Genomic DNA, 72,089 nt, shown 5'->3' on the forward strand with positions numbered 1-72,089 from the left:
ATCATTGTAAACAACCATGAGCCGGACTCTGTGTCCTCACATCGAGTCCTTCTCTTTGTTCATGTGATTTTCTACATGGATTGCTGTGACCTGTTCAGATAGTCATCCTTACAATTGATAAATTTCTCATTAAATATCGTTTTGTATGAATCACATCTGTAGATGCCTGGCAGGAGTTTCAGGGTTTAAGAGGTTTGTCAAGTGATTTTTTTATTTTTTTATTTTTTACTTCAGTTTGTGCTGAGGGGAAAACAACACACACACACAGCTCCTATCATCTGACACACACATAAAACCTCTCTCTAACACTTTGCTTTTCAGTGACACACAGACAAAACCTTTTTTTCCTTTCTCCACCTGAGGACAATAGCTGTGCAGTGAGGTGAGACCACAAGAGGAAAAGCATTTATCCCAGCGGAGCAGTGCTGATGACCCTCCCTGCTGGCTCCTCTCTTGCCCTCTTTCTCCCTCTGGGCCAACACAGGATGCTTTTGTGTCGGCTGGATGGAGTCAGGGCGGTGGGTGGTGGTGGTGGGGGCGCAGAGCTAGCGGCGGGCGGACCGCTGTCACACCACACACAGCTTTTTCAAGACACAGGCTGTACTTTTGACATGTGTCTACTGACATTACCCATGATGCTGCTCCTGCTCCTCCTCCCCGCTGGCTCGGGTTGTCTGCTCGCCTCACAGGGGTAATGGTGTGTGAGACAGGTCGAGAGAGGGAATACGCTGTGACTGTGTTGGTGTCTGTTTGTCTGTGTGTACGTGACGGGGGGCAGCGGCGGCGGAAGACTCGGCCTGAGAAACGGGGCGAACGGGGAGGAAGTCATTTTGCTTGTGTAGTTCTAGAAATTGCCCGTTTGTCTGTTTTTCCTGAGGCAGTTTTTCCCACTAACAGGGCCAAATATAAAATGTGTTAGTGTTTACAAGTGTCCTTACAAATGCTCTAAAAGCCCTGATGCATCCAGGAGTCAGCATGGCTCTGGCTGAAGCTGTTTACTTATTTAGTTTTTTCGTATATCACTGCAACGTCTTTGTTTGATAAAACTTTAATGGTCAGACCTTCTAGAAAGAATGACCTGCTCTATAAGTTTAAATTAACCTTTGACAGTAACATGTTGAAGACTCTTGACAAGGTCGGTATTTGTCTGGCTATAATTCTGTTTTCGGGGGATTGCTGTGAAGCAGGAAGGATTTGGTGAAATCTTCTGGTTTCCTCAAACAATTTAACACTCAACAATCACATGACCTGCACGACAACTGGTTCCTACAATATTTGCCTGGTGAAATAAAAGTTTAATAAAGATAAAAACTGCATCTTGAGATAATTTCTGTTGTGTGTTGGCACTACAGAAATTACTTGAATATAATTTAATTCAAAATTACATTTAAAGCCGCAGCTATTTACAATCAAAATTTATTTCAGGCTGGAAACAAAACACAAGTGAAGTCCAAACAAATTTAACCTTGATGGAGTCAGTCAAACCAGTTACATCCAATTAAATGAAAATCTTCAGATTTAATTTGCTTTTCCTTGAAAATATGTTATGTTGTAAAAACTCGTAGTCATGTTCCTTGAACCTAAAAATAATTTATGTTCATCTATTGCTTGGAAACATTGTCATGCACAACACACATCGCAATATTTGAAAACCATTCTCTGTCTTGATACCAATGTTTCAGGTTCAAGAAATTCATACTCGGTTAGTCACAATTAGTCGTTTCAGGTATTGTACAAAGCACAAAGTGCAACATAGCAAATAGATTTGTTATGTCACCCACTGGCAGATGTCACTATCTAAACCTCTAAAATGCATCGGAGTTTATTGCATTTCCTTTATTTTGATCTGTATTCTGAATATTTGTGAAGCCACTTTACTGGGACCTGTACAGGGGCATAGATATACTTGTCTTAGGGCTGTGACTTTACTTTGTGTTAATTTGAATTAATAATTGTGTAGATTTTAACACATTAAGAATCTTAACAATCATGTTTTTACATGCAGAAATTCCACCCAGAACCTAAGTGTATTTGCGTATTTCTGGTATGTCCATCAATCTGACATATAGGCGTCATCCGCAAACAGCAGTGATGAACAATAAAGCTGCTTCTCTTGGCCCCCTGGGGGTTAATTTGACTTCAAAATATCATCTGATGGGACGCTTGAAAAGACTTTTGTTTTGTTCAAGTCGTGCTAAAAGGAGCTGGTCCATCACCGAAACTATTCAAACCTAAAATAGCTTCTCAATGCAAAACATGTAGCAGCAGCACAAACATCCCCAATGCTAATGTTAGCATCAAACATTTCTAAAGAAGGATTTTCTTTCAAATGGTTCCTGAAACACTTGTAATAGATAAAAACAATAAATATCTTTGTTTTTCAGCTCATATGTCTATTAATTAGCAGCAAATAGCGTTTTTGAATTGAGAATTTTGCTTATTTTCTCAATAAATGGTTTTTGATTGAAAAAAGTATCGAGCCCAACCACTTTAGATTTCTCTTTTTATATTCTCTAAATAACTTTATAAAGGAAAATTTATTGATTTTGAGAATCGCAATATTTCTTTAGTAATACTCCAAACAATCATAAATCTAGCAACTAAGAGAAGATTTTCTTTATTACACTATCATGAAAGTTTGTTTCAGCCGAATATAAAGCAACCCAATCTCAGATAAGTAGAAGATGGATCCCTTTGTTTTGTTTTTGTAAAAAGCTGAGCTGGCACATGATAGCTGTTTTATCTACACCCAGCATCTGGAGAATTTGTGCTCTGTGTTTGGATCATTAACCAAATCAGCCTCCATTAGAACAATAAACCAACAAATGAGACATTGTAACCACTTGACATTCATCCATCTTCATCCTGAGAGCTTCAGTGTCTGTCTGATGATTTCCTTTCCTCTGGTTCGGTTTTCACTCCCAGCTAAACCATCTGGAGTTTTGCAGCATTTGGGGTGGTATATAATTGAAGTGATTTGTTGATGGATATTTTCACGAATGTTCCAGGAAAACATTGAAAAAATAGTGAAATGTGTAGATATTCCAGCCTCATCTCTTTGCAAACCATAGTGTCGATTTTTGCTACCATTTGTTAATTTGTTACTTGGCTTTCGAAGCACCGATTCGCTCTACCTCTACGCTCTGCTGCCACATTGAGATCCTACACTGAATGAGCAGTTTCCCCTTTTGCCTCTCACTTTGCATAAAGCCTGTCGAAATTTCAGGAACAGGCTCACACTCATTTGCCTGTCACATTAACTCGTTTCCCTCGGGGCTTTTTACCACACTGACCCACCCAAACAAATGACCTGTTCATGGAGCACAAAGCCCGTCTCCTTCTCTGTCAGGCTTCCGGCCTCACTTCACCTCCTCTCTAACCTCCCGTGACCTTTCCTTCCTCCTCCTCTCCCTTTGCTTATATGCTTATATATATATATATATATATATATATATATATATATATATATATAAAACAGTCTCTCACTTTAGAAATTAAGATATTTAAATTCTTTTAAACAACTCGCCAGTGTGATAATATATTGAAGATGGGTTTTTAACAGTAACTAAATATTTTTTTTAAATATGTAGTTATGTAGAAACATTTCTGCCAGACATGTAAATGACTTTATTACTTTATATCATTAAACATATGTGTATTTTGGTTTCACTTCCACGGTTAAAACACGGTTGAAATGTGCAAATGTCCTCAGATGAACTTTTCTTTACAAGCTCATTGCAAGTAAAAGCTGCAAAGTTGTTCATGTGGAAGAGTGGTTGCGTATAAAAAAATAACTTTTCTAACAATATATTTTGGAAGTTTGTACAGAAGACTATTGGGTATATTACTAACCATACCATCTGTTTGGTATGCATGTTTACCGAAGAAATACAGCGGTGATTTATAGCTGAACACGTGCAGAGTGTGTATTTGTAGCGCAAAAAATACACTAAAACAAAACAGAGGAATCCCAGCAAATGAACTCTGGTATTTGGGAACATTAAGGCAGCTAGATTATGTTTGTTACTTTGTAAGAATGTGAAAAGATCATGCGATAAATATGAATGTAAGTCTATATTATGTTGAGCAAACATGGAAAAGTTTTATGATGCGACATGACGTGGAGAGCATTTCCATAATTTTCTGCAGACACGCCATTTCATATTGATTGTGGTTCTGATCCCCCAGTGGAGCCGTCGACTCTTCAGAATTACGAGAAATCATGACTTGTGATCAAATTCCAAATAACTCTGAGAAATCATCTGAGCAAGATTTCTTGAACCACATAATCACATTTGTTCACAGAAGACTCCGATGAGCAAATAATCTAAAATTACTCTGAATAATTAGTTTGAAATGTTTACTGGAAAACTTGGAGGAAAACAAAACTGCAAAAGTACAAAATGTTAAAAGGGTAGAATGATTATAAGAAAGAAGAGCGTCAGTAGTGTCTGTGTTTGACTAAGAAAAGTTAAGTTTTCCCTCTTAAAGGCCCAATATGTTTGGTCAAATAAGTTTAACAGGCACTTTGAACAAGTTATGGTGCTTAGGGACGGTGGGTTAATACACTCAACAACTGAACATTTTGACATTTTGACGCCAGTGATCTTGGCCTCCCTGAACGTGGATGACAAAATCACTGTGAGAAACAAAAATGGTGGATTCACAAAATTGGTTATGAACTGACATTGGCATTATTTTTCAAGGAACATGATGGGGATCAGAGAAAACTGAACTGGTTGAAAGATATGACCCAAACAGAATATAAAGATACGCACGCAGCACTGGGAAAGACTAAATTCAACTTTTCTGCACCCGTAAAGACGCCAACAAAATGTATTTAAGGGCTAAAAATGTAGATTTTGCACGACATGTCTCCTTTATTGGACATGAACTGGTTTGATTTAGTTATAAAGATCTGAACTGAATGAACACGGACTGATGAAAGTTTATTAGCAGTCATAATGCACCCAGGTATACAGTTAGCGTTATTCATTTATTTTTTTTACATGGTATCTTTTAAGCTCCTCATGCACACGAAATCCTGCTAAAGAGCTGAAGATCTACGATTCAATTATCAGGGGAGTTCTCTGCAGCTTTTCCACCTAACCCGGTGCAATGTGATCAAGGGTTAATTAAAAAGCGCAGCTTGAGAAAATGTGCAGATGATCAACTCTTGTTGCCGGAGCATTTATGTGCTGTCTGACTGCAGAGAGCGGAGAACCCTCGGAGTTCCTCCTCGGTGCCACTTTTGCCCCGTGATCCTAATTATCTGCGAGGCCCTTGTCGTCGTTACGGCTTCGACTGGCAGAGGTGGAAGGAAGGAAGTTTGTAATCATGTTCAATTAGTGCTCCTTCACATTTTATCTGAGGCTTTCCACTGTGCTAATGACTTATTTGTACCAATTATTTGCCTTGCTGAGCTTGTTAACCCATGTGTTCGCCCCAGCAGTGCTGGTGGAAGTGTTTCACACTTCCTCTTTTGCTTGTAACACAAAAATGAAGATCTGATTTCTGTTGTTGGTGTCTGACTGCGAGATGCTATCCTGCCGCGTGTTGCCAAGTAATTGTGTTGGGATGACATCCTGACTTTGCCAGCGAAAACACAATCGAAGGTGTCGTTTTTCCGTTTGGTTTATTTTTCTAAACTTTTAGGCTTTATTTGGACATAATGTAACAGTTATTTCTTGCTTGGTTTCTTTTATAAAAATGACTAAAATCCTGAAAATACTCAGGTTGTCAAAAAAAGGGGAATGAAATGATGGTTTCTGTGTAATATACTCATAAACCACAACAATTTACAGTGTGAAATTACAAGTTTTATAAGTACGAATATCACCAGAATTGACATTTACACCTGTCTATTATTTACAAAATTGTGGAAAAATGTTTGTTTTCCTGCGTGTCAAAACATATTTATCTGTGTGTGGAGGTGGGCACACGTACATCCTAAATAAAAATGTTATATTTGCCGTCTGGCACTTTTTGCCTAAGCAAACTGTGACTGTGGGACGAAGCGAACTAAAAATGACTCAACTAAAAGGAAGACGCAATTTTATAATTTGTAGATTTGTTCTAAAGTTGTAGAAACAAATGTACTTGTTTATATTAAGTAGTTAAATCTTATCAAAACATTTGGCAAAAAGAATAGAAATTAAGCGACGTCGTTTGATTTGTCCTGGTTCTGCTGCGCGTTGGGGATGTGGTTGTGTTTGTGTGGGTCAGGTGCAGTGATAGTTTTCTCTGTTAATATCCTGCAGGCCTCACACACACACACACACACACACATACACAAACCCACGCACGCACACACACACACACTCTGTTTGGTTGTCTCTCTCATCCAACACTTTTCGTCACGTAACCGTCCAGCCTTTCAAAACCAGCTGCAACAAGCCGTATATTAGCCCCATCGCAATGTTCGAAGCATGTGGGGGGAGAAAAAAAGTAGCATCTTATAGTCTGGAAACTACGGTATGTTCCTGCAGCACAGCCTCCTCCACAGTTTTGATTGTTTTCATCTCAAAAGATCTCACTGCGGTCTCCTCCCGCACAAAGGAACGTGGAAAACTCCAGTTCGAGTGTCGCTCTCGATGGCCTGTGTGATCAGAGATCAAGGCAGCGGCTTTTATGGGAGTAAAAGCATTGAATTATACATAACAATATGAAACACACACACGGAGACCTCCTCCAATTTGTGACGCAGATCCTGAGTGGGCTCTTGTGTCCTGCGGAGTCTGATGAAAGCGTCTCATCTTGAGGACAGGTCAGACGCAGCGAGGCCTGAATGCTTTCAAAGACGCCCAAATGACCTCTGGGGGCTAAAGCACCAACGCTCTCTGCCTCCACACAACCTCCCTTTAATCTTCTCCTGCTCTCTGTGAGCACTTGGTTATTCTGTGGCTGAAGGAGGAGAGGAGGAGGAGGAGGAGGAGGAGGAAGAGGCAGCCTCATGCCTTATGTTTTCTTCATGCATCCTCAGCTCTCCTTCAGAGTCTGAAAAGTCATAGGAAGCTCCCATCTCAGATGCACAAATGCGAAGAAGTAGCAGCAGAGGAAGCTGTAAGTGCTGGAGAGGATGGCATGAGGAAGAGAAGCAAATAAAATACAAAAACATTCAAGTCCTGCTGCCTCTGTGAGGAGGGGGAAAAAAAAAACCTTCGTTTTGTTCTCCATGACTTCTCGTGGCGCTTTAAAAGAGAGATGAAATCCCACGGCTGTCAGTTAAGTGGAGTAAAACCTTGGCCTCCTGCTGCAGCGGAGCGAGGAGAGAAATGAGAGTGACCTGCATCAGTTCTCCTTCACACGAAAAAGCTCTGCTTCTGTCAGGGAAATGAAAACAAGTTTCTTTACAGGCGCAGCCTTTCAGAGTGGCTGCATTTCTTTACGGGAGCATAGGAAGCGTTCAGGAAGAAACTTGGGCAAAGTGCTGCGTCTGGTGAATCTGTACGAGACGATCACTTCGAAATGAACACCATTTTTCACAACCAGTGTGATAGATTACCAGTTTAAAATAAACCTGATTTATGATTGAACTTGATCATTTATAAGAGAAGCATGTTGCTGATCTCTGTAAGCTGCTATGTTTTCAGGTCAGTCTTCTGGACGTTGTTGTGGTGAACACAAATTGTCAAGATTATTTGTAACCAGAATTTTAGACGTGTTATTCTAGCTTTACATCAGAATTGACCTCTGGCTGTACATGTGGTTCATGCCACATGAACTGCTGGACTGGATATAATAATCAAAAGTCATGATTGTGGTTTAGTTTTCAATCTGCTCGTAGCAACGCTCGGTATTTTCCGCTGATATTTTGTTGGTGGAAAGTTGAAAAGTTTGAAAAGCACCAGGTCACAACATGTCTTCCTAAAGCACATTCAGCAAAACAAACATTTCCATCTGATAAGTTTGATTCAGTTGGCTCAGTTTCTTTTTCTATTTTATTTTTATTTTATTTTTCCTGCTAGTGAATGCGCTGAAGGTACTTGAGCAAAAATATGTCCCTATCTGCAGTCGTAGCTCAGCCATATGTACAGCGCCTCCGTCCCACACGCTCGGCTAAAATCACCCCATATTACACTCCAACCCCACCCTGAACCTCCTCCCCCCTCCCACCTCCCCCCTTCTCTCACAGGCACAGTCAGAAATCACAGCCTTGGAGCCAGCACCCCCACAAAAGTGAAAATGAATGTACTCACCTCCTGCAGTGGCAGCAGAGCGAGAGTGTGGGAGGAGGAGAGACATGGCAGCCGTTCAGGGCGTTGAGTCAGTTCAACACGACTCGCAGACATTATCAGCAGACGCCACCGACACTTGATGAAATGGATCCCTGAGAAGTTGCAACCTCCTAGTCGTTGGGGTCGGTTCGCTATTTGCATGTTTCTGATTTAGGGAGACTTTTTGTTTTTTTTAAACCCACACATCACGTTGCAGGATCACCTCTGAAATCGGCGCGCGGCCGCAAATGCCCAAAGTGGTGCGTCTTCTCCTGAGGTGTGTGGGAGTGTGTGAAATGGGAGTGTGACCGAATGTGTTTCTGCCGCTCGTGTGATTCAAGTGAAGCAAGAGTAATCAGTCACCGTGTCTCTTTGTGATTGTGGTTTGGCCAACCGCACTGATCTATAGCCGTGTCTCATCCCTCCCACTGAGACTCCTGTCAGCGAGCCTGAAACCACAGACTCTCCCTTCTGGGTTTCCAGAACCGGTTCTGATTTGAACTTTTTGAAAATACAAAAAAAGGAAACGATAAAAAAATATAACAGAAGCAGGAAAAACTAGGAAACTCATCTTTGAGGCACAAAAAGGTCTCGTTACTTCAGGTGGTTGTTGTCTGTCAGCCTGCTAAGTGTCTGGGAGAATAAGGAGTTTAGCTTTGTTTCATGCATTATTATTATTATGCTTCTCATCTACATCCAAGCAGACTTTTTAAAACTATATTAGAAGAGCATCAACAGTTCAGGCTTTGATGATATTGAGAATATTTTCTTGGTGCACTTTGGTTTCTGAGTCGTGTTGTCGACCACATCCGTTTATCGATGATCCATTTTTTGATGGATGTTTTCATCAATGTAATGCATCAGATCATGAAGATCAGAGTTCACGACCTCAATAGGAATATCTAATATTCATGTTGTGTTGAATATGACGACATTGGCCGGTTCACTGCACTTCAACAGGTGAGCTGCATTATGGAAGTTGCAGCCGACAAATCTGCTGTAATTGTGATTCTATTCTGTCTATATGGACCAAATCCAGTGAAGGATGTTTCAGATTCCTTCTTCTGCCTTTGACTTAAAGAATTAAAACGGGTCTGGAGGAAAAATGTTGCTAGTGTTTGGGTTACCGGACACTTGAAATGTTTGCCAAGTGGTCGGTGAGTTTAGCAGTTCTTGCGTTGCTCTCAGTTTGTAAAGGAATCCTCTTCTGCATTTTGATTTCTCGCCTGGTGCTCGATGTGATGGTGACATGTTTTATTTAAGTTTTTTAAATGTGGGGAAAAGGTAGAAGTCTGGGTTTTACGTAATATAACTCGCCTGCTGTTTTCCCTTCTCAGCTGAAAAACAAACTAACATGCATGATCAGAGTTCTGCTAGATAGATTATATATCTATCTAATATAATTCTTCTTTTGAATTTCTAAACTATAAGCAACGTTTGCATGACTGTTTTAAATCTGCTCCCATTGTTTTAAATGTTTTCATTTCTTATTTGCTGTTGTCTGATGTGTGGTCACAATAATATTAGACCCAACAACTAATTTCCAGTATTTATGTCTTCAGTAAAACTTGAAATAATTACCATGTCATTGTAATAATCAATGAAATGTCTAGAAATGAAAATATTTACATTTCCATTTTAATTAAATATCTGAACATTTTATCATTTTGAAACCAGTTGTTATTCCATGTTGGGGTTTATTTTTACAATGTAATGCCAGCTGTTTCAAATGTTTTGTGTACTGATCTTTTTACTGTGAAAGCCTTTTGTTCCTACTGTCATTGCGTCTTGGTTTGTCATATTTATAGTTCGCACGTTTAGCAAAACTATCTGCTGTAATTTTGTATTGAACTTTTGTATTTATAAAAAAAAAAAAAAAAACACAAACTGAAAAAAGGAAAACCTAAGAACAGGTGAAGATGTTTATCAGTGACCAGTTCAGGTGACAGTAACTCGTTTGTCGACTGAAACTCATGTCTCAAATCCGTCTTGTGTTCTTGACCAATGAACTCACCAACATTCTCAATCTCTCGCCCCCCAACAGATCAAAGCTGCACAGAGCCAAACAAAGCCCATGTTGTCGTCTCCATGGAAACGGTGCAGCAGGTCCGCAGGAGTTGGGTCGTCACACTGAGGTGAGCCGAAACAATCCCGCTTTACTTTCTTTCCGCTGAACTTCGGCTTGGTCCACCAGACACCAGGTTAGCGATGTTCACACCGAGAACTGATTCCTGCCAGGACAGCTGTGTGCAAAAGGACGACGTCTCGAACCAGATCCGTCCGGTTTTGGCGGAAATTATGCGGCGAATAATTTCCTAATAGTTGCAGGTAGTTGATCAAAACCCATCAGTCGTGACATGCACGCAGCTGGATCATAAATTGGAGTCAAACATTTGGGCCTTATTAACAGACAAGGCAGCACATGCTGTACATGATGCGCTCCGCCCTGGAAATCTGGGTAGAACAGGTTGTTCAGAACAGGGCGCTTTGATAATTAGAGAATGGGAAATGTACAAACAGGCTTAGAAAGTGCTCAATTAAATTGATTTTAAACACAGAAGTATTTGGAGGAAAATTTAAGACTCATCTTTGGGATAGCTGAATAGCCAATGATTAAGTCCAGGTCTAAAGCCAACAGTGATTACTGTACATGTACTGTACATGAAGCCAAGCTCTCACCAAAAAGCTACTGAAGTTCCGTCTGAGAAAATGACCTGGTGGTGAATATTTTTACTAAAACTATGGATTCAAGCCACAGTTACTATAAAGTACGGTGGCTCAGATCTCCTGCTGTGGATGTTTCTCTATCTACCTAATATGGTGTTGGATCTACTCACCACAAATCATATGCGTTAGTTTAAATAACTGAAAAGGTTATGTTGCTATTTTATGAAGAGAAAATGTGTTTTAGCCCAAACACAATAGTAACTGAGCAGCAATGTGCAACCATCAGCTCAGGAAAGGTAAATCCATTCATGTTTTGATTTTGGATAGACACCTTTACCCCACTAGTTTGAGCAAAACTGTAGGAAAAAACGAGGCGATTTTTAATCAGAACCTCATCTTAGTCTGAGTCTAGAAACCTGTTGAGTCGGCCATAATCGGCTCAAAAGAAGTCGCCTTCGTCAGTAATCTCAGCTCAAAGCCACAAAGAGGCGAGCCCTTCTAGAAAAAACAGCTTTATTGAGTCATTAACAACTGTACATTTATTTTCAGTGCTGACAGCAGTTGCTACATACTTTGGTGTGAATCAGAGGTGCAGTTTGCCCCTTTAGTTGTAAATGCCGGCAGGATGAGAAGCACGGTAAAACAAACCAGAAGCATTTACCCTCAGCTTCGTTCGCTAACTACAGCATGTGTTTACATGTAAGTGTACTTCCCTCTGTCCTTGAAAGCATTTACAGGCACTGAACATTTCTGTGAAGACAGACCGACTCTGCCTTCCTCTCCATCACAGCCAAATACACATATTCCAGGAATATCGGTAGGATGCAAAGGGCACAGGAATCCCAGCAGCACGGACCGGACTGCTTGGAGTTTAGTTTGAATAGAAACCAGTGGAGCAGCGAGAGATCAGTATAACGTCGAGTTAGAAAGAGAAAAAAAAAAGCGCACAGTCATTCAGTTTGTGGTTTCTGCTGCCAACTGAGGTCCAAGGGTTAGACTGAGCTTTAACATCCCCCATCTGCCACAGGCAATCAACAAAAACAGGGAAAGCACACACAGACCAGAACATTAGGACACGTGTACAGTTCTTTATACAGGAAGGAAATTTACATCCGTCTCTTCTCCTGAATCAACATCCCACTTGTTCCAGTGGAGGGTCCGCCTGAATCCGACCACGCTTCGTCCTTTAAGAGCGTTCTGACGCAAGGCCGGTTTTAATTAAAAAAAAAAAAAAATTCTCCATGAAATGTTCAACATTGCAAGATTCAGGCTCCTCTGTTTGATTCCTGGAAAGATCAGCCTGCAGAATGTGCTTTAGAAAACGATCAGGGTGTGATAGTTGAAAAAGTTTCAGTCCGTGTTCTGGTCTCTCTCTCAGACCAGAGCGACCAAAACAATGGTCACAAGTACACCCAGGACATGAAAATATATATATATATATATATGCTTTTATAATATATAAAATGTCTTATTTAATCCAGTATGTACACAATGTACATGTTTTGAGGAATTAATTTCTCAGAGACGAAGCTCCGCTCCATCCCGTCACATCCAAAAAAAAGAAAGATGTACAACCCTAAAACAAGGGATTAAAAAAATCCTTGCAGTATGATTTCCACAGGCCAACAGCACAGCTGATTTCCAAAATAAGTCAGAGAAAAATGTAGTTTGCTTCATTCTGTTGCAGCCCACGTTAAACCAGGACAATAATCTCAGTAGATGACCTCGTAGACTGTGGCCTTCTTGTCACCAGATCCTGTCACGATGTATTTGTCATCTGCAGAAATGTCGCAGCTCAGGACGGATGACGACTCCTTTGACTGGAAGTAAACACAAACAGTCGAAACGTTTAGTTTGCCCATCGTGACGTATCGTCAAGGTTAAACTGGTTTGCCAAGCAAACACTAAATTTCAGTGCGAGTGACTCCTGTTCACCGTTGGCGCCACATATTCATTCACTTCATTTTTCAGTCGTCACTAAAACATCACAAACAGCTGGTTTATTTACGCAGACCGCGCCGATCAGAGGAACCTTTAACCCCATCGATCTCCGTCTGAAATAGCTGTGGTACCGTTTTCTTTGTTTCAGGGTAATAACATGCAACTAAGGCACTAATGCTTTTCATGCGGTTGTATTGCTTTAGCAGCATTTGGTCAGATAGTGCAGATCTGCGATCATCACCTGGAAAATGCTGGCGCCGTACGGAGTCCTCCACGCGTTCAGCAGGTTGTCCTTCCCCGTGCTCACGAACCATTTACCTACAGGCACAGAGGAGACGCCTTTAACACACACTGCAGGTAAGGGTCCTCGCAGACGTAACGGAGCAACTGGAACCGTTTTAAATATGCCACTTTAATTACCTCATCAACAATCATAAAACACATAATGAAGGAGACTTGCAGCTCTAACCCAGTTAATTATTCAAATGACCCTCTGATTAATTAACCAACTCGCTAGCTGGCTGCTGATTTAATCAGTGACACTAAGAGCCTTGGTCTCATTTGAATGAATCAGTTTGCTGGTGGAGGAGATGAGGCTGTGCTCATTGATTTCTGAGGATAAATTAATGCGAAAGAACATTTTCGAAGCGCTTGATTTGCTGTTAAATGATCATTGTTTGAAATTTTTAACCACTAGCCCTACGCACATCAGGGAAGTGACACTTAAACCACCATCAGCCCACTGCTGTCTGGAAACCGGTGTAATTTACAGCTCATTAAAAGTAAAATTGTACAGAATCATCTCCCTTTGTTATTAGAGGTTTTGAAGTCTTCCCTGCGCTGCCAGATAATGAAGACTATTAAAACTCTGGACTGATTGCTCACATAAAATTATCAAAATATCTTCAAATTCAGGTATTCAGTGTTTTTTCCCCATCTTCCACCCAGCTACAGTCTGCTGCATGCATGGAGAAATGCAATGTGTTGCTGTAACCTGATCAATTCAGCCTCAGAATTTGTCTGACGATGTACAATTTTTTATTTATTTATTTAATCTATAAAAGTACAATATTCCTCACCAGTCTCAGAAAGTGAAGCCTTCATTTTGTAGAGATTCCTTAAATAGTCAAATATTTCATGCTTTTATCTCATCTAGTGTTTGGTCTTAAAGATGTATTCTTGAATATATTTTGCTCAACAATCAGTCAATGGTGCTATAATCCCTGTTGCTGGTGCATATTTTTCTTCCACTAAACTTTTTTATGAATATGCTGTAACCTTTTAAGAGTATCCATTATCTGTAAGTCATAATCAAAGTTAAAAGAAATGGAGGCTTGAAATATTTCACACTTATGAATCCATAAAATGTTCATTTTCTGAATTGTGACACTGAATGCTGCATGTTATTAACATTTTATATATAAAAGCAAAAGAACATAGCTGAGGGGAAAGAAACTGTTAACTTATGATTTGAACAACCAGCTATATTAGTGCAGGCTCCGAGTAGAGTTTTGGGTTGGAGGTTTTAATTTGTAAATACGTCCATCAACAGTTTGCTTCTGGATATTTAAAGATTGTCCTTCGCCGCAGGACTCATTGTCCAGCTCATTGCAGGTCACTTACCACAGTAGGCAAACTTGAGTGAGAGGACGCAGCTCTCATGTAGATGCAGCTGGTACTTGTCAGGCTTGGTGTGGTGGAGTACTTCCACGTTGCTGCTCTCCATCCCCACAGCCAGCCATTCTCCAGTGGGACAGTAGCCCAATGAGAAGATCTGCAACAAAATACAATTTTAGCTAAGATTATTTTTGACTACATTTTATAAAAATCTACTAAATTTAGTCAACGTTAGAAAACATGCTAGTGCTAACCTGTAGACAATTGATAGTGTTTCAGCCTTATGCCTCATATTAGCTCATAAACTGTTGTGGCCTTACAGTTTATCTTTGTAAACAGTGTTCTGTGTGAACTTTTAATACTCTGGATGGGATCTTAGCATTTACAGGAAGTTTTCACTCTTCTATAGTTTTTCTGCCTTTTGCAAGCTTCTACCTGCTTTTTACATTTCTGCAAGTCTTCTGCAGTTGACTTTAAACGCTTCAATTTTCACTAAAGATATTCAGCTGACAGCATTCACACTGCATTTCTGCAGGAAATGCAAATTGTCCAGGCTGTACCTGTGAGGTAAAGTCGTGTTGCTGAAGCTGCCGGCCCTCCCTCAAATCCCAGGAGCGGACCGTGTTGTCGAGCCCTCCGGTCCACAGTTTGGTCCCGTCGTGGGAAATATCGATACAGCTTGCTCCGTCTGTGTGGCCCTGGAACTGCCTGAAATGCGCAAAACACATGAAGACAAGTGAGACATGCCTTCTTTCACCGCCTGAAAAAAAGACATGAATGTATCTAGAGCTGCAACTAAACTATTTTAGTAATTGTTTATTCAGATAAAAAGATTTTTCATTTCATTCATTCACTTAAACCAAATAAACATTTTATTCCCTAAAATGAAGCGTAGCATTCCTTTAGTGAACGCTTCATAAATTGTAGCGAAGGATGAGTCTGCAGCTAAAAAAATACTTCTATCAACATGTGAAAAGCTCAACCCCTTTCTGCTTGACTTTGCATCGATACAGTGTAAGACTAACCTGCTGATCTGTTTTTTGGATTAAGCAGTTAATAATTGGATTGGAAAAGGTGCTTAATAAAGCTTCAACCAGGTGAAGCCAAACTCTGCCAGAACATAATTATGAAAACATTATTTTTTGTCTGTATATTACAATTAATCGATTACAAAATTAGTTGATGATTATTTCAATTTATTGCAATTAATCGTTTCAGCGTTAGCTGCATCAAAAATATGTCTGAGTAATTTAAGTTTATTTTCTTAAACTTAAAAAAACTGTATTTACCATTTAGACAATACAACATTTGCCAAACATTTCTTGCCCTTCTTTTGACCCTTCACAATAAAAAAAAACACGGTGCAATGTTTTGTTTTCCCTCAGGCTTGTGTCCAAAACACAGCTGTTTAAGCGAGGTACCGACCTGACCAGGGTCTGGTTATGGAGGTCCCACACGGCGATGTTTCCATCGGAGCAGCAGGAGAAGCAGACCTTGGCATCGGGGCTGATGGCCAGAGCGTAGCAGGCCGGAGCAGAGGAAGTGAGCTCAGCCTTGATGCGGGGCGTCTGCGAGGCCAGGTCCCAGATGGTCAGCGTGCTCGCCTCGCCGCCGACGATTAGGGTGCGGCCGTCGGGCAACAGCTTGCAGGAGCGGATGTAATTGTCTCTGTTCTGGAAAAGATAAAAGAAAGAAAATGGTTGGAATAAATTTGTATACATGTGCAAATTCCAGATGAGAAAAAAAAAATCATAGAGAAACCAACACATTGCAGTACATCCACTTTTAAGACCTTTTCTTTTACCAGGTGAGGCAGCTGAGTTTATCTAGTGAAGATGTGAGTGTCAACTTTTAACGAGAGACAGTTCGGCTGCCGGCTCCGCAAGAGCAGAAAGACAAATCAACAGCGCCGTAGAAGCTATTGGTCAAATTAAAATGGCACCCTGATGGCTTTATAAAACCAAACTGCACTCTGGACACACCTTAAGGGTGTAGGAGGCCATATGAGCTGAACAGCATGAAGACACCGAGTCAAAATGAGAAACGGGAGGCAGTTGGGAGAAAGTAATGAGCTGCGTAATGGCAGACAGGGTTGGCCAATCAGAACATCATTACTCAGCAGGGTTTTTTTTTTTCCCCCTTCACCAAGGATAATTTCAGCACAGCAGTGAGACATTTTACTGAATTATTCACATCTCTATCTGTTGGGATCTGTGGACAGCTGTAGCGGGATGGAGAGTCAGGCTACATTTAATGCTCAAGAAAAGCCTTAATGTATTACTTTGAGACCTCATTAGCACACTGGGATCCCCTTATGGCTGAACATCCTGAAATAAATGTAGAGTAAGGCTAACTCCACTCAGTTTCTCCATCTTAAAATGTGAAAACATCCGATTACCAGGCAGTCAAGTTGGGACACGGGACTCTTGCTGCCCGGCTGACTGATGTCCCAGATCTTGACGCAGCCCTTTCCACCAGTGTAGACGTGACGCGTGGGGTTGCTGATGGTGACGGCGCACACCACTTCGCCGTGGCTGAGCGTGTTGATCTGACGAGCGTGGCGCGGGATGCCCGGGCCTATCAGAGCGTCCGGAGGGAAGGGCACGGGCTGCATCTGACCGTCCGCACTCACGTGGAAAGAGTAAGCTCTGGAAACGACAACGGAGATGATGGAGAGTCAAGTTCTGGGAATAAAATCTACAGTGGTTAAAGAGTGAAAGCAAAAATGTAAACATACGGTTTTCCTCCTGAAATGGAGGTGAGACTGGCCGGCAGGCCTGGAGCTCGCATGTGAGGATGGGGGTCAAATCCCGCCTGCAAAAAAAATAAATAAATAAAATAAGCTTAAGTTTATTTTCAAGTAGAAACAAATCTGTAGATTTAGACGCCTAAATCTTGAGGAACTGTCAAGCTATAATTTCCAGGAAAATCCCTTGAATTATGCAGATTAAGTCTGACAAACAAGTAAAACACTTCAGCCAGAAGAGCAGTTCAATGTGCTTTACATGAATTAGAAGGAAATACCAACAAAACAACAAAACCAAAAGAAAGACAAAAAGGTAACAAAGAAAAGTTCTACACAATTTAAACTAATAGGAATTTCTCTGGCTCTAACGTTTGTTCTCAATTAGTAATATGAATAAGAATAAGTACTCCACGGCCTATAAACAAGTAGGAATTTCTCTGGATCTTAAGTTTGTTCTGGATTAGTGAGGTATAAAACTAAATGTTGCTTCTCTGTGTTTAGTCAAATACTTTATGGCAGTGCAGATGTTTGGAGGAGGATCTTTGTTGCGTCTCTTTTTCTACATCTTTGGTGAAACATTCAGCATGAAACCTGTGGGACTTACGATTGGTGACCGTCCGTAGGCAGCGGCTGCAGCAGCGCTCATCTGGGGTGAGATGAGACCCGGATAGACGCCGGGGCTGGTCAGCGATCCGTTCATTTCATGATGACCCATCATGGCAAATGGGGAGGCATAAGAACCAGCGATCGACAGGGGAGTGCGGAGGGCCGGGGCAGCTGATGGTGAGAAGGAAATGCCCTTTAACTGATTACTAAACTCTGCCTAGGTTTTAGTTTTATGGGTGTTAGTGCAGTAAAACTGTTGTGGCAGTAAAAGGAAAGGTCACAGGAGCCACATAGTGAGACGGTAGTAGATTTTTTTTTTTTTTCTCCAAGCATTAACAGTGAAACTTGTGTGTACTTGCTTGTTAGAAAGAGTGCTTTGTTAAAGGCAACATAGTGAATAATGAGGAGAATAACCGATTTGTCAGTAATTACCTAGCGCCTCCATGCCGGGCGGTTTTCCCATCGATAAAGGCCGCAGTCCGGGCGTCGTGCTGGTTCCCGGTGTGGGGGCCTCGTTCCTCGGTGTAGGCGTGTTGGACTTTAGGCTCGGTGTCGACGACTTGTCGTTCTGAAACAGAGAAACTATTTAGTCCATTTCCAAAGTTTGAGTCGAAAACACCCCACAGGCAGGAAAATCCAGAGTGACAATCTGAGCGGACGGCTCGAGTTAATCCAATCTAGCATGGGCACTCGTCACAGCCGTGGTTGAGTGTGTGTGATAGTGTGTCAGGATGAGGGAATAAACCTTTGCTTAGAAGCTGAGCTTGTCAGGACTTATGGAAGATGTTGGCCCAAATAATTATTTATTAATCCTTTGCCAGTTAATGTTAATAAGGGATTGAAAGAAACTGGGTTTTATAATGATGGTAAGAGGAAGTAGTAAGATGTTCACCGTGTTGTTTATCTTTAGCAATGTTCAGTAAAATGCTGTATGTCATGAAACATTTCAAGCCAGGCTAAATGTCGGTTCTTATAAGGATGGAAGAGGAGCAGATTATGGACACGGCGAACAAACAGCACATGTCCCTCTGCAGAGGCTCTGGGTTATTTACAGCCTCAGAGCAACAGAGAAATGACCATTTACTGGGTAAGCCATAAAGGAGATTGATAGGACTGAGCCATAGAGTTTGATTTCCTGAGAAGACGTCCACCCCTTTGCTCCCTCAAATCCTGCACAGCAGCCAACTCCGAAGCCTCCGTATTACTCTTTCACACAGCCACCCACTTCATTTGACAAATGCTCCTTTAGTCTGTCGGTTCAGGCTTCATCACCTCCACCATAGCCCTCCCTTCTCCCTTCGTTTCATCATCCCGATACACTCACATGGGTGTGGTCCTTCGCCTTAGACGACGGCGTGCTGCCCGAAGACGCGACGGAGGCGGGGCTGTTGGGGGCGGCGTCTTTCTTCAGCACCCGGGACTTATCCAGGCCGTTTTCCGGAGGGGAATGGGCGGGGCTGACTCGAGGGGTGGCTGGGTCCTGCAGAGTTAAACGAGACGGACGGAGTGCAAGACTGAGCAAACAGGCCGGAGGAAAGCCACTGGCATTTACATGTAGGTCAAACAAGATGGGGCCTCATGTGCAAACACAGATAAATATCCCGATGTATGCTCATGCTCCCCTCTGCACCCCCCACCTCACACATATGCATGCACTTCTCATTCACCTGTCACACCCTTTTCTCTTTGTGTTCTTTGTCTTATATTCTGCATGAATGGCAGAGGGAAATTCACCAAGTAAACAGTCTCAAAGCACACAACCAATATTATGTCAGACGTTTTGGCAACACAGTGAAAGGTGCTGAGGCTTGGACAGACAAAAGAGGGCTGTGTTTGGGTTCTTTGCAGCCTTCCTGTTTAAGAATGTGGCTGAGCAGCTAAACGCCCGTCTTACCTCGTTGGACACGTCCACCACCAGGTCGTCACTTTTCTCTCCGTCACTGTCCTGAAATAAAGGAGCAACATTAGTGGGAAGGGATTTATTTGACCTACATGCACAAAAACGCATCATTATTTAGATGGATATTAAGGCTGGACAATAAATCAACAACTATATATATTGCCATAGACATGTGATCAATACCAGAAGATAATATGTCTGATTGAATATCCAATAATTTCACTGAACTCTGATCCAGAATTGCAATGGATTCTGGGGGATGTAGGCAGAGGAAAGGCTTTAGCTGCTTTACCTCTCACACCCGGCTAAGCAACGCTGGTGACATCAACACAATCTCTCACTCTTTGGTCACCTAGCAACAACTTGTTGAGTAACTTGCGCAGCAGCAGTTTAATGCTTCGCCTCATAACTGCTTAAAAATAAAAATGTATGTGGAATGAAAACTGGATAAAACAGGAAAGGGCATGAACCAATCTGGATGCATTTCAGAGATTTAAAACAAAAAAAAATAAAACCTAATCAATAAGTATCGAACGTATTGAAGACAATACGTTCTTCAGCCATATTGTCCAGCCCTAGTATATAGTAATCCAAATTGTAAGTTTGTCTTCTGAAAGGTGAACATTTCATAAAAGAGCCTGAATAAACAGTCGGCTTTTCGAAAACACTCACATATCCTCTGTTGCTGTCTTTGTCATCCACTTTGCGTTTCTTGGAGTCCAGGCCGTAGTCTGAGGAGCTGCGGTGCTTCTCGCTCGATACCCGCAGGCTGTCTGATGGCGACACTGAGTTATTCTGCCACAAACACAACGACAACGCCTGCATGAGACCGGTGTTTTCATCGAGTTACCTTGGCATGCTCTGCTCATTTTAAATCAGTATCCACTGGTACACTGTGTGTACAGTATAGATTTACAGCCTCAGCAAATATGCAACTGAGAATCTTCTTGGAAAACAAATGTGGATAAAGTGTGTCAACATTTCTCCATAGATGTTGGACTCTGAGCCGCTAATGCAGAGCAAAACCGGAGCCGCTGTGTCATGCATGTCAGCTGTTAATGTTTAAGACATAAATGCGGCTCATGACCAATCATGAAGGGAAGGTAGTATTTTCCTTTGTGGGGTCAGCGATAATATTGACAGTAAAGCAAACTGCACAATGCTGCTGGACTGATTTGGAATAAAAAAAGGGGGGGGGTTGAAGAGGATTCTTGGAAAGCTCGGTCCTGTTGCTGCTGCCAAAGCACTGGAGCACAGAGGAAACAGACGAGGCAGCTGAGCAAAACCACAAAGCCACAAAAACACTAACTGGCAAGGTGACTCGTCACGAGTCAAACTGGAGAGAAAACATGAACTCTAAATAAAACCTGACAATTTTATGGACTGCCACTGCGGCCAGGGCAAAAGCCAGTAGAAAACTAGATGAACTTTCTATAATCAAACTTGCTCTGGATTCCCAACACAGGTTTACAAAACAACAAAAAAATCAAAGTGACTGACAAGAAAATGAACCAGATTAAGAAAAGGGGAAAGAAAGAGACCATTGAGGAATCCAGGGCAGGATCAATGTGGCGAGACAAAGTGTGCCGCCTGCAGAGAAGGGTCCTGACAGGGACAGAGTGAGAAAATTAGCAGGGGGGGAAAGAAGGACGAGACAAGAGACTAAAATCAGGAAAGGAATTTGGCAAGCAACACCAGCCTAGCAGTAAAGCCATGAGTTCTCCCCCACTAGTGGGAACGTTCAGACACGTTGGCACTTTCTCAAAAGCTGCAAACTGGGTTTTTGTTGTCTGAGATGGTGGAGCGGCCCTGCCAGGCAGACTGAAGGTCAACGAGTGGGTAGGTGGGGTAAGCACATCTAGAGGTCAATTCTTGTTGTGAATCGACTTAATAAATCGAAACAATTATCAGAAAGATGGAGGATTAAACCGAGGTAGAGCAGCTAATGGGTAGCAGCCGCCTTTATAAAGGAGGAGAGCTTTCCCAAATGAGTTGGGCCAATTTTCTGCCTCCTCCTCAGGTCAAACCGGGCTGGTGCTCGTTCAGCTCCTGCTGCAAAAACAAAGCCACCAGTCTAGCTTGGCGAGATGCTGTCTCCTACAGTATTACAGCCCGTCTGGATCTGAGCCGGAGGCCTTTCAGAGATTGCTTAGTCTCAGTAACCCTGCACTTCCCTTTAACTGTGGTATCAGATGACCTGAGACAACAGAACAGGAAGACCTTGTGTGTGTGTGTGTGTGTGTGTGTGTGTGTGTGTGTGAACAAAAAGAGGGAGTAGAGGCTGGCTGAGAGAGCAGGTAAGGTGGTACTGCAGCCGCTTGTCACCAAATGAGAAGGTGGAGGGGGGTAGGGTTTCCTTCTGACATGAGTGAGCCCATTCAGGATGGCCAGTCAATGGGAACTTAATCTGTTTGAGCAGATCCAACAGAGCGTTACACTCCAGCTAACTGAGAGCTTTAAGCCAGTCTGATAAAACAAGGACTTTAACATGAGGAGAGATATGGACGACACAAGACGAGGGAAGAGAGGACAAAGTGATGAGAAGATACCAAACACCAGGAAGAGGAAGGCAGCAGAGAAATACAATGTTTACTGAACGAGGAATAACAACAATGAGCTACGACAAGGACTCTTGTAATGGTAAATCCTCTAAAGTAGAAACGGAAGGAGAGTCAAAGTCACTTTTAATTGTGCTGAAATTAAAGGAGGTAGCAGACTACTAATCCTCGTCCAGTGATTGGAGTCATTTTCCACCTGGATTAGAAGGCAGTGGCTTATTTAGCCAGAAGTCATTTGGATTCAGGCACCGTACACCGCCCCCCTCCCCGAGTATGAAAATGTGTGTGTTCGTACACAGACAGCATGAATGTCTATTGAACGGTGAGCTCAGGTCTACATTAAGTACACCTAATGACCAAACATGATGAGCGAGGAGCAGAGTGAGTCGGAGACAGACAGACAGGAGGACAGAGAGTCGTAGAGTCAACATACCGTGCTGGACTCGCGTTCTTTCAGAGGAATGGCCAGAGGCGAGTGAAAAGATGAGGGGCCAAGAGGGAGGAAAGCAAAACACAAATTAGTATGGGAGGGCAACAAAGACTGCAATCAAAGAGCAGCAATCAAATGAATGGTGTAACCCATCAGGTTAGCTACAACGTGCTCAAGAGGAAACGCTTTCAGAGAGAGTTTAACGACCAAAAATGTACTTTTTGATGCCATGGAGACCAAAGGAAGCAGCATTTAAATATAGCATCCTATAACATTTTATATATATTATAATAGTTTTTATTTTTCTACTTTCCTGTTATTTGTTTAACCTCTTTTCACATTAAAACAGAACAATAAGGTAAAGATGGGCGATATGGTCTTTAAGCACTAAACTAAACATGCATTTAATCATACTTCAGATGTTTTGATACTCTCATTGAACAAACAGTGGAGAAAAAAAGCAAAAATAATCCCAACAATACGTTTTGAGGTATTTTTTAAAAATATTTTAAATGCCCACCCCTACATTAAGAAGGATATCTGCTAAAACACAACATTTTCCCTCACAGTAGCTCTGTCTGCAGTGCCTTGAAAACAGTGTTTATTGGATGGAATATAATGAAGCCGGTAGAAAGCGCTCCTGTCAGCAGCAGTGAAGTGCTGCAGGCCGTTTGTGTGGCAGGCTGTGCTCCTCACCTCGGTGCTCCAGGTCGTGGTGGTTCTTCTCATCCTTCACAGGCAGGTGGGTCTGGCTGCCAAGAGCGCCCAGAGCCAGCAAACCGGATCCAGCACCTGTCACCGGGGGGAGGCCGGGCGGCTGCAGGCCTGAGGGGTGAGGGGGCAGCTGGACCGGGGGGCCGTGGGCAGCGTGAGAGAGGTGCTGGGCCTGAAGCTGCTGCTGCTGTAAACAAACACAGAGAGACAGGAGACGAGACAAAGGACAAGTGGGTCAGCTGGGAAATGACTCCTTTATGAGTGACCGTGCTCTGCCCAGGCTGGCTTTGGAGACATTTCTGCTCAAAGCCAAACAATCTGGATTTAGCTGTGGATCAACATGCAGTGCTGGCTCACTGCTGCTGCTGACCTGCTGTCTGAGGGACAGAACCGTTTTCATGTGTTCAATGAATCATTTGGCTCAATCATTTGGAGTACATTCACTCCAAAACCTCTGTGTTACACTTTCCAGTTGTGCAGCACGGTAGCTGAAATGTGACGGCAGGAGGAAGCAGTGCTATTCATGCTCCCATATTAAAACAAATTCATGTTTACTTGATAGCTAAGGGTAAACTAATACATAAATATTATACTTAAATATTAGTTGTAATTAAAAAGATATCAACCAAATTGTGTGAGTTCTAAGCTAATTTAAACCTGCAGTGTCAAATGCTACGTTAATAATATACCAACATCAAACCGCAGAAACTGAAAACTGAATATTTTATTTTTGGACATCAGCAGCATTTTTCTACTTTCCTGTTATTTGTTTAACCTCTTTTCACGTTAAAACAGAACAATAAGGTCTTGACTAAGTCTACGTTAGTCAATGTGACAGTTAACAAGTTTGAATTTGTGTGTAATGATGACATTTTATCCAACATCCCCTGAGATTCAAGATGTTTTTCTGACTCAAACTGAAAAAAAAGACCTGAAGTTGTTTAATAATCTGATCAACACTTCATCATTTTCTGCTTTTGGAGTTTGTTTGTTTTTCTGACTCACCTTTCCCATTATGAAAAAGACCATGAGGCATTGTCAAAAAAAATGATTAAGCTATTTTCTAAACTCCACTCCCACTCTGCTGGAAGGGAATGTAGTTATGTGACTCCAATAAATCACAGCAACCAGCAGGAGATGAAGGCGAGTTATTTTGGTTTCATCAGCAGTCAGTCAATCATAATTTATACTGCCCCAAACAGCTGTTACAACCAGAATCTAAGGAAGCAAGGTGCCATATAAATCCTTTAAAAAAAACAGCCAACTAGACCAAATCATTTGAGCTTTTTCTCCAGAAATACTAGAGCTGCCAAGAGAAAATCAGATAAACAATGGCTCACAACATGGGCGCAAGATGGTTTGTTTAGAGATATGAAATATTTCAGTTCAGACCTACATTAAATCAGACTGAAATATCTTTGTTTTCATCCAGATGAACAATGATGATTTCTTGACTTGGTTTATTGTAGAGGACTGGTTTTTCTTTACATCCTGTCCTCGCATACCAGCGACTTTCATGTTTGTCCCATTTTCTTCTGTGATGGTGCATGACCTTCAATCAGCTATGTTTTGATTGAACATCATATTACCTCTGGCCACCAGATACGGTACCAAACAGCTATGTTCAGTCCCAAACTGCTTCAATCATAACTGGGACAAAAAGAAGAAGAAGAAGAAAAAAATCAATAGGTCTGCTCTTGAAAGCCTCAAATCCTTTCAACACTCTGGAAAACCAAGCCAGCATGCCCCGCCTCAGCAAAATACCACTAAGCAGAAGACAGTGGAGAACACACACACGTCTCCCAAGAGGCCATGAATGTCTGTGAGAGGCAGTCAGAGCCAAGAGAGTAGATAGACAGGAGTTAAATAGCCACTCAGGCAAGAGGGAAGCAAGTGCTTTAAAACAAGGTTAAATAACACTTAGCACATCCATCAACTGCCTCTTCAAAAAGCGAGGGGAAAAAAAAAAAAAAGATTGGCTCTCTGCTTGCAAGATAGAACTCCAATAACTTGATCCATACATTCATTATACAAAATGGAGAAAGTAGACCAAAGTACATGGGGTGGGTTACCACATTCAAAAGTCTATTTAACAGCTGGCCATTATTCAGTCGGCCCATTATGTCACGCTAGACCTGGACCCGTCAGATGGATGCAAGCAAATAAGGGCCAGCATTCTTAATCGATTTTTGCACCGGTGAGCAGAGCTGCCCGTTTCTTGCGAAAAACGGAAAGGCGAGCAGAAGAAAAAAAGAAAAGAAAGAAAACGAGAAAGGAAAGGGCAGCCAGAACAAGACGAGGAAGGAGAGGCAGAATCACAAAAATAACAAGAGAATAAAAGAGAGAGTGGGCGAGGGATTGAGGCAGGGACGTCCCTATTGAGTGTGCCTAATGAGGAAAAGCGTGCAGGGATCATTATCAAGAAGCCTCATTAGCGTGCTATGACTGAGGAGAAGAGAGGCGAGGGAGGGAAGTCATGAGGGGCGAGAGAGAGAGAGAGAGGGAGAAAAGGAGAAAAAAATGGGGAGGGGGGAATTTTCAGAAAATAAATTGCTTCCAATTCAATATTCATGGATAAAGAGCTAGCTCTCTTTCACACGTATCTTTTTTCATTATGTGTAAATGCTGCTGCAGCTCTGGCAACTTCCACAGGAAACAGGCAATTAAAGTTAACTAGGCGAAGCTGGCTCCCTGCAGAACAGTACTGTCAGGTGGAACAAGCATCAACAGAACCCGGCACAAACCAGCTGGCAGACTGGCTTAATAAGTCTGGCAATGATCGCCGCATTACCCACTGTGGCTTACAACAGGTTCTGCAGCTCATCAGCATTTCTTCAGTCATCGAAAGAAAAGAAAATTAGACCGCAAGATATTTTAAAAACAACAAAGGGGGCAGAGAGGAAGGACAAAGATATTCCAGCTTGGCAGCAAAGGTTCTGGAGAATCCGTGGCATCCATGTTGGCCGGATGAAAAGGAAAGAACAGAAACAATCCAAGTTGAATTTTACTTTCCCTTTAAAGGGATCACAGAAACAAGCAACCCTAGAAAGCCGACCGCAGACCAACCAAGCAGACACTATGAGTGCGATGGGGAGAATTGAGCCACAACAGGAATAAACCTGTTGGTCATTTGCATTATCAGATTCTCAGTTGCTTTTCTGTATTAAAAAAAAAAGTTTTCACTTATTTCGATTGTTAAGCAGTAGAAAAAAACTCATCCAACTGGTTGCACCTTAAAGATAAAATTCTAGCACACTTAAGTTAAAAAAAAAAAAAAAAACTACCGTAAATATATCCAAACAAAACATGTAAAGAAGAGGCCATCGTGGTAAGCAAATGAGCCGTAGTGATATTAAAAGCAGCCAGGTGTAGAGGTTTGTGCCATCTCCCACCGATTAGTATTTACATGACATGTGAAGAGCAGCATGCCACCTGTAGCTGCCGCGCCAACCAGTATCCAGATACTATCTTGTTTAATGTAGGACTTATGGAAATGAAGGTAGGAGCATGCAAATGACGCAGCACCTCTGACACTTGTCGAATAAGATTCAATCATGTGTCGCCTCTGGCTAGAAAACGGAGGAGAAGAGGGCAGAACAATTTCTCGGTGTCTGCTTTGTTGTGTGCAGTCCGCGCTGCAGCCACTCAGATTTCAACCTTCAAATAAAACCGGAGCTAATCTAAAGCCTGCATGTCTGAAAGTGAACGTCATTTAGTGGAAACTAAAGGTCAGTAACTGTTTTGGTCTCATTTGGCTCAAAGTTTTTGATAATAAACTCCAGTCCTATGGAAAGCCAGATGTTTTTCTGTATTGTAAATAACAGTGAGAAAAGCTACAACCAACAACATTTTAGATAAAACGTTTGAGGTTGTCTGATCAAAAACCTGGAAAATCAAAAGACTGGATTTACTTCACAGGTCAGTTAAGCCATAATTGTAAACCTGGAATGGAAGAAACATTAAGTCTTGTAAATGTTAGACCCACAGCTGTACAAACCATCAAGTAAATTGAGATTTCTCACAAGTGCGACCGACAGGAGACGTCCCTGCTCTCCACACTGGGTCGTTCTGCGTAACCTGAACTTTAATCCCATCTATTTTACAGATGTTCAACGCCTGCACAGTCCCTGGTATCTCGGCTGCAATCCCAAACCTAGTCCTGACCTGAACACTTTAATTCTCTGGTCCAGAGGTAAAGGTAAGCCAGTTGGCTGAAAACCTTCATGTAATTAAAGAGCAAGCAAAGTGAAATGTGAGGAACTCTATAATCTGATCCCAGCTGGAAGACCGCTTCAGAGCAGAGGCTCGCTGTGGAGCGACTCCCTATGAGCTGAAAATTGCAACAATCAGAGAAATTACAGCGGTGAACACCACATTGACAGATCATGGTAAACATTTTGTGCTCTAAAATTAATAAACCACTCAAGACAGGGACAAGTCTGCACAAGTGAAAGGACCGTGGCACAGCTTAAAAATAAACAGAAACAGCAACATTGCTGCAGATTTTTATCAATTATTCCAATTTTTTCTACCAGATTAGACCTCCTTTTCAGAATTTCTCTTAAATGTAGCCCTTCAGATGAAGATGGGGTTGAAATGAATCCAAAGCCATAATGTAGCACCCTTTAGAGGTCAGTAAATGTATGAGAAGTGCTGCTCCTCCTCTGTGAATGCAGTTTTGTCCCTGCTTCTGGGTTAAATGAAAGAAGAAGAGGGGGTATACACACAGTCAGAGGCAGATTGGGAAGTCCACGTACCCCGATGATAGCATTCAGCTCAGTCATTGTCACCTGCTTAGCCCTCTCAACAGCTTGAGCCACCTGCTGTTGATGCTGCAGGACACAAACACAAAAGATCAGACACGACATGGAGAAGAGTTCAGCTAAAAAGAACACATTCAGACGTCTGCTGCTTCTCCAAGTAGAAAATAGACCCTTCACTCCTTCATTAAAAGATAACCCAGGTGGGAATAAACTGAGGTCAGAACAGTAAAATTAATAATCAGAGTCGAGTAGAACTAGTTATGTTTGGGGAAAAAATTTACTTTTAGGAGTATTTTTACTACTCTGTACTAGGACTGGGCATTTATTTATTATTGTTCATCATTTATTGTGATACATTTACGATTTTGATTTGACCGCTGTCACGATAAATGAACAATGTTTATACTGATACTGAAAGAAACTAATTTGGATTTTTTTTTTCTTTTTGCCTGGTTTTGTTATTTTGTAATGAATTATTTTCATTTTGATCTTGATAACTTTATACTTTGGTCTGTCTGATGATGCAATCTTAAAATATTAAATTATTGCCATTTTAATCAGTTACTCAGTGCTAGAGTTTCATTTTTACCAAATACTTTTCTGCTCTTACTTGAGTAATATCTTGGACGGCTACTTTTTAACTTTCACTTGAGAAACAACATGCTGAAGTAGTGCTACTCATACTTGAGTACGATTTTTGGGTTCTCTACCCACCTCTGTTAAAACGTAATCTTTTGGAAGATGCTACAACAAGCAACCAATCAGCTTCAAGCAACAGCCTCCTCTGTTTTAATGTTTTGAATTCTTCATGTTCGGCATGACAGAAACTAACTTGTTTCCTTTAAGGTGCAGCTTCCACGGCTAAAACTCACCTCTTGTGACAAGAACGGCATGATCTGAGCCAGGATTGCATTGAGGCGTTTGGCAATTTCCGTCTGCAGGAGAGAAGAAAGAAAATATTAGAAGAGCACGCTTGTGATGCGTCGCATGCACCAACAGACTGAGCAGTTTAATTACCTATAAAACCAAACTGTTTGCAGCGTCCATCTGGGTAAAACATGCACTTTCTAAGCAAATTGTATTTCTAACTAAATTGGGACCGCCCAAGAACAAATTTACTTCCCCCCCTCCTCTGCGATACTTCCATTAAGCTCAAGTCTTTATTTCATTAGGAGGCTGAAATATGCTAATACCATCTGGCTGGAGAGAGCCTAATGAGGTCCATACTTCATAATTACGGCCTATAAAGAGAGAGGGGGAGAGGGAGAGGGCACGCTGAAGCAGACAGGTTAACTCTCCAGCCCTATCTATCAGAGCCATCTTTGGTATCGACCACATAATATTAGCCGGCAGAGTAAGCTGATACTGCGGGGGCTCAATGTACATAATGCACTTTACAGCGCCGCATTTGGGCAAATGGATACGCTGCGCTGCCCGTCTTACTGCACTCGGAGGTCCCATGACATTTTGCCCGAGCCAATTTCCCTTTTTAAATCCTGCACTTTCCGCAGAGTCGAGGAGCACAAGAGGAACACAAAAGTGGGAAGCGGAGTGAAAGGGGGTGGAAGCGGCGATGAATGGAGGAGAGAAATCCTCTGATTTGACACTACGGTAATGCGGTTTGACTGAACCAGGGGAGGTGAACTAATTGATTCTGAGAGATTAGGGGTGGAGGACCAGCAGGTGTGTGTGGGTTGAAGAGGTCCTTCCCGCCATTTTGGACGCCGCTGCATTCCACTCATTTACTCCTTAACCTTGTTTGAATGTGAAAAGGGGGAGAGACAGGGGGTGCCAGTAGCTTTCTGGAAAACCTCTGTCACCCTTTTCATTTTCAGGGGGAGCAGGAGACGAAGAGGGGAGGGAGGAGAGGGGCAGACCTTTGCTGTCCTGTCAGGATTTATCTCACAACCCCTGTTTGACCTCAAACGGACGGCGCTTTCTCCCTCCCAAAGCTTCTTCACACCCCCTTCATGCTAATTCCACTCCTCTCTTCTATGCCCTTCCTCTTCCTTTCTCCTCCTCTAGTCCTCCCCTCTTCTGTTGCCGGGGCAACGCTATCTGGCACGGCTTATCGTTATGTAAATTGGGCTGAGGGGCTCTGACCAGAACAGCCTGTAAAATCATATTAGGAGCAGCACAGAGGCAGGTCATTAAATTGAATTTTCAGCCTGTCGATCTGATCGGCACGGGAAATTAATGAGGGATAACTGGGAATGCGGAGGCGGGTGAGGAGGGGGTGCGGGCGGATGGTGAGCTGACATGGAGGAAGGGTGGGGGACTCTTTGGAGACTCATAAAGCATCATCATTACCAGGGATTTCGGGGGGGGTGGGGGGGGAGAGTGTATACAATGACACTGGCAGGGTGAGTGTGTTTCAGTGTTACGCCACTTGCCTGGAAATGGCTGCAGGGGGAGCAGCCCAGGGCTTGTAGAAACAGCTGTATGCTGATGCACTTGGCTATTAACGCAACTGCATTACACACAAAGGCATCCATTTGCTCACAGCCAATCACCACTTCAGGGCCACCGTTTGAGGCCAGAAACATCCGTGGAATTCAGGCGCTGCACTCCGCCGTTTTTTGTTGAATGTATTATCGGGCGGTGTGGCAGAGAAAAGAGCTGGAGTAATGTGGAAAAAAAAAAAATGCTGCTTCTTTGTAGCTAAATGTTCTGAAAATGTTTGACCATGATGGTGACTTCAGCCCAAAACTCATCTGGGGATAAGAGTGGTAAGAATTTTGATTCATCGATAAGATTTCACTTACCGACGGTAAATACAAGAGGAAGTCGGCAGTATGATAAGAAATGTCATATTTGTTATTTTGTCCACTGTTTGTTATCAATAAATATCAGTGACTTTGAAAACATGATAAAATGCAGTTACTGTGTGCAGTTTGGTGATAAGAATCGCACTAAGTGGACAAGTGAAAAAGCCCATTTCAAATGGGAATATTTTTCAAGGATAATATTTGTGTTTGTGGCACTACGATTGCTGTGCCATGCAGTCACAAACATAGTTACCTAAAAAATAATTTTTAATTGTAATCTTTATGATGATCATAATAGTTCAATTAAATAAGATGCCAAGTCCATACTGCCCACCTCCATATGTGGCTTTAAATAGAAGGTGTCGATGCACTTAAATGCACTATTTTCTTCGTCCTTTCCCGATTTCGTTCCTCTGTTCACCCAGTGAGGGTAATGAGGACAAGTGTGTTTGGACAGATTCCTGACAGCTAAACATGAACATGCAGAAAACACCCGCTGTGGGCTTACAGAAGCCAAAACAGGACCACTTCATTTTTTTTTTTTTTTTTGAAGTAACCATTTTTCCACAGAGCTTTCAGCAGCAGAGACAGGTTTATAGTCACTTAAAGCCGCTGGAAACAGAGGCCTTTGAGCCAGCTGAAGCTTTTCACTGCAGCTCCACAATTACAGGTACTCAGCGTTGTCTAGGAGCACCAGAGCTTGGAGAGGCCCGCTCTCTCCACCGCATCCCTCTGTCAATGGCGCGTTGAAAGCCGTTTGGCTGTTTGTCGCTCCAGGCATTAGCCCCCCGAGTGGAGAGCCGAGTCTCTGACGAGGATTCAATTGGCGAGGAAAACAAGTGGCATATGATGAGGAGGCAGAGATGGCTGTTTGGGAATTATCTTCTCAGCCAGGGCAAGAGGAAGAAAGAGCCACTTAGAGGTACCTTGTTCATTACGAATGCATGAGGAGCATTTTGAATGTGCGTGACAATTTAGTTAGAGCCAATATGCAGAGATAGAAGCAACATTTCTGCAGGGAAACCTATGGAAGCAGAGCAATTGTGACAGATAACATTCCTCTGTTTGAATCCTAACACCAGCCAGTTAGGAAACATACACCCCAAACAATAATAGTGCAACACTCCTTCACCAACTTCTCCGGCCTTGCTATCAAAATAAAGCACGTCTCGCAGCCCCGAGTAACCTCATCAAACTCTCCTGAGCGTGGGTGTGTGTGTGTGTGTGTGTTCTCCTACTCAGTTTGTTTTGGCTTTGAGACAGATCGACCATCATCACCTTGGCAAACAATTCCAGGAATCCACTATAAATTATTCATTTGCACAAGCTCCGTTTCTCCTTCCTCCCTATTCCTCCTTTCTCCAGGAAACAGACCCGATAAAACACTTTCTCCCACCCCCACCACCTTCGCTCACTCAACAAGTGACGAATCGGATAATCGCTATATCTATGAAAATGCCATAAGTTCACTTTGAATCCCTATGATTCCATTTAATCCTAGCTCTAATTGGAATGGACAGGCAAAAAGCTAAGCTTAAAACATAAGGAGGCATGAAAGTGATAAACATCCAGCCAGACAGAGAGCAGAGGGAGTTGAAAACAAAGCAACCCCCCACACCTCTCCACCCCACTCACAAACGCACACACACCTCCACCACAGTCAGCAGGGCATGTTGCTGAGGCAGCCTAATGAGCTGCGCTAATTAAAATCACTTATTGACAGCAAGCAAGGGTGATTACCTCCACCCTGCACTTTTTGCCATCATAAGAGACACTGTCAAAACAAATTACCTCCCGGCAGCCACACACACACACACACACACACACACACCGTCCCTTTCATGACAACCGCTCTGCTCAGCAGTACCATAGAGGGGAAACAGTGTGCTGGAACCTCAATTACTGTATGTTTGTGTAAGTAGACACAAACAGTGTTTCTGTGTTGGGATATTTATAGATATGTGTGTGTGTGTGCGTGTATGTGTGTGTGTGTGTTTATGCACGAGTTCCTTTTTAGTCCAGATTTGTTGGGGTAACAACAAAGTGAATTTATAATGTGTGTGTTTTGTTTTTTTTTCCACACTACAATAAATCTTCAACGCAAGCAAAGCAACACGCCCGCCTGCTTCCAATAATCCAGCCTGCAGCCGTTCGTATGAACAACGGCGACGGCGAGGGGCCGTCTGTTTACCTCTCGCTGATGTCATCACAAACACTTGTTCAGCAGGGATGGGAGAGGGAGAAAGAAAAAGGAAGGAGGGTGGCAGGAGCAATAAATTATTCAGAGAGCTCTCCGCTGGGCTTATTGACAAACAAAGGAGATGCACAGGACAAGTCGATTAACCCATTTACCCCGGAACGCCTAGTCTCCAGATTACATCCACGCTTTCTTCCCACTCGTTTTGGGCCGCGTATCACTCCTACCTGCTTTACCGCTGATAAAAAGCCCAGAAAGGGGATAGGGCTGGCAGGCTTGGCTGCCTTGATGATCAGAAAACGCATCTAGTTAGTGTAGCGGGTGCCAACTATAGCGCATAAACGAAGCGGCGTGCTGCTCCTCCAACCGGGCTCCCCTCCCGCCGATGCCATTAACCTTCTGGATCTCACGGCCACAAGGCCTCCACCCCACCATTCTTCATCTCGCCCCCCCGCCTCTCTCACGTACTGCCACTCTCGTACATCATATTGTACTGCTAGTGACACGGGGGCCATCTTTCATGTCCCCTTGCTGCGGTGGTGGGAGGGGCGATGAAAAAATACGACGGTATAAACGGGGAGACAAAAAAATAATAAAAATAGATCTGAGGAAGCAATAAAAAGTTTAAAAAGGGGAAGTATTATGAGTTTTCCAGGCACATAGTGCTATTTTATAGCGCAATGAAGTAACTATGTTAACTTCAGTTGCTATAAAAATACTACATACATCTAAAATGACTTGAAAGAAATTTGACTTTATAATTTAACGCCTTGAAATCTCTATCTCTTTAAAAATTCAAGGATTTCTCAAACATACATGAAAAAAAATCTAACACTCCATGTAGGTTTTTGATAACATGGAGTAACTTTACAGTAACATAATGTAAAGCTAACATAATATGAGTCTACTTTACATAATACTGCCCCTGGAAAAAAAAAGGGCCTGCTTCTGAAAATGTTAATGGAGGAGTTAATGGGGTCTAAAAGAATGTCGTCTGGTTTTTACAGGACATCTTGTCACACGCTAGGTGAGAAGCGTTTATTTTTGGTGCCAACAGGAGAGATGAGGCTGGTAATCCTCACAAACTCAAAGGTTTATCTATTCCACTGCAGCCAACATACTTTTGTTTGTTTATACTTTTGATCTCATGCTCAACAACAGCCAGGAACTGAGTTTTAAATCCCCTGCTTACATCTTCCATTGACATAACACACCACTTACAGTCTTAAATGATTCACTTCTACGAGTTTCACGACACTCAAACTGAGAAAAAAGTTTAGCGAGAAAAAAACAAGTTCAGTAAGGGGGTCTCCAACTCCAGTCCTCAAGAAATACTGTCCTGAAACTTTTAGATGCATCCCTGCTCCAACACACCTGAATCAATTGGTTGAATTTACCTCTTCAACATGTCATGAAGTCATTTGATACAGGTGTGATATCTGTAGGTCTGTCTTAAGTTATGAGGTACAGAATGATTAGGTCACTACTACTGATCATTTTTTTACTCTTTTTTTTTTTCTTACATTTTCTGCACAGTGGTCATAAAGCGATCACTGGGCAGAGAGAAACCACAGGTATTACTGATTGTGTTGCCTTAATATAAGCTGATTAATTCCTACTACAAGCATCTATTACAATACGCCATGCGTCAGTATTCACAAACTGAACGCTTGACAAACTGAACGCTTGGAAAACGGTGAGTATGTGGGCACATTTATGTGAATGAATGCATGAGGGGGCAGTGTGGGAAAGATAAACATATGATGCAATTTTTGCTTGTCCACAGTTTCCACAAGGCTGTAACCCAGATAATTTAAGCCAAGGCTTACAAAAATAAAAATTCACCAGAAGCCAGGGAAAGCTAACTTCATGTTGACACATTGATCACTTTACATAAAAAGTCCAAAAGTCAAACCAAGTCAGCTTCACATTTCTCTAAGGTATTCCTGCAGAAAGCAAAAGTCCATTCAGTGGTTCATTTGATTCTTTTTCCAGGTTTTTTCAAGTATCTTGGTGTTTCCTTCATTAGCGTCGACTTGGGCCTCTTCACATCATGAGCCATTGTATTATTTATGGCACAAATTGTTTTCTTTTCCTCTTTTCTTTTGACAAACTATTAAAATCCTTAACTTGAATCAACAATCGTCTCCTATCCACTCGGAGCCTGATGCGGGCGTTAAATGCCAAACATTTCTGCAAACCAAAGTCGTTGACTGTGGTGCCTCAGTTCCTGGGAGCTCCAGGGCAGTTTCAGGTAGAGGATTGTGAATAATGAATTTCAGCAAGCCATCCAAATGAGTCAGTATTACGTTCTATTGTTCAGGCGTTTCTGTAAAGCTCCACTGAAGTTACTGTTGCTTCCTTCAACGTGTGAAACACGACAGAAACAAACTAACAAGACGGTTGTGAAACACAGAAACGACTTCTCTGCTACCGAAAAGACTCTTTAGGTGGTGGGAAACAAACTGGATATTCTTCCAGTTCGTCTATGGGGTGATAGCAGCGTGTCCGCTGATTAGATGAGCTTTTAGATTCCTTAGTCATGGAAATTCAAACATCTACTGGCAGAAGAAAAAACCCACTAGCCTAAGACAAACCACTCAAAAGCATACATCGCCAGTTTGTCTGCCAGATACTTTAATCTCATCAACCGCCTCATCAGAGAGTGTGCCCTTAATGTTGTTTAACCTGTCAGCATTTCTACAACAGGAAGCCTGTATGGGTACGCCTCTGAAAAGCATTTAGGGATAAGGGCAGGAACTAAGGTCAGATATGCATGCATGCACATGTTTATACTCTTCAAACACTAGGGGAGGAAAAAACAAAAACATAAGTGTTTTGGATGTACATAGACCATATCTGATGTGGCTACATACCTGTTTGTGCATCTCAATGTTGAGTCCATAGGACATCTCGTAGTACTGGAAAAAAAAGAGACAAAACAAACCTCAGACTTTTCACTTCAAAAATATGTCAGACTCAAAGGCAGGTATTTATCCTCAAATACTCACCCTAATCAGTTTAACACAAGTGGTTCTAGGTAATTCGTTTTGACCCAGTGATGAGAAAATTAAAGACTAAGATATGTTTATTATAACCACAAAGGAGATGCTGGGCAGAAGCTTTAGGAAAGGAGTGAACGAAAAAAGCAGAACAACTTTGACCAAATCAGTCGACGATATTCGTGTACTTTTTACTGTGTCAGCAACAGAAGACTGGTTTCGTCTGAGTGACAGGTTGCCTTTAAACACAACCCCAACCTATGACCTCAAAGACCTGACAAACAAAAAACAAACAAAAACAAAAAAACACTTTCTGTGATGGTCAAAAGCCAAACTAACCAGATCCAAAGTAAAGTGTAGTTGTTTACCAAAGACACACGATTTACAGCTGCTGATAACACCTTATCATAACAAAAAGAAGATTCAAAAAAATGAAATCGACACCTTGTCCGTCATTAGTCCTTTAACATAAACAATAATATTATGTGGACACACCAGTAGGGAGACAGATTGCTCTGTGGACGCTCAATGAAGCTTGTGTTGGCAAGAACCTTTGAGTTGGGTCATGTTTACAAAACCATCTGTTTTTGTCCCTGTTTTATGAACTCTGAACTCAGTATAGCACAAATTGTCTGAGCGCACTTTTACATTAAACCTCATCTTAAAAGCAGTTGCAAGCATTTACAATTTCAAATACTAATAATCTTTGAATACAAGCAGTAATATCCCACCATGTTTTGTTCACCGTTTTTACACTGAGCAGCAGGAAAACTTCTAATTAAACTGAATCCTGGACTAATTATAGCTAATAGGCCCAGCTGTTGACTAACTTAAAATTTTGCAACATCAATCTGAGAGACTACGCATGAAAAATGATTCTTGGGTTAGAAAGTTTGATGAAAATGATTGTTGGGAGTTTCACCACCGGGGGGGTGTGGGGGGGAATAACAAAAGCCAATCAAAGGTGCTCTCTTGGGCCACATGTGGTTCTAACACATGTACTTAGAGCTGTCCACTTGACATCTGATCAAACAGGAAACATGTTGGCAGCAAGTCTGAGCAGACTCACACTCTTCCCCTGTCTGAGAAAGCTGTGGTTGTGACACTTGTTTCACTCTGAGGAGGTTACTAAAATAAAACAATAAGGCACACACAGGAAACCCACTGATTCAAGCACAAAGCCAGCAGAGGAGCCATTAACTTCCTTTGGATCCTGTTAGGTGTGTTAGGGTGGAGGGGCACAAAGAGGAACCCAGAGACACAGATGGGACGGGGTCGTCACACCCTACGATCAATAGCTGGACATTTGACCCTGTCTAGAATTTCAACGGCCCCTTAACCCCCACCCTGCTCCTCCTCGTCCAATGAAAACAAGCGTGAGTCAACAATCTAACAAGATCTTGGAAAAACAACTCGGTTGCACCACCTGTGACTTTTCACCTGAGGCAAATGGGAGGGTGCGGCATTAAATCAGATTCATGGCTTGCAATTATTGTACTTACCATGACATAGTGGCGCTGCATTTCAGTCTTTTCGTTGGCCAGTTTATCGTACTCAACTTTGAGACTTGTAGGAAGAAAGAAAAACAAAACGAGAGAAGGCGTTTACTGAATACGATCCGAACAGAGAGCCATCAAAAAAGCAAACGTCATCAAGTGTTTATAGTAAACGTGAGAAAGCAGTTTAGATTTTATACGCCGCAAGTGTCAGCTTGGTGTGCATGAGGCTACAATAAAGGAGCGACCAGTAGCAGCTTCCTCTTCCTATTGTTTCCAGGAAGCCAGAGCTGTTTACAGTCAGTTAGTCATTACCTGTGGTACTGGGCCTGAAGGAACTGAAATTCGTCTTTGATCCTATCGCAGGACTCTGCCACCGTGAACTTGAAGCCAGGCTGCCCTGGTTGGTGAGGTGCCTGAAAGAGTGGAAACACCGCAGGTGTAAACATCATCAGCAGATAACTTTCCTGCCACCACCTCCTGCTTTTTCTCGCTAAACCCAGGTCTTTATCTCTTTGTGGCTTTTTATGCGTCTGCTGAGCCTCAAGAAGCAGAACAGAAAGAAGGCTGCCTTCATCTGTGATCTACCAGTAAGTCACCCACTTAATCCATCCACACAGAACTACTGCATAAATGGCTCTTGTCGTTTTGACAACAAATTTGCACAATGATGTAAACCATACACAAGGTGCAACACACCTTGGCACCAACTCAAGCCATAAATAGCAACAGCTCAATTCTCAGGTAATTAAGCAATTTTTTTAAAAGGGTGCTTTATTTGCATCAACGCACAAACAGTGACAAAGGCAGCTATACTCACCGGATGCCGGCCTTGTGGATACATGTCGAGCCTTTTACACAAGGGAATCGATGTGTTTTTCTCCCCCCCACCTTTTTTTTTTTTTTTTTTTTTTCTTGGTCGTAAATCCCAGAGAAGGTGCGGTAAATCACCGCCACCCCCTCCCCTGTAAACGCAGGATGGCGGCGGACAAAGCCTTTTTCTGGGCTGCCAGGCGCACTTTCAGACCCCCGACCAGTGGATGTGTCACCTCCTCAGCCTCGCTTTGGACCTAAACAAACAGAAAACGGGGCACCGCTCAGGAGCTGGATCACATAAACAAAAACACAAAGCAACACCAATTTCACCTTAGTGACCTAACCGCGGAGTCGGTTACGTAAAAATAATAAAAAAAATAATGACAATAAAGTCGCTCTTTGGGGGCGATTTTGAAAATATTTTCCTAGATATGACAGATTCTTTACCAGATGGCTAAGTGTGCATCGCAGTAAGAAAAATGCGATACATTTCCCAAGTATGAGAATAAATCCCAAAGTTTTAGTTTTGAATACACCCACAGGGACACGATGCTTCGCTTTTCTTATAAATGCACCGAGTTCTCCGTAATAATAAGAGAGAAAATCTACAGTGTTTTGGTGGTCCGAGGTGATCAGAAAACAAGAAGTCTGCTCCCATAAAAGCCACACCACCACTCGCCTCGTTAGCGGCTCTCTCCGTGAAGCCCTTTTTACCTTTGTCTCGACTGATTCCTCCTTCCTCTATACAGGTAAGAAATAGTATCCACACACTGCGGAATATCATCGACTTTCCACCGCCACTGACGACTTAAAGAGCAAAACAAAGATGTCTTTTCGTCGTTCCTGTATTTGTACGCTTCGTCTTGTTCGGCCCCTTGAGAGTCCTTTAAAGCCCGGTGATTCCGAGGCGGAGAGCGTCGCTCCGTCCGTCCGATCGGACGCTGGACGAGTCCTCGACCGCAGACAACTTCAAAACAGGCTAAGTTAGATCCTGTAGCAGTACGCCAGTTCTCCAGTAGCTCCTGATAGTACGAACTGTCGACTGAACCAGTTATTTTGTGTTAAAATATCGAGCGTTGTGAAATTCACCGCCAGCCTGCCGTTGGGTACCCAGTTCCTCCGCCGCGCGCTGTACCACACACAGACTGTGCACTGACACGAGGACCTCACTGCTGAGAGAGGGCCCCGCACCAACCAATCAGGCTCCGCGTCGGAGCTCAGCACGAGCAACCAATCACTGAGCGGCATCCCCACGTGGGGTTGGAAGAAAACAGACGTTCTCATTGGACAAATACAGTGACCTCACACGGTCGCCATTTTGGATGTGAAGTAACATTCTGAGCGTTCAACAACTTGTTCAAAACAAAGGTAATAATTTATATGTTCGTCCATTTCAGCGAAGCAGAGCAAATGCCGTCTACATCTATTAAACTCTGGTCATCCAAGGACGTCTGTGGTGTGAACGTCACCCCCAGAGGTATGCTTATTTAAGCAATTTAAATGCCAGGTGAACATATATAAATGAAGGCAATGTCACCCTAAAATAAATATTAGTATTGGAACGTGAAGATGAGACTTCTACAAGAAAGAGACAGAAATACAAATAAAAAAAACATGCTCGCTTGGTTATCAACCCAAAAGCAACAATAAAGCACATGCATTTACTAAAACCTCAAATTCGCAGAATATAAAAAGATGCTTTATCTACAGCAGAACGTCCTTTGAGTGACTTGAATTGATCGACCTATTTCTAACGAGACCTTAAGCGTGTACAAGCTTTCCTATCACCATCAATAGGAAGACTACAACACCTCCGTGCCTCCGCCTATCATGTGCTGCTCGCTCTACACTCCCCACGTGGGGACCTGTACCGCCGCCTCACTGCTCTCTATCCAATGGGAGCCCAGCTGTCTTCCTGCGCCGCTTACGATTGGCTGAGTGCTGGAAGCGCTGTCAGTCATGAGTCCCCGTTGTCAATTAAACCCACGTTGGGTACCGCGCTGACAAATGCCTGTGCTACTCTCCCTCCTGCCTGCGAACAGTGCCTGGAATGGCTGCTTAATTAGCTTCGAATGGCTTTTCCTTTCAGCTCAAACAATCTGTCACTACCATGTGGTAAAAAGAGCCCTGCATAAAACAAAAGCAGAAAAAAAAGCTAGTAGGGGCTTAAATATCAGTTTGATTCCCCCCCCATGCACCCCACACTCTTCAACCCTCCTCCCCCCATGAAAACATTTGCCGCAAAACAAAGCTTTTACCTCACTCAAACATTGGCTCCTTTCGCTCATCTGTTTCTGCTCTCAATTTCCTTTAAAACTACATTTGTTTGTTTATCTAGGAGTCCATTTAGGCTCCTCATGTTTTGATTTAAGCACTGGATTTCTGTTAGTGGACCAGGTTTGGTTAGCTTTCGCGACATTTGTGGTTTTACTGGTTTATAAAGGCTGTTGTTAAATGTTGAACTTAATCTGGTGTAAAAAAATAAAAATAGACATGTTGATTATTTTATCTAAAATGAATGCACACCTCTTAAGAATATGGTTTGTAAGTGAAAAATCACCTATACTCATCAACAAACCTAAGTTGCAGATTAGAGGATTGTGCAAAAATAAATCCAATATTATACAATGAAAATCAAGATGCCAATAAAAATAATGCAATTGGATTCACTTTGGAACATTTTGTTCTTCCCAGACCGAAACACCGCTTTGTAATACTTCATCATTTTTATGAAGCACAATGAAGTGCGCAAAGTACTCTGCATTTGAGCTGTAGCTAGCACGCTGCGTGCTTCGGCTGCTGCCTAGCAACAAATGGATCCCTCCTGCAGATGTGGCGACATCAGTTGGGATAATAACTCATGTACTGAGGGCATGTCGCAGGGTGACACACTGGCTGGGAGACTTTAAAGAAGGGTTTCACATAAAACTTCTGCAAATGATTAATTGTTCCAGTAGCAGTCGTAATCACAGACTCTAAGAGACAACAGACATTTGAACAAGATAAAACTTGAGTCTGCTTTTGAACATCCGAGTTTCCTCAGAGGACTGAATGTCTGAATGAAAATTTCAGAATCACTGCAATGTCAGGGATCTTAAGCGTTGAAACAGATAACAGGTAAAAATGTATGTTTCGTTATTCTGTGTTATGATTAGTGCATTTGGCAATACATGGCAGGACTACAGGTGAGGCTACAGCGCTCAGCTTGTTAACAAGGTTCCACTAATTACATTTCCTGCTGTAATTTAGTCAACAGTTTCAATTTCTTCATAGATTCAAAGATATCCACCTGCTACCTAGGCTCTTTCACTCTGCTAGCACCTTTAAAGTGATTAAATAGCCAAGTGTGACTGTGTTCGCTAAACGAATTAATGGTGTTAGACCACAGCTCTTTTTTTCTTTCCAGTTCCTGAAAAGAGCAGTGGCACTAAAATCCAATACAACCGCATTGCTCAACGTTTTCCCAATCATTTGAACAATTTAAACTTTTTAGTTCACTTCTCTTGCAAAATGATAGCAAGATGATTTGAGGAAGCCTGTGTCATGCTCAGAAACCACTTCTCAGATTAACTTATTTTTGTATTTGCTGACGGTTTCAGTTGTCACTTTTGCATGGAAGAATCATTTTTATTTTAATTTAAATCTCATCACACATTTGAGCTCATCCTGTTGATGCATTGTTAGATCCAAATGGGATTTTGATTTGGGGTGTGCATACAAATCTTCACAACTACGTACAAGACATAGCATGCAAAAAAGTCAAGTCCAGTTTACAAAAACGAGACTGCAGATTGGAGTTCCACTAATGAATCAACAGTTGCAGGAGGTTTACTTCTCCTTTACTTTTACGCTACACACAATTTCACCAGAATCAGCGTGAAAGACATTACATACTCTACTCAAGAGGAGCATTAACGCACAAACATGGGATGCATTTTCATAAGATCGGTGCCTCGGTGGGCAGAGGAAGGGGAGCTGCTAGATTTTCAACATCATCGTCCATTCATCATATCTGTAGTCAAGTGGGCTTGTAGTGTTGATTTAAGTGGAGCTGTTGGTCAGTGGCGTAGATATTTGACAGTTTGCTCTGCGCTGAGCTTCCTGGGATTGGTATGTGTAGGCCCAGTGTAAGGATGTGGGTTATCTGGGAACTGGCAAACACAGCGACGGTCTCCACAGGCCCAAGCCTCTGATTCAAGAACCGCATACAAACAGACATTATCGTACGGCTTCATCTGACACGTAGCCGGTCATGGATGCGTCTCACTCACACACACACACACACACACACACACACACACACACACACACACACACACACACACACGCGCACACACACACGCATTCACGCGAACGCAAACACACACAAAGATTCACTTTTCATCCCACTCAATAGAGAGTGGCCTAGATTAAGCAACAACAAAGAAGTGGGCTTCACCGCTGGGAGAAGTGGGGCCGCTCCGCCCTTCTAGACCTCTGCACTGTTTATTTGCACTGGAAACCCAGACGCTGTGAAACTCCCACTCCGAGGCACTGCACAAATATTGAGGCTATTTGCAGAGGTGCTTTTAATTCTTTACAGAGCGATGATTGGCTCTTTGCACTCTCATCTCTGCAGAAGCTTCGTCAGTGGATTCCTTTGGCCTCCAAACTTAAAGCAGCCATTAAATAAATATGATTGATGTATATTTTTAATAGGGTTAGTGGCCTCTAAAGAGTAAAATCACATTTAATCTGCTTATGATATCACATTCTCTGCGCAAATAAATTATCCAAACCACAGTTTTAGTTGGTTATACTTTCTTCTTCTCATTTTGTACAAGAAATAGGGGGCCTAGGATTACCACTGGATGGATGAATGGACGGACGGATGGACAAACGCCTAATGTCTAAAGTAGACAAATGGACAAATGAATGGATGCATGAATGGATGGATGATATCAAAGGCAGACAAACAGATGGATGGGTTGATGGGGAGATGGATGGATGGACAAATGGCTAATGTCTAAAGATGAGACAAATGGATGTATGGACGGACGGATGGATAATATCAAAAGCAGACAAACTAATGGATAGATGAATGAATGAATGAGTGAATGAATGAATGAACAAACAAACAAACGGCTAAGGACAAATGTGGATGGATAGATGCTCATCAAGACACTGAACATGCTTAAATCAGACCCAGACTTCCTCAGTGTTTCCAGGCGGTGTAGGAATCCAAAATCACTCCATGCTCACTCTGACGGAGGATTGAAGTGTAAAAAACGAATTGTCTCTACACTGCTAAAAAAACCCCAGTTTAGCCTGTAGACCAGTTTTTGGACGTTGTGGGCTATAAGCAAGGGGTGAAATTGATTATTGCTGTTTTTCTCTTCCTTTGAGAGTGACATCACCTTTGTGAGGCTGTTTATATTCCAGAATCCATGAGATTAATTACTTCATCCATTCAACTGCCGCCACTTCCAGCCATCCCAGTTGTTTTGAATTAGAGGAGTGCAGCGCTGGGGGCTGGATTTCCACCGCGGTGTGTTCAGTTGGACGGTCGCTGTGGCGTTCTAAAGCGCCCACTGACTCAGGATTATTGACATGCTTTCACAGGCGAGTTCAGGCCTTGAAAGGAGACATTCCTCGCCACAATGGGCCCAGTGTGTGTCGCGGGGGCAGCAGACATGAATAGAGCCCTTAAGTATCACTGTGACTCGTCAGCCTCTAATCAATGCAAACAAGATGAAAGGACCTTATCAAAAGAGACAAACACAGACATGAGCAGTGCCCGATCAAAAAAGGTGAAGGCCTTTTTTTTGTGTAATCTCTACATTAGCATGTGCTGTTGGCTGGTGTGTAGGTACGGGGCATAATCAAAGCTGAGAAGCAGCTGAAAAGATACACTATGAAAACCTAAAAAATAAATAAATCTGTTTTTAACAGACCCAGGTCTTTTGGTTTAAGTTTTGGTCTTTAAAACGATAATGCGCTGTAGTACCTTGATATGAAACATAATTCGAATATTTTCACAGCCGCGTTTTGTAAATGGTGCTTAGATGAAGTGTTATTGTGCTTCATGGCGCTGGAATGTGGCACGAGGCGCTCATGAGGTGTCCGTGCTTGCCGTCCACCCTCGTTGATACCTAATGATTGAGTCTGCTCTACAGATCCATAATGAATTCAGAACGGCTTTGCTTCTTGTGCTGTTTGTGATTAATAAGCTCATTTAGAGAGCTCTCATTGTGACCAGGTCCACAGGACGGCTCAGGCTAGCGCTCTTTAGGGGGCTGGTGTTATTTTTTGTGATTACCATCCAAGTGGCTGCCGCTGGAAAAGAAGGTCAACAAAGTGACCTGATCCTGTCCATCAGCAGGAGAGTGAAAGAGGACCTCATGACGATGGAGAGACCCTCTCTGCTTTTAACAAGCGAATGAGTGTTTTACACACGCACACGCACACACACACACACACAGCCAACACAGGAGCCTTTTCCACAGCTGTGGTTAGAGTCGGTGTCTAACTGAGAACCAGTCCTTTCTGTTTTGACCAGAGAAGCCTTGGCTCCGGGCCACACCAACTCTTGCAATTTCCAGAGAAATGAGTTGCTTACATCCGGGCGTTAAGGTGGTTTTATGGAGAATAACTCGAGGCTTAAGCATGCTTTGTGGTGGTGCACTTCTACATGTATCTGCCATTCAGTGGCGGCCTCAGGAGTAAGTGGAACAATCTGGTAATTGCTGCTGGTCTTTTGTGGTGACGTTGCTATGGAAACAATAAGTGGTGCTGGTCAATTTGCCGCCACATACTGTACGTTTGCTGTTTTAACCTGAAAACATTGGTGCATTTGATTCTGACCACGAATCACTTCGCATCTTATTGGAGACATTTCACGCACAAATTGACTACTGATGATTTAACATAATTTTCCCATAAATTTTGTTTATGGTCTGCTGTAAGGAGATGTGGTCCAGCAAATCATCAAAGAAGAGGGCGCCTCTGGGTGATAATCTACTGTATCTAAATAAATAAATCGAAGTTGACTGCCTCAACTGGGGATCAGAACCACGGTGCAAGATACAATCTGTAGAAAATATACAACATACCATAAATTTGACATTTCAGCACTTCCATGGATATTTATGTCTGTAACTCAATAAAATATTTAACGAGATTTGCAATAACTCAGTACACGTATGCTAAATGGTTTGTTAATGGGTACAAATTGGGCAGACTAATTGGTGAAAAGGCAAACCGACTCTTGGCCTACTATAAATTACAATGAACAAAGTTGTGGTTTGGTGGTGAAATAAAAAGAATGTAAAGCTCTTTTTACTGCAGTTTCTTGTCTGTATTTCATTTGCTTCTTGGTTTGCTCATGCTAAATTCAGTCACTAAACAACAACAAATATCAGAGACTCTGTTGTGGCAGCTCTTTTGTGACTTTCCAGTACTGTAATAACAGGGAACCTTTAGTCTGGGAAGGATGAAGTCAACATGGATGGCTAACTCCAAACCAGAAAATGCCAGGTTTAAAGTTTTGAAGTCAAACAAGACCCGGTGCCACTGGCACTTGCATCAGGCTCGGTCTTTGGAGAATTTCTGTAATGCAATTTTTAAATTCTGATGAGTTTATATGAAGCTGCCTCAGGTTGATCATACTTCATCTTTCTCTCACTAACTGTCAGACTGATTTAATGGCAGAGCAAGAAGAGGCAAAAGTTAACCTCCAGAGGAAGCACGGGTACATAAACCTTTCTGGCAGACCACAGCCAATAAAATTACAACCTTCACTCTATTCCCAACTGGGACAGTGGCCACGATGTGGGTGGGCTGCTGAAAGCACAGATTAATAAATTTAGAACTATGTGGCTAAAGAAATGAGCCTCAGTGACATGTGTTATTTATACTCCAGGGATCAGAGAGTCATGGATTACTAATTAGAAGTTCAATTAAAAAAAAAAAAAAAAACTAGAGTAGAAATAATCCTTATTGCCCCTCAGTGGGGAAATTCAGGTGTACCATCAGCACAGTGACAGGCAAGTCAAAGCATGCAGATTCACACAAAGGTAATAATATGGAAAACATAAAGAATAGGAGACTTATATAGCATAAGAAAAAATACTGTCCAGTTACTCAAAACGGCGTACTGTACTTTGACTTACAGAAATGAGCCGCTGAGTAGAAATTTAAGAAAAATGTATATATGCATGTATATTTGCATATAAAAAACCCCAACAGATAATTTACAAAATCCATACTGCTCAGCGGAAATAAGGCATTACTGAGTTTGCTAAGAGGAAGGATCTACGATAACGTTCCTTTGTGCACCTAGGATGCAGAACTCTGTCAATGGAGGAGCTCTCCCCTTCTACAACAAGTTAATTTGTAGGTTAGGAGGCATTGTCCAACAGTAAAAAGCATATTTTGGGAAAAATAGTTCAGTTTTGTTTATTTGTTTATTCTCCCTAGGTGTGAGAGTGTGTGTGTGTGTGTGTGCGTGTGTGTGTGTGTGTGTGTGTGTGTGTGTGTGTGTGCGTGTGCGCATGATTGTGTGTTCTATCTGTATCTGTGTTGACTGGCGACCTGTCCAGGGTGTACCCCGCCTCTTGCCCGAAGCGTTAGCTGGAGAGGCACCAGCAACCCTCCCAATCCCACTAAAGGACAAGGGTGTACAGAAAATGGATGGAAATAATACTGTTACTAATTTTGTTAAAAATTATTATGTATTTTTCCCCAACTAAATGAATATTTTTAATTTAAAGCCTGGGTTTTTCTTAATTTCTCAGTGTAAGATTGTGTTCCTGCAATAAAAAATGTGTTTTACTTAAGGTGTTTTTTTTTTGTTTGTTTTTTTTACTTATCTTTACCGGGAGGAACTGGCTGTAACTTTAAGATGATAAAACAAAGGTTAGACTGCAATCCTGCAAATGACATGTTTATAAGGATCTGTGGTTTGCAGAGAAGTACTGCCTTGTTATTACAATGTAAACTGTCTATTAAAAAGAGGAAGAGGGATGTACAAAGTAGGTGAGAGCAGCCTGACATCTTACTGACATTTAAAATGTCTCCTCCATGTAATGATCTTTTTTTTTTCTTTTTTCATCAGCTGCTCAGCAGGAAACTAAAGAGCTGAGTTCATTATGGACCAGAGCAAAATGTGGTTTCCAAGGGAACAAGCACCTACATGCAGGACTGAAGACGAGATGAGGTTTTTGTATTCATGTATACTGCAGAGGGAACTGTGCAGAGTTCGTGCATGCCTATATTGAGTGTAGTACGCGGTGCACGGCGTCGTGTGCCGTTTTCGTTCATGCGAACCCACTCAGTTCTGAACTAAATCGAATGAGGTAAATCACCTGGGAGACTGTAGCCACGCCATTGATTTTATGGGTCATCAGATAACACTGGGGCTTGCTGAGCGCATGCCCTTCAGCACTAAGAAGGCTATCATTTAGCCAGATCGATAGCTCTAATTACCTCACTCCACCCACTGCAATAAATTCAGGACAGCACGCAGTCTTCCAAGGATCTGGAATGCGATCAAATCACATACGTGTTCCAGAGATCCGGACTAAACTTTAAACATCTCCACATTAACAACGACTGGCTATTTCAATTAAAGATTTGCTGCATCTGATCCCTTCTGCAACATTTCTGACTGTTCTATACGTCTACAAAGGTTATGTGAAACAGTCTTTTAAGAAAAGTTATTGACAATAAGTGCCATGTTTCAGAAATCGAGAAAAGCTTAAAAAAAGTGCCCGTTGGCTGCTGTCAGAATGAGAGCGAAAAGCTAAACGCAGCACCACAGGATGTTTCTAAAGGCGGCCAATCAAAGCAGAGCGTGGTTTCAAAGATGTTGCATGACTTGAAACTTGTAACAGAAAGTCACTGTGAGATAAAAAACCCTGCCACAGTCGCAAACGGTGGTTTGTGCTTTCTGAGACAGTTAGAAACAAAGAAGGCCAGAGCATAAACGGAAGTCTGGGACTCGCTGTTGGGAGTTTCACCTTGACTTACAATCGCCTAGTTAAATTTTCTCTCAGCACCACTTCTGCTTCATGTATCATTAATGCTACACACGGCCAAACAGTGTCTCGCGTTAATATCTTCAAGCTGTCCACTTAGAAGTAATGCTGTTGTCAGTGTTTTGCCCTTGCTGCCTCAGTCTCTCACCTCTAACATGCTGAGTGCTGCCGGACCCACTATCTGGTTTCTCCACACTCATAGCCCTGCAGTAGACCACTTATCACAGACGCTGGCAAGCCGCCCACTGCCCATCACTTTCTGACTTTCACACAGTCTCTCATTCAGTGAGAGGAAACGGCTCAAGTGTGCAAATTCTTAAGCAAAAAAAACAAAAAAAAACAAACCCTGAGTACATATCTTTGATAGATCAATTTAATTGTATCAAGTGAGGTTTTTATGCCACTCTGAAGGGAAATTAGTAACTAAGAAAGACTGACATGCAGGATGATTTAACGTGAGGTACAAAAAGGTTTTTGTATGCTTCCAGATTTCTTCAGTGTTTGCTTTATCGTTTCAGATCAACAGATTTAAGATCAGGCAAGTTTTTAAATGATGATTTCAATTATTATCAAATAGAGTTATTCACTGCCCTCTACATTATGTGTATTAAAGCTGAAGAAATACTCATCTACTTCCATCCATGGTTGCAATACAAATCATGAAAGGTTGTGCTACCGAAGCAACGAGGCAGTGCATCTTAGCAGAAGCTACGTTGTGGCCCATAGGAGAAAGAATGAGCAGCGACACATCAACATGTCCACCATCTTGGGAAGGGCGACCAGTAAGTGAATACTCAAGTGAACAAAGAAGTTGCTTCTTTTTTGTAGAAGAAGCAGTTATTGGTTTATATTTCACAGAGAAATGCTAAAACATGTAGTTAGAGTAGCTCATCATGTTGCAATGTTATTTTCATCTGTTATTATATTGAAGCTTATTTGGCACATAGGAAACATCTCATCATGGCCAATGTGGCTAACAGTATGATATACTATTACTGTGCATTATGTTTCATCCAGCTGATTTAATTGTTTTAATTGATCAATAAAACATTGAAAAGTCTTAGTAGGGATGGTGGTGGTGAGGTGAAGTGGATGGGCAGGTTTGAGTTTTCTTTTTAAACCTTTTTGTCATGTAATATTGACCGAGTACACTGTTTCTGCTTTCCTTAATCTGATCATTGCTCCAGTGCTGCAAGAAATAAACAAACAGTAAACAGATATCGGCGAGCAAATAGAAAATATAGTTAGAAAAAAAAACTGGCCATGAAAACAAAAATGTAATATGAAGAAAGAAACACTGATGGGAACAACTCCAATAAAAGTAAATTTTGTGTTTTTTAGTTGAAATAGTAATATGATTTAAAGCTACACCATGTCTGCTTATTCTCATGACTGTTGCCATCAGAATAGTAAGTTTATCAACAGATGTTAAATCTTAATTTACCGTCACTTCATGATACAAATAAGGTAATAAATATCAGAAGTGATTTCTGACAGTAAACCTCCCTTACTAGCAATGAAGAATGAATAAAAGGGAAACAATGAAATATTCTTGTTCTACAAACATTAGGTAAAAAGGTAAATCTATTATTTTCTAAATGCTGTAGCTTTGTGTGTTTTGTCATTATAGAGTCAAATCTCATACATGTTTGATAACATATGGAACAAATTTAGAGAAACACAGACACATTAACTCATTTTTAATTAGAAAGAGCTTAAGATCAATTCTTTACTAGTACAGTGCTACTTAAAGTAGCAAGTAATACTCCTTTATTTGTAGCAAAGGGTGTATTTCTATTTTTACCAGTTCACAAAAGTTAGTTATTGTGTGACAAACTGCCCAGACTAATCGTGACAAAAGTAAACTTTGAACCACTGAAACAGGAATCTTCTTCTGGCCCTTACACCAAAGACAAATACATTTCTAAGTGTTTTTACGGTGCGTCTCAGTCCATTTGTAAAGCGACTGACAAACTGCACTGCCCCCAAGCTGGCAGGCCCCCGCAATTCAGGCGTGCATCCAAACCCATCTAAACATGGCCAGCAGCTGGCCTCAGGGCCGGTGTAACTGTTTAGCTCATAATAGTCACTGATTAGAATACCAGTGGCGAGAAGTGAACCCAAAGCAGTTGTTGACAAGGGATATTAAGCAAAGTGGGGAGTCCAGCCACAGGGATTTGATGATGCCACCAGGGAAACATGTGCTGGCCCACACGGAGGCTCTCTTTAACACCATGGCATCCAAACAGCTGATAACTCAATCCGAGAGACGAGTAGAGGGTTACACCGTTTCACCAGACGCGAGAGAAACTGAGAGGCTGACCGTTAAGCTCCGTAGCTAAATGGCAGAGAGTGGACTTATGGTACCATTCTTCCGTGTTGCTAATATCTCTCTTTTTAAATAAAGTTTTTTTGGCTGATCCTTTTTTTTTTTCCCTTCACTGCTGCTTCCACCTCAGCCACAGCTCTGGGAACGTGACCTTTCCGGACGCAAGTGCCAAACCAAAACCTCAAATATTATTTTGTCTTAGTGGCTGCTTATTTCCACTTCATCTGATCTAACTAATCATGCTCCGCTGAGCGAGGAAACTCTTCAAAACCACATTTATTAGTCTGTTTTCACCTTCTAGGTAACTGTATTTCAAGTTTAATGATGTGGGATTTTTTTTTTCTTTTCATTTCCCTAAAACTAAAACTGGAAGAAAGGAGATGAAAAAGCACCATAGGGCTCATTTAAAATTGGCCATATTTATTGAAGCATTGATAAAAATGACAAAGTGTTAGAAATTCTAGGCAACAGACCAGTCACGGCATGTATTTCCAAAATTACAATTACTTTTCTGAAATAAAACTTGAGATCAAGCGAGCTGCTTCAGTGCAGCTGTTATTTTAAGCCGTGCATTTTTATCACTAAACATCATATTTGATCATATTTTTCAGTATACTGAGATTTAGTGATGCTCCCAGGACCATCGATTAAAACCCCCCCACCAAAACAAGCATAAGTTGGAGTTTGTCAACGTGACTAATCTCATGATTGATCAATTTTATTCAATAAGAATAAACAAAATGATAGCTGTCAAATCAATCCATTGTTCTGATATGTCAAGAGCAATATGGATGGACTTATCAGTTCAACATCTCTTTATCAAACATCACTTTGCTATTCTTCTATGGAAAATTTGATTTAAATTAATGACATAAAATCCGTTATTTAGATCAATATAATCAATGACATAACATGAATTAAAGTATATGAATCAAAAATAAATGTTCTTCCTCTGCTGTGTTCTGCATTTTATCTCAGCATACCCGCTAGAATCAGGCAACGCTGTTTACAATCCCAGCCTGTACTTTCGATCTCTTATCGCTTATGAGCAGCGCTCCAAACTGAGGTTACACACACATTTCAAACGGGATTCATCAAAGCTAACAAACGTCAGCACTTACAGATAAACAGCGGCTGTGAACCCGGCTCTGCATCAAGTATCGATTCACGACACTGTAGCTTTATGTGGTAATATTAAAAGCAAATAGAATATTAAAGATGGGGCTGTTGTGTTCTTCAAATGCAAACCTCACTTTTGATGAGTGTTGAGTCTTATATTTTGACTTGATTATCTCCCAGCTAAAGCAGATTAAAAGCTGAAGTGCAGCATTTTAAACTTCCCTGCAATATTTTAAATGGTTACTTATCTCCATTGACCCACCATCAGACAAATTTTATTTCCTTAATATGTGGAGAGACTGGATACGAAGCTTTCGGTGGCAACGGAAAAACCCGGTGCAAAGGTTTTATTGTTAATATTGTTAACGGAGTAGTATTGTGAGTAATTTGGTGGGTAAAAATAAATAGTTCTGAATACTTCAGGACGGTATGAGGTATCTAGCCTGGTTTCATATTCTTTGATATTCTTATGCGTTAAAAAATTAGAACATATAAATTCACAGATAACGAAGCTCCAAACCAAAACTGAGGCTATTTTTAAATGTGATTTTTTTTTTTATCTGAATATCTTCAGTTCACTTAAAATCCAGCAAAAAACTGAAAGCAGACATCCTGAACAATGTTGGTGCTGACAGAGCGGAGAACTCTGGAGGATAACATGGACACCAGCTGTTCAAAGAAACAAACATAAATGATCTGCTGGTACTTTGAAAAAAGATTTTTGCAAACTCTAGAAAAAAAATAAAAAAGGCTATAAACTGTAGACTGGTTGATGGCATGTGTTCACAGAAAATCAATATGATCACATAATCAAAAAACAGTGCAAATCATCCAAATGTTTGGATTTAAGAGGTACAGGTGGCTGTTCTTGTAGTCAGAACAAAAAGCCGTTTCAGACCTAAACTGAAAGCTGAAAATAAACCATGGGACTCGTCGGCAACATGTTTAAACAACAATTAATTTTCATTTAGCCAAGAAGGTTGTTTCTGGAAGGAAATAAGGCAGGTATAATTGACATTAAAGCATTGTAAAGTATGTATTAATTTAAAAGTAAGAATCTATCCATTTTTATTGACATGTTGAAAAAAAAAACGTTGAAAATTACTTATGCCTTCTTAATAATCAATAACAAGGCCTTCATTTACATCAAAGCTATTTAATTCATTTTTAAGGTCGGAAGGCCTCCTCACCATCACCCTCATCTTTAGCTCTTTCCACAGATTCTCAATCAGATCCAGTCTAAAATCTTGCTGGGTCACTTTAAACCTAAATGTCCCAGGGGTATGAATAATTATGGGCTCAACGGTACTTGCACATCATGCCTTTTCTACATCAGTTTATCTTTATTATGTTTTCCCAAACAATTTAAATGACTGAACCAAGCGGAGTGGAAAGATCGGAGAAAAATCCTATTTCTTCAGACATTAAAGTATTAACGAGGTTTTTGTTCTTTAGGGAAATTGAATGCGACTCGTTTTGTCGTTGACAGAGTTATTAGCACCTTTCGACACGTCCCAGGAGATAACCCCCTCCATGTCTGATTGTGTTTTGCTACAAACTACCACCTCAGTGTAATGAGTTGTTCATAATTTGTCACCATTCTGTCTCTTTTGGCACAATAGCCTACTCTTGCTCTGCTTTGTTGTCCACTCCACTGCACTCTTCCCCCTCCCCAAAAAAAAGCTTTTAGAGACATTTACTTCAGAGAGGAAAAGCAGCTCTGTGCGTGGAAAAGACGCATAGAGGACGACATGTCTTTTACTTGCATTATTCATGCAGAAAAATGCACTTACTTTGAGCCTTTTCAATGCTAATATTATGTTAATGAAAGGAACTGGGCAAGATACAGTGCTCCTCATTAAAGGAGGAACATGCTGTTAATGCACTTTACAGCCGTTTCACGTCAGTTTGATGGTAAAGGTTCATCTGGGCTGGTCTGAGGTCAGGGATGCTCTACGAGGACATACACTTCATGCTAACCCAATGTTTCTTGTCTACATTTTTCACAACAACAACATTACGGCTAACATGCAGAAGCGACAGAGCATTTTTTTCCCCCCCCTTCAAGACTGTTGACGGTATGCTTCACAATGTTACAGATGCAGTAAAACAAAAACATCCTTGAGTATGCAGAACAGATCGAGTGCTTTTCTTGATTTGGGTCGTGCCTTTGTGGAAAACGGAGTTGACGCAGATCAGGACAGATGGAAATGCGTCCTGCAGCGAGGTTTAGACTCACTCTGATGTAACAAATATGTTACTCTTGACTGGTCAAATGAAAGATTTTCTGTTTCTGCTCTGAGAGTAGAAAAAAAAAACACAAAAAAAACACAAAACATCACAGCGACAGCGCTGTCAGCAACGATCCATTACTGTGATCAGGCAGGTCTGTGCTCATCAAAAAACACAACAGGGGCAGAAACCAGAGGTTTTTAATTCCAGATACAGAAGAAAACATGCACTTTTCATCCACAGAAATGTGGTTTGAGTTTAGGATTCTGGACACTTTTTTTTTACTCTTCTTTTTTGTTTAACCAGAGCTCAACAACAGACATAAATGAAAAATAAACAACTAGCTTAATTTCACTCAATATTTCTGTCTCATTACTGAAACAATTAAGTTAAATTAATGACTATTACAACCACATGTCCCATCACTTTCCACCATCTAAAAAGAAGCCTAATATTTATTTAATATCACTACTAAATGTACTTTCCAACCAAATGAAAGCAAAGCAAGCCAGCTTGAGCTGCAACCAAGAGGTTCTCGAGTCTCTGAAGGTCTCAACCCGTGATGCCCACGCCAACAGGTTCAGTGCTATGATCCTGCCACCTCAACACAAAGATCAGTGTGCACCATGTTCCTAGCGGAATAAGGCTTCCACCTTTTGTACAGCGCACACAACTCCAAATTGCACATTGACCGGTTGCTGAGACACTTAGTTATGCAGGAAAAACCATGCTGCTTTTCAGTCAGTACTAAAGGCGGAAAAGTATTATGGTTGCACTAATGGTGGAATAAAGTTTTTTTTTTTTGGATGAGATCTGGTCATGTTTGAACAGTCTTGAAGGTCTTCATGATTATGAAGTAATTTGATCTTTAGGAGGATGAGTAGTCCGGTAATCAAATGCTTATGGGTTTGCAGAAATAGCCTATGAGACTTTCTTGTTGTGGCAACTGAAAAGTTAAAGACAGCATGCATCCAGTGCAAGGTGGAGGCCACATGTGTGCAGGGAAGTTTCTAACCAGTCTGCAGCAAAACACAACATGAAAAAAAAAGAGTCTTCTTCCAAAGGGTAGAGTGTTGGCAACAACAGACTGAAGGAAAACAAACAAAGTGACATCAGGAAGCAGGTCATCCTGGGATATCTGTGTGAGTCATGTCTAACCTGATGAACTTTGCTGTTTTACTGGCTGAAAACCGACAAACACTTTGGTGTTAATGTTATTAATGAGGAAGTAGCTGGAAGCTAGCAGCAGCTCCCCTGTTTGCTGATCTGGGTGAATCTAAGTCCCAGACTAACATTCCCAGTACAACAGTCTCTGACCTTCATTCCTATGTTTACCTGAAAAATATTTTCTCTTTTTTCACTTTTACCTTCAGCTGAAATGCACGAACTCATTGGTAGCAATCAGCTCCATTCCCAAATAACATGATTAAAAGTTAACAATGCATCTTAAATGTTGCAACAAATGCAATATTACCTGTCTTTTCACTTACACCCTCAGATAATTTCAGCAGAATGCAGAGAAAATGATAGCATCAAGATAGACTATTTCTACAGAGGACTGATTGTTTCACTCTTAGTTTTTATGTGTAACTTAATAAAGTTGTTCACCGCAATGTTTACATTTCCCGTTTTTGAGAGGTTTTAAATAATGTCATTTAAAGATTATCACCAATTTGTTAAGTTTCAATCCCTGATAATATTATTATGTTAATGAAATATTGGCTGATTTTTGTAGGAAAAAATGGCCATTATAAACTTTTATTTACATTTCAAGTGATTTTATTTAAAGTCTTTTTTAGGATTTTTTTAAATTGCATTTTATTTCTTGAAAAAGCAAATCCACATAAACTTCAGAATTTAAAAATCAGTTTGTGCAAAAGTCAGATACGTTTTGTTTGTTACGTTTGCAAACAAAACGTAACAATTTTATCCCTGAATAAAAAAAATAACTGGAGGTATAAAGTATTTTCCTTAAAGAGACTCTAATCTAGCACTCCTTTGCATCTTCTCAGACAGTCTGCTACATTAGCTGCAGTAGTGTAGAAATGATTTGTCTGGTGAATAGGACCAAGTTGAAAACATGCATGATTTTAATACAACTTATAGAATAAGATTTGATAAAAGGTGACATATTTACCCCCAAAAATTGTTGAAAGAATGAAATATTGTCATGCATCATATGTTAACCAATTAGCTGGTCAGAACTTCTAATTAAACAACAAGAGAGTCTATTGAACATAAATTTTAAGTATTTTAAAATTCTCTGGTTGTTTCCTGGTGACAAAATCCTAAATTCAATGCAAACATGTTTGAGAGAATTTGCACAATTATAGCTAATGTATTGCCCTCTTTAAGCAGGGCTAAATTATTTCTGCATTGCATGTTCATTGAGAAGGACTCCCTGTTATACAACCGTTGAAATACTTAAAAGCTGTATTTACACTGCCATAGGCCCGCAATGAGTACATGAATCATTAAAGTCATTCTATGAAGTTTAATACAGTAGCTGATTTATGTATTCCATGTAAACAGACTTAAACCCTCTTTATGCAGGAAGTGTAGTTACTTATTCACATCTCCTGTTCAGAAGCAAACAGCTGGAAGCACAGCCTTGTGCAACAAGAGTTCCTGCCTGTGGAACAAGCTCCATCCCAAACATCAGCAGATTTGTCTTTGAAGTGGTTAAATACAGATCAAGGCTCTTTTTATTCACTGGAATTATCATTTTAGGCCCTCTTTTAAACAGTCTGCCATTTCCGTACAGACAGAGTGAATTTAGAGCCAAATATCTGACTTGACTTCATTGCATGTAGGGAGGATGTTTTCTTAAGCTACTCTGCATGATCATTGTTACTGGTTATTTCGAATAGTTTTACTTTTATCACAGATGTTCAACTTGTGTCAGGAACTCAAAAGAAAAATGTAATTAGAGATATTATCGCACATCAACAAAGATGTCTTTGTTTAGCCACCAGTTAGTTAAGATGAACTAAGACGGCCAAGTTACAAAAAAAGTTGAAAAATACTGAAAGAGGTCTGTTGCATTGTGTTGTAGCGATTCATATTTTTTTTAATTAATGGTCAACATTTATGAGATCCTTTATTTTGCATTATACAGCTTTGGTCTTGCTGCTCTTATAAAATAATCAGAAATTAAAATGGTCTGTTTTTCCTCTTGAAGTACTAAAGAGGTCATGCTAGAAAACAATCTGAAGAACAGCAACGTTTGGTTCCATTTACCTCCAAATTTGCATCGTTTGGTTCGGATACCAGGAAACAATCTGAATTATGAAACAGGGTGAGTGTTCCTGCTGTGGGGTTAGATGACTCTGTACTTTCTCCAAAGCAACTTGGGTTTCTGCTCTGGTTCTGTCAGATCTCTGTTCTCTGCTTCTCAGCCAGATGTACTGGTGCTTGGCAGGCTTAACTTCAAACGACGTTCTGTCTGTGTGTCTGTCTCTGTCCTCGGACTCCACAGAGACAGGGACGCTGTTAGCTCTGTGGTACAGTCTGGGCAGTCTCTTTGTTGGGCTTTATGTATCCTGTTGTGTAATTAAGTTTCTTTGTCAGTTTCAAGACTAAAATCAGTCTTAAAAAATTCCTATTGGTTTCTCTTTTTGAATCTGTGTCTCTTCTTGTTGGTCAGCCCAGGGATCTCTAGCTCTAGTCTCTCACAAACTCAGAGTTACCAGGTTTCAGTAAACAGAGGGTAAGAAGTATAAATTATGCAATGAATGAATGGAAGAACTTATATTCGTGCAGATTTCATACCCACATTTCAATCATAGGAGTTAGGAAATGCTCGAGTGAGGCTTTGAAATTCTGTTGGTCACTGCTTGATCTGGATTCAGCGTGCTTTGGCCTCAAATCTTGTGTTTACTTCATGCCTAATCATGTGCAGCTGTGCTGCAGCTCACTCTAGCCAATAAAGCTCATCATGTTCACCTGTTCCTGCCTCTGCTTCAGCTCTCCGTGTCCTCACTGTCTCTGCCAGATTGACTCCTTTTTCCTCTGCAGTCCAGACTTCATGTTCGGGTTGACGTCTTTGACCACGTCTCTGATTTGGTTCCTTGCCACTCTTGGCAAAGCCTGTGTCCTTATTTGAATCAATAATATCTGAACTGGACTGCATCAAACTGGAGCTATGGTTACATTAAGGACAATTAACACATACGTTATCTGTGCAACTTGAATCACTACTAACTTGCTGCATCTGTTTTCCCGCCGAGCTTAATCCTGTGTTTCTACAAAGTAAAGGGGAATCGGTCTCCCCTTTACTTCGGGTAAAAGGTAAGGTAATCTTACCTTCAAACTTTGTAGATTTATGCTCCCACATTGTGATAAGCCCCATGACTACCTCAAATGTCCTCCAGCCTCTGCCTCTAAAAGGCTGAACACCGCAGCCATCTTGCAATGATGAAGACATCAGGGTAAATACCAGTGGCGAGTCATGATACTTGAATGTTTTCATGAATCAACACCTAAAGCTCGTGTTTACTTATCATAAACCCGTAGTAGAGTTCGATATTAAACCCAATCGACACATTTTGTAGATGGATAAGACATCAAAATCTTTTGTAACCATTATTGCCTTCTGGGTTCAGATTCTAGTGATTGAGCTCTACAAAGGTCATCTTAATTTAAAGTTTATTCACTATCATTGCCAATAAGTGATTGCTTCAAGAGATGAATTAATACTTAAACCTTAACAACTGCTAGAGAGACTTTCTTTAAGTTCAGGAAGCAATAACTCATGGTTTTCCCCAGACCAGGGGTCTTCAAATGAAGTCCTCAAAGGCCAGTGCTGCAACTTATAGATGTGTCTTTACTTCAACACGCCTGAGTCCAATAACGAGGTCATTAGCAGCACTCTGGTGACCTTGGCTGCATGCTGAGGAGGTGATTCAGCCATTTGATTGAGGAGTGTTGGACCAGGGACACATCAAAGTTGCAGGAAACCGAACCTTGAGGCCTGGAGTTGAAGTCCCCTGTTCTAAATGCTGCTTATTAAAGTATATTACTACTTTTTGTGCATGAGAATTTTATGCAGGAGATTACATATCAAGCTTTGAGAAACCACCTGTTAACACTTATTTATTACTAGAATACTGTGAGTCTAGTAAATCGTGATGATTTCATAAGTCGACTTTAAAAAAAAAAGATAAAAAAATCAAGTCTGTTTATGTATTAATCTGGGTAATTTTTCAAACGCCTAGCAAGATTTACACCCAGACATATTTCCCAGTCCTCATTAATACATTCACTTCACAACAACCTTGACTAGCTATAGATTCACCCAGCAGCAAATGATCTCTGACTGAGCAGATCACCTGGGAGGCAGGGAGTCATGGGGAAAAACAGAGCTATTGCAAACCGTCTTCGTACATCGCTTCATTCTTCATATTTACCTGGTGCTTCCCTGAAACATGCTCAGGGAAGCACAGACTCTTATCAGAGTGCACACACGCTTGCTGCGAACGAATATTAACAGGTTGTAGTTGTAAAAACACAACGGTGAATCCTTCGGACAGATGAAGTCTCTCCTGCAGCCATGACAGCATTTCTAGAAAATATATGTGGCTCCGGCTCTTGTATGAAAACATCTTTTGACAGAAATGCGTAAACACGCACTCACAGCACCGGCCTGTTTGGATAGGTTTATGATTAGCATTCATTGCATCTGTGTGCAATGAAAACATGTTCGGTAAAAGGCGTGCTGGCTCTTTGCCTGCAAACACAAAGCTTAAAGGCCTGCAGTAGAAATATGTTCTGCCACTGCACTGTTTTGTTACTCCTAAATGAATATGCAAAAGAGGTCGTTCAGTTAAATCAGGAGCACAGAGCTGTCAAGTAGAGGAGATTGTTGCTAGAGGGGCCTCACTAAAATTACAATTAAGCTGTCACAGCCAGAGTCAAGAACACCCTCTTCAAGCTATTCTCTCATTAATTGGGATTTGGGGAGTACCTGGGTCTCCTTGGCAGCGAGGTTCAAGTGGTTGTTAGTGGATGACAGAATAACTACTCGAGCCGTTGCATCTCCCAGGACCGCGAAGATGGGATTGTTACGAAACGTGATCAACAGCCCCTCAGGGGTCACAAAGCAGAGCTCTGGCATCTTCAGGAGTGTGTACTCCAGTTCATGCTTTTTGTAGCATCGCTCTCAAATATGTTTTAAAAACTGACTAAAGTGCCTCTTCAATAGGAAGACAGCTCTCTGAATCAAAAAGCGACACACACAGAGCCGCGCCTCACCCAGGGTCAGGCTGCGTTTAAGTGGCTCTGCCAGCTGAGGCCTTCAAAAAGTACAAAAGGTAAGCTTCACTTAGGTTTGCATTAGAGCACTGGGAGTGCAGACATGATGCATCTGCACCTAAGAATGAGATATGGCAGCATCCTAACAATGAAAGATGTTAGCCAAAAAGATGTTTGTCTGAACCATGTTTCCCCATATAAGATTATTTGACCTGCACATACTGATTTTAGCTGATTTCTCTTTAGGGGACCCATTAAAACGACACTGAAATCGCTTTTTCTAGCCTTTGCTCCATCATGAGAAAGTAAGTGTCTGTAAAACAGGACAGCAGCAAAACAAAGACAAAAAGCTGAATTGGTTTCTCACATTATTGATTGGCTCTATTAACAGTCATCTTCTTGTGTATTCCCTAAATATATTTACTCAGTTTTGAGATTTCTCAAAGGCTGCCATGACAGATGTTTAAAGCTGAGCATACAAATCAGAGCAACTTTGCTGTACTCTGTTGAGCCTTTGTGTTATCTTACTAAAGTATTGCTCTCTCTCACCAGCTGTATGAACTGTTGAACATATTTCCTTTTAGATAACTTCTTGCATCCTTGCTTCCTCTGACTGTATTTTAAATATCTCACTGATACCGAAAAGGCTACACTAAATCAACTTCAACACCAAAGACTCTGTTTACCGCATAGTGCTTAGATACGAATCCGTCAATGATCAGAAAAAGACTGAATATTTTAATTTCCAGTCAATGAGCAAGTAGAGCCGATCAGACTGAAAATTGGAGTATGAAGGTCATGAGCCGATTACTTCTGCATGCATCTGATGCATTTTGTTTAGTGTTAAATCAATTCTTGTTGCTTGCAATGCATCAGCTTTGTGGTGCATAGGGAGAGAGAAAAAAAACAAACAAATATAACCAAGTTCGTACTTTGGTCCAAGCCCATGTTCAAGATTTTCAAAAAAAAAAAAAAAAGGATAAAAGGGCATATCAAAGCCCAGAAAGATCGATTTGAATTTAAGCGCTGTAACGACACAACCCAAAGGGCACAGTTTAATATTCAGTGAGGAGGGAGCAATTGAAGAAAGACTTTCTGTTTCTGCCAAGAAGAGACAGGCGTTACAAAAGCCGAGGGTGAGAGAGGTTACAACCATTCGATCTGTGTTAAAGCCCATCATCTGCCTTAAGTCATTTAGATGTGCTCCCAACGATAGCAGTTAATGAGATTAAAGCAGTGTGACCAAGCTGAGGGTAGCCATCTGAAGTGGACGGATAAAACTGAGGGCTTCGCTGTACCGTATCTGAGGGAGAACAGAACCCACTGTCAGCAAAGAGCCACGCTGTGATCCAGGAACATTTAAGAGTTCAACATCATGAGGAAATGGGGGTGAAAACATAATGTCAGAATTAGTCGTTCTACACGAGGATAAAGATATCCCTAGGTGCGCTGCTATGTGTCTGGTCTCCAGCCCTAGTATTTGAGAAATAGATCCAGTAGATCTCAAGGACTACTGAGTCTAGGGTTTTAGATGCATCCCTGCTCCAACACATCTGGAGGAAAACATCTCTAGAATTAGGAAAATAGCAGCCGAGTCCCAAATTAATTCTAAAAATAAGTAGTTATGGGTTTAGCAGGATCTTCTGTGAAGGAGCCTTAAAATACAAAAATCTAAATGAGTTGCATGTAAAATGTTTATCACTCAGTGGCAAACGCTAAGCACTTTAACTACTTAGATGAACATATAGTGGAAAACAGAATAAGAGTTACTTTTTATTTAGTTAAATCAGTTAAAATGACCCATATGTTGCTAAGTGAGGAAGTTGACAGTTTTACCCCAAATTCCTTCTTTGTTTGGTTGATGATGAAAACACATCGAATCTGATCAGAAACTTTAAGTGAGAAACATTTGGGCTTCTGTTGCTAAACCTTCACCAGACAGAACCAGTCTGTGAAGCAAGAACAACAACCTGAGCTTACTGGGTCAGATCGGGTCAGGAGATTCTGCTGCTGAGATCTCATTGTTTGGACTCAAAACGATGTGGAGAGTTAAAAAAAAAAAAAACAACAAAAAAAAACAACTGTGAAAGTTTCAACTCACACAACACAAAAACATCAAAACACAAGAAGTTGGAATAGGAAGGATAATGATGATAACGACAACTTTTTGAAAAATAAGTACAAACTACTGAACATTTGAACTCATTAAACAAATTAAGTTTTAGAACATCAACGACCAGCGAGACGGTTTCACTACAGCGCTGCCGTTGTTGTGGCTCAGCTTATACCAAACTCTGAGAAAGCCATTATGACGACATATAACACAGTATTTATCAGATGAACTCAGAGCAGTAGCTATTATATCAGAGCTCCCACTGAGCTTCCATCTTGGGACCCAAAGCTCCTTGTAGCAACAGAGACATGCTACTTATGTCGATCGGTTCTTCTCTACTGTACGGGGGGAAGAAAACAAAGCGGATGTGTCTCTGGAGGCATTTCTCTGACACATCTCTGAGCTTCAGCTCTTCAACCTCGCTTTAAAAAAAACCCCTCTTTTTGACTACTTGACTGTTCCTCTACTTGTTTTTGCCACACAGAGATACAACCCTGAGCCCCTCCAGGCACGAGACTTCACACAAACACCCTCAGCGCCTGGCAACTGACACGGGGCTCGCGATAAAAATACTCGGGCTACTTTACCAGCATGAAGTGTGGGAAGAGCATCTCGTTCCAGCTGCTACACAGTCAATGAAGCGGAAAGAACAAAATGATTAAATAAATTAGTATTAAATGGAGCAAAAAATTTTTTGATAAGATTAACATTCTTTGTCTAAATTTCATGGCCTTTGAGGAAGTAAAAAAATATATTCTAATTTCCTTAGAGTCCTTCTCAAAATGTGGACTGCCAACGCGACTTTTAGCCCATCCCTCCCTATAATCAGCTTCACAAACTATGTACTGTGCATGAAGTGATCACTCCATATTGCAGCCATAATTTATTTATTTTTTTTTGTGTGGCCATGACCAAACAAAGTAGGGCATAATTGCAAAGTGGAAGAAAATGTTTCTATTTTTTGTTTTTCATGTAGTACAAATTAAATTCTGGAAAGTGTGGCATATACATGCATGTAGCTCACGGAGTCAAAACTGTATTAAACCAGCTTTCTCTGCCATTATGTAACCATCAATTTGCACATCTAACAAGATAAGATTTTTATCCATTCTTCTTTCCAGAATAGCTCAACCTTAATTAAGTGTCTGAACTCAGCAGGGCTCCTGTAACAGGAGCAGCACAGAAACGGGGCTGAATACATGCTACTCCTTTCAAGGTTTTAATTGCAGTATTATTTTCCTTTCACTTCCTAACAAACTTTGCCATTTTGGTCTGTCGCATAAAATCCCAATAAAATACGTGGAACTTTGTGGGTTTTAAAGTGACAGAATGCCAAAAAGGCTCAAGGGGCGTGGATATTTTTGCAAATGACTACAGGTGCCTCAGTAGTATTACAGGATTATAAACCTCAACAAGATCAAGGCAAGTCAGTGAAAGAGAGAAAAGCCAATCAGCATAAATGAGTTTAACTGGGTGAGAGTCGTTTTTCCTGCTTTGTTTTTCTTAATGAGGACACACAGTTCAGATCCCTCCAGTGCTTAAATTATGTGTTTCCACCCATAGACTTCCTCATAAACAACTTGGCTATGATGGTGGCATTCGCCAAGCAAACAAGACCATGTGGGAATCCAAGGAGGCTGGAAATAATCTTCACGACTGAAAAGATTCATTTACTTTCTATTAAGACATCATGCTGCGTTGCTCTTGTTTAATTTATTCAGCGAAACGTCTCGTATTTCAATCAATCTTCTGGATGTTCTCAGCGTACAAAAGTTGTGGCTTCATGAAAACACTGGCCATCTGTGCTCCACATTTTCTGCAGAGGTTGTAAAAGCATCAAGAGTATCGAGGAGATTTCCCTCAAGCGCCTGAACCAGCTAAGTTATGAAAGGCTTGGTTCAAGAAGCACAGACTCATTCTGGATATGATTCAGAAGATAGTTTGATTAAAAGCAGCAGCTGACGAGGCGGACAAGCCAAGTTTCCGCGCTGGCTCCGTTAACTACGGCCCTACTTTTCACAAGGCGACTGACTCAACGGGTTCGAGCATAGTTGGACGAGGAGCTGATTACATTTACAGCTGAGTGACAATGCACCAGGAGAGGAAATGAAGTCATGAAAGTTTACCCTCAGCAATTTTATAAATCATTACTCTGAAATGCAACAAGGGTCAGATTTACTGGCGGGGAGCCGAGCAGGCCAGGCCGAACATCACGTTTCAGGGAAACTAAAAGTACATTTGTGTGACCAGGGATTGAAATAAGCAATGCAGCTGAATTTCCTTAAATGGTTGTTCAGTTTATAGACGATACATGGAACAGAATGATGAACTATCAGCCTAAACGCAGGGTTTCTACACACGTCCCAATGTCGAAATTACAGGAGGTTTTAGGAAGAAACTTTAAAACACAAAAGGTAAGTTCTAAGTTTTCTACAGATAATTTGCCATATCCCTCCAGCTGTAAAGATGGAGGGATTGAATACATCCAAACATCTTATTCACTCTTTTCTTTCTTTAACTCATCTAACCTCGTTTTAACCAGACTTATACTGGAGCGTCTGGCTCAGAACTTACCACAAAAAATACACAATTTTTGTCCTTGCAAAAAAAAAACAAAAAAAACAAAAACAAAACTGTTCACAACAATACATCGTAGAGTTATCAGTCACTCAAGTAATTTGTCGCAAAACAGCCTGCAGAAATGTTCAGTGCGTACATTAATGTTTTTTAATTGAACCTGAACAAAAAGGGAAAGATTGGATAAAAGCTTTATTGTTTAAATGCGCAGTAGACCTTCAGGAACAAAAGTTCATTCAGACAAAATAGACCTACAACCCCACTTCATAGTTTCTTTTTTAGCTCTTTACACAATCATCAAGATGCTCTGAGTGTTTATTATTTCCAACATTGTAGAAAAAGAAAAAAGGTTGGCCTTTGGGTAAACACTGGGCGATTTAGAGGACAATCACACTGGAAAGCTTTAGTTTGCTGCATTTAGCAGTTTCCCTTAAAAAGTCCTCAGGAACAACACTGATATGAGACAACATTCATACTGAGAAAACAGCAGCAGCCTATTCAATTTTCAGCAACGTGTCCTTTCTCTTCACCTCGAGAACCATCTGCCACGAATCAGGAATGGTAACATCAGTACCGAGTAGTAACAAAATAAATAATTTAAATAATTCAATCAATCCAACGTATTTTGCTCTTGCAAATAGAAGTTGTCTGATCAATGCTTCAGCGATAATTGAATTTCTTTAAATGGATGGAGCCGGTGTTAGTGATGCCTTGAAGGAAGAAGTCATGGGTCCGAATCCCAGTCGGGTTTTTCTGGATGGAGTTTGGTTGTTCTCCCTGAGCATGCATAGGTTTTCTCTCAAAGTCCAAAGACATCCATGTAAGGTTAGTTGGTTGTTTGTCCCATGTGTCTGACAACCTGTCTAGGATGTGCCAGACTCTTGACCATTGACAGATGGATATAGGCACCAGCCTCCCCATTGACCTCAAAAAGGGTTAAATGGGAATAAAAAATATGCGAATGGATGGATCTCAAGTTGATTGCAAAAAAAACAAAACAGAACCATGGAACTACAACAAATTCATTAGATTCGAAATCTTCTTTGTATCTTGCTTTATTACTACTGAAGAAATGAAGCTCTCATCACTCTCTGGCACAAGTTCATCTATTGTCGACAGTGGAAAATTAGAAAGCTGGAGCAGCCCACCATTTCCCTCAGAAAAATCAACTGAACTGAGACTTCCAATTAAGCCAATATTCATGTTTCATATGGAAGCTGATTAGTTTGGTTTGTTTTGTCTTGACCGTCACACTCCTCTCTCCCTCTATCTCTCTCTCTCCTTTCAGATGAGTGTGTCACAGCGCTTTTCCGCGATGAGTCCGATGAGATCTGTCGTTCTCTCTGTCATTCACCTCCTCCTTCCATCTCTTTCTCCCTCTGGACTCCCTCCATCACTCGTCCGAGTGAGAAAGTGGCGTGACAGTGATGTGATGGGGCTACACAGACTGTCAAGATGGATTGCTACCCTGGGAGATATTCCAAACACACACACACACACACACGCACGCACGCACACGCCGAGCGTGTGACGTTCAAGCGCGCAGACAGAATCCCACATGCGTGCGTGCGCCCATCTTCACACACAGTCGCACACATGCGTGACCGTACAATCACAGAGCCTGCTGCATGCACACACACGGTCCAGTGAGCTCCTGGGCCTGTCAGCTGAAGGTCGCTCAATCTGACACAGTGTTCCAGTTGGAAGCAGGCCCAGGGAGGCATCATGGCTTCACCGCCCGCACCCCGACTTCAGACACACGTACGCACACCTGAGCGGTTTTGCTCTCTACCACTCACGCATGCTAGTTTCTCATCTTTAAAGTCCTCCATTTTCTGTCACTGACACTTAAAGAACGCTCCGAAACGTTTTTCACAGGCAAACATGAGGTCAGGCTGACTGAACGAAGGAGAGTAAATGTGCGTAAATAACCACAAGGACGCAAACACACTCGCCCTTCCTAAGAATGACGGCCACAAGCGCAGAGGCGAAGGGTGACACCTGACGTTTTGCCACTGTGAAACTGTCACAGATCAACATGCCTTTCTTCATGCAAAAGAAACCTCCATGCTCTGTAAACCACACACAGACACAGAGCAGTCAAGGATGATCAGTGTGAATTGCTGCCAAACAGAGCTTCCTCTCCCCCCCTGACACACAGCCGTACACAACCGAAGACGAGGACTCAGAGGCCTAACCCCACAGGACAGCATGTCAGGCAAAGATCTGAGAACACATTTTCGACTTGGCTGAGCAATCGAGCAGCCTGGGGGTCCGCTCGGGTGCCGGTCTCGGCCCACCCTCGGTCTGCCCCTCCTTCTGCATCGCCGATCAGCAGCGAGCAGCCGAGGAGGTCGGCCAGACAGAGCCGAATCCATACTCTGTTGGCGCGTCTGCTTGTAAGACTCAATTGCCGTCTTTCGTTTGTTTTCTGTTGAGCGCCGAATGACGATTTGATTCAAAAGTTGGGATTTTAGCATCCGGCTCTCGCTCTGCGGAAAACCGATTGTTGGTGTCGTGCTACGTGCTTCAAAAGTGTCCTGCCTGAGACACTCCTGCGTCTGCCAGCTTGGCTCAAACCTTTTTGCTAACACTGCTTTTATGCATGCCAACTTTACTTTCAGAGGCGCGTTATTAAATAAAAGTAATCTATATATAAAGGTCACTTACTCTTTTATCCCATAATTTTCCAAGGAGCCGGCTGCCTCTGTTAGGACAAAAGGTAAAAGTGATGAGTGGAGTAGTGTGATAAACCAGGGAATGAAGGGGTGAACAAGCTTCCACCCACTCCAGAACTTTCTCTGGGATTTAGCGGTACAACAGAACATTGTAATGGTTCTGAAAATGTTGCTTTTTAAAGCTGTGGTGGGTCCTGAAAATGGTAACTCGTCCAAAGATAGTCCCTGACGTTACATAATTTTATATCCATTGGAGGGTTGAGTTCACTTCAGGTCCTAAGGTTTTATTTATATCACAAAATAAATTAAAAGAATAGCTGTGTCTATCCTTTTTAATTCATTTTGTGATAATAAAAACCGATTTAATGTTTCCAATAACTACTTTGAAGCCAGACTCTCCTGCAGTACATATTGAACAGCAGCTCTTAATGAGAACAACGGCTCAGAAAGTCAAATAGTAGATGCAATATCTGTAACCTGCAGCATGTTTCTTCTAAAAGACACACATATACAGTGTCTGAAAACAACTGTGACCAGAAAGTGTAAAATAAAATTTGTGTGTGCATAAAAGAGACCTCAGCAGCTCTGATTTTTGCAATGTTTTTTCTACAATTCTCTTTTGAGTCACAAGGCACAAAAAAAGGTTCACACACACACACGCGCGCACACGCACACAAGTGTTAATTTGCACAACAGGCAATGCCACTTTCAGTGCAAACTTGCTGCTGTGCACTACAGTCACACCTATAAAAAACGAATACCTAACCCACCAGACAACCACGAAATCTAATCTTTAATTGTACTGTCAGGAGCAAACTTTACTTTCGTTCTGCCATTCAGCAGACCGAGAGGAGAAACTGCAGAAGTTAAAACTTTCCGTTTCAGTGTCCATTTGTCATGGAGCGGGTAACATAGTTTGGATATTTAAAAAGGAAATGAAAGTAAGCTGCAGCCTAAACAGGCGCGACGGGCTGACAGAATTAGTTTGAAAGGATAAGTTTGAGCTTTTGAATAAACTGCAGCTGCATCTCTGAGAACTGAGCAGCCAGTCAGTGTGTCCTCTCTCCATCCTTTACAGAACACACAAATGAGGACAGACTCATTACCCAAAAATATAAACATCAAAGTTTTTCCCAGCATTTATGATTGATTAGCTCCGCATTAGCCGAAGGGCTAATTAGGTCTCCGGAGTGCGGCTCCTGTTATTAGCACAAACTTGTCACCGTGCCACAGAGACGAGTGCATTTCCGTCCCCTCAGCCTGGAGCCAGGTGGCCTTTGTTTGTGAGCTGCAGACGTTCTCAACAGCACTTTTTCCTCTGAAGACCTATCTGCTCTCTGTGCTCCACTTAAAACCTCGAGTCTGAAAGCCGCAGGGGAGATGAAACACACACAGACAGAGGAAGTGGTGGGGGAGGTCACTCTAGTGCAGACAGTTTATGGTACGACACACACACGCACACACACACACACACACACACACACACACACACACGCATACACACTGCATCACAGACGGGGCTGTGTCAAAACACAGACTCAGGATGCCTCAGCCACCACCAGCGCTGTGTTTGTGAATGTGCATGCAGATGTGTGCATTAGTACCGTGAGAGAAGGAGTCAGTAGCTCACGGTTCCTTGTCGTTATTTTTAACCAACACTGTGGTGGCTGAATGGGGAAGTGCGTCTGTCTGGTTTAGCGTCTTGCTTAAGGCTCACCGATCACCTCTTTCTGCAGCTCTGAGAAAGAGAGAAAGAAAGAAAACGGCAAACAGAGAAAAGGGAAAGGAGCTCTGCTTTAAAATTAAATGCATATGCAAAGCTGCTACTACGTGTTTTGATGCGAGGCAGAGCGCCGCGCTGTGTTTAACAAGGTTTTCTATAAAGTCAAGTGTGTTGCTCTGCGAACACATCCAACAGCAGGTGAAATGCGAGTCTGCTAATGAGCAGTGTGTACGAGCTCTGTGCTAAGCCCCCCCGACACATCAACACGCGCACACACACACACACACACACACACACACACACACATGCACGTCCTGAGAGATGAGTGTGGAGACAGTAGTCCCAGTGTGAGAGGAGTAATTAGAATCCCATCCATTAACACAAACGGCTGCGGAGGAGGACGAGCAGCAGGTGTGTGGGTGTCTGGGTGGGTTGTGCACCAGCAATGCACGGGTGCCATGCGAAGACGTAGCTATATGCTAATGACGGCGGTGCACGGTGACCCTAAAGTATGGATGCATCTGTTACAGGAACTAGGCAGCAGGTGTGAACACAGTTACAAAGAGCGAGAAACCATGTTCAAAGACATGTTTGTTTACACATTCAGAGGCAATGAGGCACAGAGGAGGAAAAGCTCAAACTGCTTCTCTCCGCAGCAAGTAACGGGTTGGTAGTTCCTCACAGCCAGAACTCTAAATAAATCATGTCTAGCTTAGCACGTCTGTCTGACAACATCATTCAGAAGTAAGTTTTATCTGGTTATTATGCAGCATTCGAACGCGTGCTTTTAGACGGCGCGCACCACCGCGACGACGACTTCAAAATGACTCCAACGTTTAAGATCAGCACATCTGCTAAGAGCGCTGATGGCAAGTTAATGTTCTCTCCTCACTTCAGCTGCTAATCTTTTAAAAACGTTGTGAGAGCACAACAGTAAAACTATACACCAACGATTTTATTCTTCAAATGTTAAGGATGTTTAATATGACAGTGGTAAAATACAAAATAGCTGTGTGGATTTACTATACTATCAAAGACAACATAAGTGCTTTAGTTTGCTCAGAAGGTAAAATGTTATCTTTCTTAGTTTCTTGTATCAAATAAGATAAATTAAAATGTGCAGAGATAAGTGCAATTCCTGGTTACTTGAGAAAAGAAAGGATATGGGTAACAGGCCGTTTTTCAGTGGATTCATAAAGGTTTATTTTTTTTAAAATGGAGAGTCTGTTCAGATACATGCTGGACAGATGCACCTTGTGGACAAAAAGGGAGGTTCAGTGATGAGAGCCTTCGACGATCCTTCAGTAGTATAAAATATAACTTCGTAGTTTGTTTTTATAAATATTGGTCTCACTTTGCCGTGATGCACAGTTCCTCTCAGAGGTTTTACATCCAATCATCATCTGTATAAATGTCAAAAGACGTTTGGTCTTCTGATGACTTATTTCATAAAACTATTCACACCTCTAGAAGATTTAGGTTTAAAAAAATAAATTATTTCACCAACTTGGATTGATATTAATATTCTGAAGTGGCCCAGTCAGAACTGAGCGTTAACACCACCAAATGCAAAAATGGTCTGTTGTGTAATTGTGGACTGTTAATATCTGTTAACATGGTGTCCATGTGGCTGTTTTCACTGCGAGTTGATTTACTCCGTTAAGTCAGCGAAAACAGATGGTTTATGTTTCAGATGGTAAAAATATAAACACAGTTGGGTGTCTCAACAGGACAATGATGCTACACAACCTTTCAAAACTGTCTAGTTAATGTCTGGTTTGGTTCTATCCAAGCTGGGTGTGTCTCCATTGGCTGCGTGTTCCTCTCATACGGGCAGGAACGTGGAAACAAGAGGACCATAAAGCGCACAAGAGGTGTGGTCGACGTCTGACAACGTCATTTTGCGCATGACTCTGCACGCTCTCTTCCACAAGTCCAAGTATAAATAAATGAATGCAGTCTGCTGACAATGAAATTGCTTCCCGTCAAAACGCAGTTTGTGCCATCTTTGAGGTGGTTCCTGAAACCAATGAAACTAACCGGTTTAATAAGAAGATTGATCAAATAACCAAAGAGAATAAGGCCAAAATATTGCTGGTGGCTCCAAAAATTATGTTTGAGGTGCAACTGCATTAGGGACATCTATCTAAATATTATTTTTGAGACTGTGTATGATTTTCTCTCTGGCTGAATCAGACAAAAAAAAACTATTTTGTATCTAGGCTGTCAAGTAAAAATCACTGAAACAGAACAATGAATGATCATTAAACCCTGAAGAAACACGTGTGTAAATATATAACTTAAAGCTCAAAGTTCCACATTTCCTGTCCGTGGTGAGTATTGAAGACGTCTATTTAGATTTGTGCAACACTGACGTGAATAAAGTCAGTCAGTTCTGTGTCCTGAATTAAAATAAACAAATAAATAAGCAGAGGATGTTTGTTTTATCTCGATTCATCCTGGTGCCTTCTACATTTGACAGAATAAAACACTGTCACTAGCTAGCCACTACTGAATGTAGATTTCCAAACATCTCCGTAACAAAACTTTTAATATGAAGTCTTCCCTGCATTACATCCCACTTTAGAAATGACACCAACTTGACAACATCCA

General features: G+C 41.5%; 1 protein-coding gene across 6 annotated transcripts; it reads right to left on the bottom strand.

The window, feature by feature from the left end:
- Positions 1–11,379: 11,379 nt before the first annotated feature.
- On the bottom strand, positions 11,380–39,620 carry tle3b (TLE family member 3, transcriptional corepressor b). Of its 6 annotated transcripts, none has more exons than XM_088004176.1 (21): positions 39,152–39,620; positions 38,442–38,691; positions 37,937–38,037; positions 37,628–37,691; positions 36,000–36,044; positions 29,031–29,093; positions 28,153–28,227; positions 23,377–23,579; positions 22,685–22,742; positions 20,366–20,488; positions 19,688–19,738; positions 19,118–19,273; positions 18,226–18,361; positions 17,792–17,964; positions 17,179–17,255; positions 16,840–17,089; positions 15,867–16,114; positions 15,002–15,149; positions 14,448–14,598; positions 13,066–13,142; positions 11,380–12,703 (listed from the first exon to the last, which is right to left on the bottom strand). In XM_088004176.1, the coding sequence occupies exons 2-21, from the start codon at positions 38,463–38,465 to the stop codon at positions 12,596–12,598; spliced, it is 2,331 nt and encodes a 776-aa protein (XP_087860302.1). In that variant the 5' UTR covers positions 38,466–38,691; positions 39,152–39,620; the 3' UTR covers positions 11,380–12,595. The 6 variants fall into 6 exon arrangements, with proteins under 6 accessions (XP_087860302.1, XP_014861338.1, XP_087860301.1 ...); XM_015005852.2 differs by having other exon boundaries at positions 22,685–22,701; positions 23,378–23,582; XM_088004175.1 differs by having other exon boundaries at positions 23,377–23,582.
- Between the last annotated feature and the right edge of the window lie 32,469 nt (positions 39,621–72,089).

Source organism: Poecilia mexicana, unplaced genomic scaffold (genome assembly GCF_051168715.1).
Source record: "Poecilia mexicana isolate PSO_F unplaced genomic scaffold, ASM5116871v1 scaffold_3, whole genome shotgun sequence".
Classification (NCBI taxonomy): domain Eukaryota; kingdom Metazoa; phylum Chordata; class Actinopteri; order Cyprinodontiformes; family Poeciliidae; genus Poecilia; species Poecilia mexicana.

Bases quoted from the DNA above. Each gene is read 5' to 3' on its own strand.
- tle3b (XM_088004173.1), bottom strand. From the start codon at position 38,465: ATGTATCCACAAGGCCGGCATCCG. The intron at 19,274-19,687 runs GTAAGACGGGCG...TTAACTCTGCAG, and splicing joins TGGTGGACGTGTCCAACGAG to GACCCAGCCACCCCTCGAGT. The intron at 13,143-14,447 runs GTAAGTGACCTG...CTGTGCCTGTAG, and splicing joins ACTCAAGTTTGCCTACTGTG to GTAAATGGTTCGTGAGCACG.